This window comes from Streptopelia decaocto (genome assembly GCF_964273445.1).
Source record: "Streptopelia decaocto genome assembly, chromosome: 25".
Classification (NCBI taxonomy): domain Eukaryota; kingdom Metazoa; phylum Chordata; class Aves; order Columbiformes; family Columbidae; genus Streptopelia; species Streptopelia decaocto.
In genome coordinates this window covers 3,711,085-3,781,956 of record NC_138680.1, presented here as the reverse complement: position 1 = coordinate 3,781,956, position 70,872 = coordinate 3,711,085, and the positions used below count along the sequence as shown (strand labels likewise).

Sequence of the window (70,872 nt, the reverse complement as noted above, 5' to 3'; positions counted from 1 at the left end):
GCTGGTCCACACTGTGTTTTCCAATTGATTTGGGTTCAGTATTTGACCTCGGAGATGCCCAGAGCTCCTTTTTCCCCAATAAAAGAACAGATATATGGCACGAGACACCCCAGGACACCAGCAAGTCCCCGGCTCTTCTCTGTGCAAGCGCGGTAGGAGACTTTAAAACTCATTTTGCCGCATTCTCCTGTGGGTTTCTTTCTCTGCCTTGAATGGGAAAAGCATCAAGGAAATGCACTTCAAATAGGTAAACAAAAAGAGGAATTCTCCCGAATTATCATTTCCTTTCACACGGTTCTGCCTCAAGGCTTCTGGCTGCTGAAATTAAAGAAATACAATTAAACTGTAGCTGGCTCCCTAGTGCCTCTGTGCAAACTAAGGCAAAATACTACTGGTGCACACAGGAAAAAAGCGCCCAGGCCTCCAGAACTTTAATTTCAGCTTCTATTCACATCCCTGTCAGCAACCAGGAGCGGGTCCCATCTGCTGCTCCTCCCGAGTCTTGCATGGGGGGAGCTGGCAAGTCTCACCTTGCTGCGCATGGGCAGCCGCCAGCGGGCTAAAAATACAGCGAGAAATGACCCTTTTCTTGGCAGCCGCCGGGAAACCTGAAAGCTGCACAAGACGAGTCCTGGCAAGAAGCAACATTTCATTTTTTCAATGGGAAAGGGGGTTTATCCTTTTTTCCATCGCAGCCACCTGGGCATCCTGGTAGGTGTTTTGTTCTCTTGATCATGGTCAAGCGCTGCGTGGGATCGGGAGGTGCGATGGAGCTCGCATGAGCTGAACAGAAACCAGCATCTCCATCCTACGGGCTATTCTAATCTATTATTTTATGCCTTTTTTCCCATTTTTTTTTTTTTTAAATCATTTTTTTTTCCAGAAATAAAAGCAACCGGTGCACTGACCATCAAAACCATGATCACCCAAAGCAATGGAGGGTCTTAGCGCTTTTGATTTTGGGTCCCAACCAGGCGCTTGATGCAATTTGTGTCCACGCATCGGGGCAAAAGCAGATAAATGAGAGAGCGAGCGGCACGGCCGGTCCCGGCGTGTCCTGGCAAACAGGAATGAAGCTTTGGAGCCCATCGCCCTGACTTCTGCAGAGGGTTTTATCTCATTAAAACAAACGAACAGATGCCTATTGCCTGTGTCGGCGGGGAGACTGCGCTTCCCGATTACACTTTATAAACCCCAAGCTGTTTACTGCCGCGGTAGATAAGTGGAGCTTTTAAGAGGAGGAGATGGAGTCTGGGGTTTGGATGTTTAATAGACCTTATTGTGTGCACGCGCGTGTGTGCACGTGTGTGATAACACGGGGAGAACCGCACGCACGGCTGCGGCTTCTGCATCACGGGAAGGAGACACTGACCCCCCCCTATTGCCCCCCGAGTGGCCCAGGGCTGGAGCATCCCCAGCACCACCCTGCCCCATGATCCGTATGGGATTCAATAGGGATTTTGGGGGTTCTTGTAGTCTCTTTGGCCACATCCAGCCTTTTTTTCTGAAGCTGCTTTAGGTGTAATGGATGCACGCAACATAAAGCACATCTTAATCAATGTGCGAGATTCTGCTTAAAAACCCAATGATTTTGATCTGGAGCCTGACAACGTGGTAATTTATATGCAGCGCAGCATAACCAAAGAGCTTGTTATGCAAACACAGACCACTGATTTGACAAATCTCCTGGAAACAGAATTAATGTCTGTATTCTGTGAAAAGATGTAATTTATTTTAATATTTTAAAGAGAGAAAATTATATATGCATGTATATGTGTGTATAAATAGAGCTGAACAGAAACAAACACATATGCACTCGCAGATATAGATATATTTACAAACATTTTGCTACCGCGATGTGAATACGCACGAACCGCAAGGCCAAGGATGGATGGACAGATACTTAGCGGCTGCAGATCATCGCGTTTCGACTGGTGTCAATGGGATTATGTTGATTTACTTCAGCTTCAGCCGTGGCCAGAAGCAGAGAGTTAATTAGATCCGTACTGATAACGCTGCTCTTCTCCGGTGACAGAGAAATGCTGCTGTTCCCAATGCGGAGCCCGACACCCGCACCGACTTTGCACCACTGCCTGAAACAATGAGAAGCTGAATTGGAAATGACCTCCTGATTATCGGTGGCATCTCTCACTGTGTTTATTTATGGGCTGCAATAATATTAGGATAATATTATTGTTGTCCTTTTGTGCAAACTGTGCTTTATTTATGGCAGCGAGGCAGGAAACACAGTCTGCATAACTGAGGTTTGGAGGGAACGAAACATATGTGAGGAATTTCTTAATTTGATTTCAGACACGCGCGACGTTTGCTGCCCGCTCTCCTTATCTGCCCGTCTATTTGTCTTTCTCCATATGGACACATCCATTTATCTATTGCTCTGCTACTTCTGAGGCTCCTGCCTCTCTGGCATCCAATTTTTCTATTTCTTTTATTTTATCTTAGTGTATTTCTGGAGGAGGCAGAAGAGCTGGTGAGAACACGGATGGGCAGCACATGAAGCTGGGAAGATGTGGGGAAGAAAGAAACACCTCCAGGTCAAAAAGAAAGGGATAAAAGCAGAGCAAAAGGCTCATGCGATGTTTAAAATAACGTGGCACGGGCCCATCTGTGGATGCGGCTGCTTGTAACGCCCATCGATACGGGAGCGATTCCCTTCCTGAACTGGTGACCGATAATCAATGGGCTGAGCCCTGGCTCTCCGCTCTCCCCGCTCCTCCGACCCGGCCTTATTAATTAAAACCCAGCCCCCTGCGCTCCTGAGAGCCCCTCCCTCCTTGCAAAGCAATATATTGCCCATGGTACAGCCCGTTCATCACCTATAGCCACCGCAATCTACACATTGTATAAGCAGGAGAGGATCTAGCAACTAATTAAGCATTCCATCCTCCTTTTGCCTGGAAGATGCTATGCAAAACCAAAGCCTATTGAATGTTCAAGCAGAATTCTTATTAATTTTATGTGGGAGATAGATAGGAGAATAATTGCCTGGAAACCTGGTTTAAACAATGGAAACAGAATGTCTCTTCTTTCTTACTTAATTTGTATTGATTTTATATTTTATTTTAATTTTGGGGAGCTGAAAATGTGGAGTGTGATTTTTTCAACGCTTTAAAATGTGTATTATGTCCCCACTTAAGGAGCTGCTGGGAAGTGGGTTAGACTAGTGAAAAATGCGCTGCCCTGAATACAAGTAAAATAGTACCAATAATAATAATAATAATAATGATGGTGATTGATGATGATGATGATGATGATGATGATGCAAATGTCAGGGCGGTCACTAAAAATGTACTTTTCCTGCCTTCAGAACTGGGAATCACCTTTCCCAGCCCTTTCTGAGTGTGTTGCGCACAGCTCATCGCATGGCAGTGCCGAGCCCTCTCCCCTGGGGAGAACCGACCATAAATCTCCCAAAAACAACACTTTCCTCGCAGGGAAATGAAAAAGTCATTAAATGCACAGCACGGAACGGGAGGAGGGGAAGGGATGGGGATGCAGGAGCCAGCTCAGCATCGCTGCAGATGCCGCTCGCACCCCGGTCCCATCCCGGCGTCACACGAGCGCTCTCGCCAACCCCACGTTATCCATGCGGGAAGATTGGCGGTGACCTTTAAATGTCACTTCCAAATGCCAGCCCCAGCTAAGTGGCTACAAAACGCAGTGTTCGTGCTCGATTACGGGGAGCGATGGGCCTGAGCTGCTCACCTGCGGACAGGGATGCTGGAAAAAGCCAAGGGCCCCCGGGTGGTCCATGAGCATCTTCTCCACGCATCGGTAGAGAGATGTAACTGGGCAAATTGCACCAGGAATAAAGATAATCCAAATGTTGTATTGCATTAATACTGTATTTTAAATGCAGCATGGTGTTCTTTCCATGTTCTTTCCATGTCTCAAATTAGACCCGACCAATTACGGGGGGAAAGAAATGAAATAATTCAAGACTTTTTTGTCAGTTGATTTGAAGTTTGGGTGAACAAGCTGTTCCCGCACAGTTTCCATCTGATCCCCATTAAGTCCTGTGTCCCCCCCCGCTGCAGTGCAGCCTGGGCTGGCTGGCCAGGCCAAAATAAACCTGAAACATGGGGCTTTGATGATGGAATCAAATGAAATCACCGGAGTTAGCGCCACAATCGCTGTCGCGCTGCAGCCATCAGCAGCACCAGAGTGAGATCGCTATCCAGGCGAAAGCGAGAGGCTCTGGCTACACAAATTGTATTTCCCTAGGCAGTGGATTAATTAAAACTATCAAGTGTTCTCAGCTTTTTGAAATGAACTTTGAAAGTGTTCGGATAAAAAAGAAATGTGGGAAATAAGAAAAAAAATAAAAGCCTGAACAATTTTTGGTTTTGCTGTTTCTTCTCTTCTCCCTTGAGTGCAGGAAAAGAGGAGGAAAGGGCAGATTTTCCCCCAGACCGTTTGCAGTGCAGAAAGTCCCGCATGGCCCATGGGAACCGAGCCTTAATTGTGATGCTAAACCCAGTTATTACGAACCTTGGGCCAAACATTAAATTTCTGTTTGGGGGGCTGCTTGGCTTTCTTGACATGGGAGATGCGGCCCCTTCTCCATCCCAGCGCTCGGTGCTCAGGCGTGATGGAATTCCCGGGGGGAAAACCACTGGGGTGCAGCAAACGACACCTGATACAAACAAGAGGAGATGGGGAGAATAAAGAGGGAATAAAACCCCACCCGACAGCCAGTGTACAAGACATTAGGGACCATCAGGAAGAATCACGCTCAGCGCGGGATGAAGAGGCTGCAGCGAATGTAGCGGCGCTGGCTGCCGGCGGGGACGGCTGCGTGATGGAGAGAGCAATCGGGAGGACGCTGCCGCGTTCCCGCAGGACCGAGGTTGATTTCTCAGCAGGTTCAGCTGTGTGGTAGGTAAATTATGCTCAGCCATCCTTCCTTGGGTCTTATTTCATGGCCCAGTGATGATTATGCTACTGATCTTCCAAAGGGGGTTGTTCTGGGCTGGAGAAGCCTAATAAATAAGGATGTGGAAACCTTCCAGAAGAGACAATAGCTAAACACACCATATAGGCAGCCTGTCTGATGACATATGGGGTAAAATACAGCCAAAGAGCCCTGAAATGGGAACATTTCACTGTGCACCAGTTCCTCAGTGTCGGCGGGAGGAGCAGGGGATGCCAACCCAGCCGGGCACAGCAACGCGCTTGATAAAGCAGGAACCAGCCCCATAAGGTTTAAAGGCCTCTATTTTCCCCAAATCTCACCATTTCCATCATTTTGGGACAGGGCAGCCCCTGCCACCCCCTGCGCCCATGTCCCTGTGCCCCTTGCAGAGCTGCCTGCGCTCCCTGCACACTGAAACTTCCTGTGTTTTGACATGCACCGTTCCACCACCTTCAATAAAACGTGCTGGGAGCAGACTTGGGATCCCAAAGGGTCCTGGATCAAACCTCATTACTCTTCAAATGACTTCTAATCATCCCTCCCGCTCTGTTCCCCACAGCATCCGTCGCTCCGGCAGCTGAGAAGGGGAAACAAATGCAGAACAAATCATTAGGAAACAACAAACCCCCGATCTGCCCGACCCAAGGAGACACAAAAGCAGCTCAGGGGTTGTGAGGACGCTTGGCCTGCCTTCTGCATCGCAGTGGGGCTCTTGGCAGCTCTTGGCTGCCCAGAGAGAGGTTTCCTCTTCCCCTCGCTGCCTCCGCACCTTATCTCCAGGCTCAGACGAGCTGCTTTGGCTGCAAAGGCTGCGGAGTCGCTAATCCCGGCTCATCCAGGGGTGGTGGGAGCGGAGACAGCGGCTCAGGGGGTTTATCCTGACTTCTCCCCCTCCTCAGCCCCCGCCATTCCCCTCCCAGCCTTCCCCTTCGTGCCATCCACGTGCCATTGGATTTTGGGGGACACCAGCACCCTCCGTCTGAAGCCCCAGAAGAAGAGTCTGGCATTACTCAGCTTGTAAAAGCTGCTCTCCCAGTTCTCCCAGCAGAGACTGCCCAGGTCCCAAGTGTCATTCTGTCCTCCAGCTCGGCGACCGCAGTCCCCACGGTCCCTTAGCGAGCCCCAGCACAGACCAGAGACTGGCCACAAATGTCTCCTGTTCCCAAGTGCTCCGCTTCCATTAGTTGCGAAAAAAATAAAATAAAAATTTTAAAAAATCAATCAGATGCTTTTTATTTGCTATTTTTTCCCCCTGCTGCAGCCAACCCTCGCCAAGCACAAAGAGCCCCCCGCGGCTGCTGGCGCTGAGGCCACCTTCTCCATCCCAAATGGCTGCAGGGGTGGGATGGAGGCGGCGAGAAGGGCTGTGGGATGGGGCAGTGATGGGACCAGGGTGACACGGGACCGGGGTGACACAGACCAGGGTGAGATGAGGCTGGGGAGAGCCTGTGACAGGGCAGTGGGGACCACGCTGACTAACACTGCGATGCGAGATGTAGAACATAATATTAGCACAAAACCTGCTAAAGCACATTCTCCCTGATTACCTTGCGATTATAATTACACTGGCCCTTAATATCGCCACATCCCAGTAATTACAGCCGGCTGACCAGCCTCCAGCCACCATCTGATAGTAACTTTTAATGACCTCACCTTTGTGCCGGGGGTAGGGACGGCCACAGCGAGCTGTCCTCATTAGGGACAGTTCATCAGCATCCCGAACACAGCGAGGGAGACGCAGGGATGCAGGGAAGGGGCTGGACGCCGCATCCCTTCCCGGGCAGCCTTTGGTGGCCAAGAGCAGCCGTGTCCTGCTGTCCCCATCTGTCCCTGCCTCCCTCGGGCTCCATCACTGTAGTGTTTGCATCCCAAACATCAGCATCACCTTTCGTCCAGCCCTGGTCCCTCCGGTGCTGGTCCTGGGGGAGCAGAGAGGAAAAGCTCCAGGGAAAATGCTCCGATCCCAATAGCCAAGCGACATGAAAGCCAAACCCCTGCCAGTGCCCACCTGCCAAGGGGAACAAACCAGAACATGGGCAGCCGGCCACAACAGCATCAGGATTGCAGAGAAAAGATAAAATTAACAGCAGGGATGGGGAGAGAAAAGAGATTGGGGGGGGGGAGAAAAAAAACCCCTCAGTATAAAATATTCTCCCTGGAGAACCAAATTCAAAGACATTTTTAATTAACTGTGCATTGCACTAGAGCTTAGCAGCAGAATTATTGTACATTAAACAAATACCAGTTGATGATCAAGAACATATTTACAGAGCCTTAAGTACCGCAGGTCACAGATGTAGGCTCATGTTTGGTACAGTTGTTTTGGTTATTTCCTTTACACCCTCTGTTGCTGCAGGGAAGGGGAGTAAATGTGGGGGGCAGAGCAGCCCCAACCCTGCATCCCAGAGGAAATTTGCTTCCCAAGACCAAAAGGGACCGGGATGGAAAAGGATTTCTTCCTCCCTTTCCCCTTCCACCTCTGCCATAAGGAAAAGCCGCGTTCGCTGTGCGTACGTATCGGAGCTGTAATAAATGAGGGTCCGAGCCTTTTCCCCCGATGATTGATGGACACGGGGATTAGTTTGAGCACGAGGGGAAGCTCAGTGGTCTGGCTGGGACCGCAGCACATTCATCAAGTCGACAGGCAGAGCACAGGTCTTACTCCCGCCTGTGCTGGGAACCTTTCTTTTTTTAAGCCAAAAAGAGCACTTTGGATTTTATTAGAGTAAATATACATATATGAGCCAGCGTGCGTCTTTATCCAAGTTAATGGCAAACAGTCGTAAGCTGGGTTCAGTTCGCATCACAAGAGAGAGTGCATAAAGTTAACGGCATCAATTCCTACCCAAAATGAGCCACCTGCCCAACTTCTCCAGGCACCTCCATGGTATCGCAGCCTTTGGTACAGGAATGGGACAAAACCCGCCCTTTTTACCCCAGAAAGGGGCTGCAGGGCTGGCTCCAAGAGCAGATGCAGGGATCCAGATGTGACTCCTTTAAGCCCAACAGCCTCGGGTAAAACCCGCGAGAGCCCCTGGGCAAGGGCAGAAAACAAACCCCAGGTTCTTGTGGCTCCCAGCCATGTCCTCTTAAAGATAAATTCATGGCTCCTGTCTTCCTCGGGCCATCATTTCGCAAGGTTTATGCACAAACCACATACAAGTAGACTGGAAACATAAAATTATATAGGGCAGTTAATTGAAAAACTGCCTGCGCCGCGTGCAATAATTGACATTAAGTGTTGTTTGGAGCAAGAAATCACTGGATATTAAACAGGCTCGGTGGTACCGTAAGAGCGCTGAGCACTCCGGGGCCAAGCCAGCACCCGCGGAAACCAGGAGGAGCTGCTCTGCTGCTGGAATTTGGGTGGAAAATCAAGTTTCCACGAAGCAGGAGTTTTTGGGGAGGACATTGATGCTGCACAGGTCCCATGGCATGGACTTCAATAGGATAACCCGGCGGGTCGGAGTCGTAACTTCAAATGGTGGTTTAAATCAGTGCAAGGAAAGACAGGTAATGAGCTTTTTATTTATCTTCTTATTTTTTAAATAACACGAGTAAAATTTTGCAGTTCCCTGTGTTGCCTGAGGGTTAGCTATCGGATTTTCAGCATTCACTGAGGTTGGCTGGATTATTTCCCTTCACAATCACTACCCCGTGATGGGCCCCATGGTCCCAGTCATGTCACTTTGGGGCTGTATGATGATCGTTATCATTGCGACTCATCTAAATAGGCAGGGAAAAGATTTAGAGGGGAAAACCAGAGCAAAGGGTTTGTGGTTGCTTGGCCAAAGACACCCAGCAAGGCAGCAAAGCCCCAGCTGAAGTCCCACCCCAGTTATCTCCAGGGTGCAGATGTGGTGGGAATAACCCTGTCAGAGCCCATTGGGGGGTCACCAGGGACCCCAAATCCCCCTCCCTTGCTCTGCCGACAAAGCTCCTGGGTTTGGGTTTTGCTTTCTCTCGGCTATGACTAAAAACCAAGACTTGGAAGTCTCTGCCTCAGGAGCCGGGTTTAACGTGCTGGTCGCATCACCCGCCACCTTATTAGCAGCATCAAGCAGCTGCAATTTATAGACACTTTTCCAAAGGGGAATTATCAATATATTTATTTTGCTGCTGATGTATAGCTGAGCTGTGCATAAGGCTTTACTAAGCCTTGCCAATTTTCTATGATCTCTACCATCTCCAGGTTTTTCCCATACAAATATTTAGCTCTATCTCAGAATAGATTTTCTTTCGCTATCAAACCCCCTTTCAGACCCTTGAGCTCCCTGTGGACACGGGTGCGCTCGCTGCTACAATCCGTCGGTCAGGGGTGACTGGTTTGCTCAGGAGAGTTGCAATACGGGCAGAAAATATGAGTTTAATACCTTCAAGTGCTGGATTGAATGTGCTGTAGCACATTTAATAATTCATAAGCTGACACCTTTGCTGACATCTTTCAAAAGGGGAAACCAAAGCGACACCGTAGGGTCCCGGAAAAGGGCAGGGGAACCACAGGAGCTCTGCAAACCCCATTTTTCCAGCAACTTTTTGTTGTTTCCTCCAGCTAAAGGTGCTCACCAGAACTTCCCCACATCCCAGAGCATCCTGGAGCTCAGCATCTCCGAGCGCATCCCGCTCTGATTGTGCCCATAGGGAGAGAAAGAGCCCAATGCCCCAAAAGCTTCAATCAAAGCAGCACCCCACTGATTTCTCCTTTTTGGGGAGCCCCAAACGCTGGTTGAATTAAGAAAAGGAGGAAGAGCGTGCAAACTGAGAGCTGCTGGAGCTCGCTCATTTATTTGGGCAATGATAGTTTAGCTTTAAATATTTATAGCGCTTCCTAATGTACTAGTAAGTGTACTGTAGTATATTCTGCAAAGACGATGAGCCTCTGTGAGCTCACTGCAAATATCGTTGTCTCTTCGCTGCTGAATCTTTGATGAGAAGAGGGGAAGAAGGTGGATTCGCGTGTGTGTGTCTGTGCTGACTAGTGATCGGAGCACAGCAGGGAAGAATCCTAAAGAGCAGACCTGTTCCTTAGGGTCCGGGAGACAAGACGCTGTCCCTCTGTCCCCCTGTCATCTTTGGTCCCCAAAAGACCCAGCAGTCTCATTGCACTTGTGACCCAAGGCCACGGGAAGGGCCTGATTTTCTCTATTTAAAGGGTTTCTTGTATGAACGGGCACAAGCTGCCAGATGGACACGCTCAGACTCTCTTCAGAGCAGCTGAAAGGGGAAATTACTTAATCAGGGACTATTTAAACTGCCGGGCGGGCTTCATTTACCGCTACAGCGCGACAGAAAAGTTCAACAGCTTTCACACACACACAAAAAAAAACCCACCCTACAATCCACTTTTCCACCCCTTCGAGTTCTTCGAGCATCTTCCCCACCCTGTGCCGTGCATCCCACCCAACCCAGCCCCCTGTGCTGGTGAGAATCCTCCCCATTGATTCCTGGTGCTCCTTGGATGCTCTCCAAAGCGCGGGGAGCACAGCCTAAACCTTCAGCCCGTCTAAGCGATTGTTAATACTAAATCAATAAGGATAATATAACCCTGCAGGGCAGTTTTGCTATCGGAGGCATCTTATTAATAGGAACTGAAGAATTTAGAGCCTGGCATCCCGGGGAGAGGGAGGCTTTGAAATGCAAAACGCTGCTGCGGGGTGAGGGATGAAGGACCAGGGCACCCATTCGGGATGCTGGTTCTTGTGGTTGTCTGGAGGCAAATCCCTCTGGGGGGGTCCCTACAGATCCTCCAGATGCTTCAAAACCCTCTGCAAAGCAGCTACAATCCCTGTGGGCATTATATTTTGCCTTTATGCAATGAAAGATGGGGTTGGAGAAGAGCAAGGTGCTGACATCCAACATGCACAGAGAGCTGAGACAGGTAAGGAATCCACAGATCATCACGCAGGTGGGTGCAAAGCTCAGCAGGGACCAGAGACGCCCCCCCCAAAAAGAGACTTTGAGCTGGGATGGAGAAGGGTCCCCTCGCTGCTCAGCTCAGCTCCTCATCCCTCTCCCACCGCTCGGCACCTGATGCTGCTGCTTCATCAGCCGGGCGAGGAACACGGGCAATTTTTACAGGGGAAATAAAAATGTATCTATAATTAATGATCCTCCAAGAACACACGGCCCCTTATTAATGTAGCAATTTGGTGAAACATAATTTATGAGACACTGAGCTTAATCATCGACAAGATTCCCTAGTCAGACGCTCGGGAAGGGAGGGAAAGGGGAGTCGCCTGCTGTGATTGCACATTCAAAGGACACTTGTAACATCCAGCTCTCTTGGCAGGAACAAATCCCCTCCTGATACGGCTGGAGATAACCTGCGATGGGCCTGATGCAAGGGGAGGAGGAAGAAAGCAAGTCCAAGCCGGCAGAGAATCCATTTACAAACATCCTTTCTAATTATTGAAATCAACAGACCCAAATCTGCCCTGCCAAACTGCTCCCTCCATCCCTGCTCCCAGGCGGCCAGGACCTTTCCGAGGTGCCCCAATCATTGACTCGATCCCATTTAATTGGGGTTTCTGCATGGAGATTTCTAGGGGAATAACATTTCCACAGGTTTCTGGGGGAAATACCTGCATCCAGGGAAAACAGAAAAGCCGGAATACTGACTTGGCTTTGGTTACCCAAGCCTGAAAACACCTTCATGCAGCTTTTGATTTGCAGGTTTTCAGTGAAAACCCTCGGCATACGTCGAGCAGCATATGCAGCGCGAAGCGGGGGCGGCAGCGGGCGGGGAGATATTCCCAGTCAGCACTGGAAAAGGCCCAATGCAAAACCATCCCGAAACATCAGTAGGTTTTGCGAAATCGTGTTCTCATTTCCCGCTCCTTCCCCAGCCCTGCCTTTGGATGCTCAGCACTTCTGAAAAGCCATCCAAGCTGGGATGCCACATGCTCTCCCAGAGCTGCCAGAGTCCCTCTGCATGTGAACGGCAACTATCTTTTATCTGGGGGCTATTAACAATTAAACAAACGATGCTCTGTTGTTTATTTTTTGTCTTGCAAAAGCTTTCAGACACCCCAGGCACAAGGCAGGGCCGGTGGAGAAGCAGCTTAAAGGCGATGCTGGCTGGATTTAGCACATGCAGCATCGCAAGATATCTGATGGAAACACATGTTTCTCCTGCGACAGCTCCCTCTGCTCAGCATCTCTCTGCTCGCTCTCTGGCTTAAATTAATTTTAACAGGGATAAAAAAAACCCCTCGTGCGCACATAGGAAACCGCATGCAAAGTGGTAAAAACTGGATATTTCGCAGAAAATGAATGATTGTGGCGGAGAGGGAAGAGCAGCTCCAGGAGGTGTCCCCGAGGTGTGTTTCTCTGGGGCGGCGCAGGCTCAGAGCTGCGCTCAGCTCCATCCTCGGTGGGCAAATCCTTGAGTAGCCTCGGATTTGTCCCAGCCTTTTGCCCATGGATTTGCAAAGCTCATTACACGGGGTAAGCGGCGAGGCCTGACCGCCTTCTGGGGAGGAGGAGAGCAGGATAATCCCCCTGCCACCATCCCCAAAAACCATCCCAGAGGCTTTACACACACAAGGACAGCGAAAGCGCGAGCAGGGGGATGCTCCTGCCTGCCCACCTCCGCAGCAGAGCCCCTGCGCTGCTAAAGCCCTTGCAGGCACCAGCTCAACCGCTTCTTTAAATCATGCTCCAGTCTGATAAGCATTTGAGAGCCTTTAAAATGATAATTGCACAGCACGGGATAAAGCGCAGCAGCCGCCGTGTGAATATTCATGAGCGGGGGGACCAGGGATGCTGCTGCTTTCAAAGGGATGCGGGTGGTACCACCTCTGCCAGCAGCTCCAGCAAAGCAGCGCTGCCCCTCCGCAGCACCTTGGCAAACAGAATTCCCGCTCAGCCATTAATTTGTCTGTTTGATCTCCATTAGACCCCTGCAAAATGCTTTGTTAGCACCTGGACTCCCACCGTTTAAGGAGCAAGAGGCAGGATCCCGGACAAACAGATGCTCAGCCAACCAGGGCAGGTCCTAGAAACACCTGTATGCTCCAGCCATCGCTCCGCGGAGAAAAGAGCAGCTAATTAAACCCCATCCTCGCTGCCGCTGACCCGGCTGACGTTGCTCTGAGGGCTCTGACATCCAGAAAGAAAAGGGGCCACGAAATCAATTATCCCAAAGTCTGCAATGAGGACTCTCCAGGAGCTGGAGCTCAGTGCTTGGATTGCCCAGGGACCATCCGCACACCCAGCTGCCCCCCCGGCTGCGGAATGTGCTTTCAGGGTACTTTAATTAGTGTGATTTATGTCACCTTCAATTGATTGAGTCCCCAGAGCTTCGGGAATCTATCAGAGGGAACGGGCAGCACTGACCCTTCATTTCAAACCTGTGCCGAAATCACAGCAACTCGGACGGTGGTTAATAAGCAAATATCTTGCTCATACATACAGCCAGTGTGTGCCTGGGTGTGCAAAAGGCGGGAGGGAGGGTTGGGGACTTCATTGCCACAGGGGTTCCTATCCCAGAGCTGAGTGTGACCCGTGGATGGAGTCCAGATGGGTGGGTTAGAAGCTAAGCAGCCAAACCCACTGATTTGCAGCAAAATCAACCAAGCAAAGCAAAGCAAAGTCCTTGAGAACGAATGGAAAGGGAGGATTTTGTATCTTAGCACAAGGAGATGAGCTGCTAGTGGGTGCAGAGCAGCACTGCACGGCACTGGGACACCAGTAGCATGGACTGGTTTGCAATGGGAAAGGCACCTGTGGGTCCTCGGCAGCCGTCACAGGCTCCAGCTCCAGAGCACCAGGCTCTTGATTTGTTGTTGTTGTTAGTGGCAGCTTGAATGAGTTTCTCTTCTCTCTTGATCCTAATAAAAATTAAGTGAAAGTGAAATGAAAGCAAAAAGCTTTGCAGGGTGAGGATGGAGCAAGGCAATTAGTTTGTGCTCTTGAAAATTATTCACTAATTGTGCAAGGAGCTGTGTACAAAAAGAAGGAACTAATAAAAGAGATTTAATTTGTTTCGGGGAAGGGAAGGAGAGCGGAACGAGTGGCAGAACGCAGCTGAGTGCTAATGGGCTGTGCTGGTGCTCGGCTTGTCCCCAAGCAGGTCCTGCTTGGCAAACGGGGAGCTAAATTCGCTGATTTTGGGGCTCTGAGCAGATGATCTGTGACTGTGCAACTGCCTGGGCTGTGGCGGAGCCTTTGGGGAACTTCTTCCCCATCAAGCAAGAGGCTGAGAAACAGGGAGCCCCCAAAAACGTCCCTGGGATGCTTGAGCAGGAACCACTGGCACTGGGGGTCTTGCTCATGGCACCAGCAAGTTCCGCAGGGTTGCTGCATGGAGGAGGAAAAGCAACGACTTCTATAAGCATCAAAGTGCCTGAGGGGAACCAAAGGCCCCGCCAGCAATGGGCTGTGAGACTGAACATCATAAACAACCTCTGATTTCTCTGGAAAATGCTCAGAGAGCAAGCTCAGTGCTCTTGGGGGGAGGATGGATCCTCCGAGTGTGGGTGACGAGATTTTGGGTGGTCACGGGGAAAATCAATGCCAAGATTTCCCCTGATTTCTTTGGGGTTGGGACTGTGATTGTCCCCAGTGTCCCCCCTGCTTGAATCCCCTTCGGTCCCATAAAATCCCAACCCAAAGCCAACCTCTCCAGAATCGGCTCTTCAGGCAGCACATATGCTAAGAGCACATCTGTATTGCTCCTCAGGTTTTAGCAATCCCCTCCAAAGCCTTGGCAGAACCACTACGGATTTGACGGCAGAAACACGGGATCAGTTTGCACTACAGAAAAGCCAGAGGGAAGGCAGCGCTGCAATCCCAGCACCTTCTTTGCAGCCGTGCACACTTCCACGTGCCGCTCATCATCACCCCCTTGCTCTGGTACATTCAGCACATACTTGCTATGGACAAGTCCTGGAAAATTATTAGTATTATTCCTTAAATCATAGCACCAAGGTAACAGCAGACACGTCGGCTCTGCAGGCACAGCACCCACTGGTGCACACATCTTTATTTGCTCCTTCGCCCCCAAATCCTTGGTGGCACAGGGCTGAGCATGAACCCTGCAAGAGGCGCAGGGTTTGGGTGCCTTTTTCCAGCCTCTTTCTCAAGCATTCAGAGAAGCATTTTGAGACAGCCCTGCTAGCCATGGATATAGCACTTACTGAAGTGGGGGCATCAAAATTACCCCTAGAATAGGCAACCCATGAGGATGCTTGAGTGCCTGAAATGCAGGTGCCTGCGCCCTGGGGAAGAGCCCACGGAGCCCGGCCGGAATGGAAATGTCTGGCGACAAACACAGAGAATCGAAAAAAGAGTCAAGATCAATAAAAATGTTTCACTTCAACTCTTTCTGATGGATCGGTGTGCATGGGGAGGGCTGCCTGATGGATGGGTCTATCCGGAAAGCAGCTCGATGGATAAGATTCCCTAAATGCAGTTGGGTGCATTTTGGGTTGTTATTTCTTTGTTTAATGGCAGGTTTGTTTTTCCTGCTTGCATGTCCATTGCAGTCAGGGCACCGCAATGGGAACGATGGGGACAGAGGTGCAACACACACACACAAAAACAGGCACCCAGGCACAGCCGTGCTCCGTTTTATTGCAATATTTGCAGTGTGACTCTGCGATTGTGTTCATCTTGGTCACTCTGGTCCTGTGTTCAACCCGGAGAGGTTTAGCAGCTTCCCCCTTGATGGCGACAGCTCCTCGAATCGGTTGGTAACTCCCCATCTAATCCCCAGGTGACCCCCAGGGACATGACAAAATCACATCTGTGTTTAGCTGGCGGTGACATTAATCTCCGCGGTGGTTAATTGGCTGCTTGTTGAACTTGCTTTTTCCTTTCTTTTGCCTTTTTACCTTTCCCAGCGCAGCCCAAGCGCACAACTCCTTCCCCATCCCTGCAGCCCCCGCGCACGGACCCGCTCACCTTCACCCCCGTTGTTTTCCTGCTCTATCTCTTTTTGACAGGACCCACGACATTGAGGTTTTCTGAAAGCTTCAATAAAAAGCACTTTAGCCGCTATCACCTCCATCTCGTTCCCAGTCAAATCCCACCACCTTCCCCATCCCCGATTAAAATGACGGCACGGGTTCCCTGACAGCCCATCACCGCCTGGCGCGGAGCTTGCTTGGGGAACCCAAGGACAAAAAATGTGCTAAATGGCTTGAAAATAACATGAAGAGTGGCAGAAAAGCCAATGGTAGCCGGGGACAGTGTCCCAAGGAACGGCAGAAAGGATAGATGGTTTATACCCTGCCTCATGTACTAACGGTCGTGTGGGTTTAGGATTGGATGGGGACAGACACAGAGCTCAGATCTGCATCTCCATCCTCTGTTATGACCCTGGATCCCAACATTTTGACATCATTAAAATGAAACGGTTTTTCCTTCAGAGTCGCGTTTGGTTTTGATAGAATTGAAACAAAATGATTTGATGTTGCGGAAACATTTTCAACAGTTTCTTGATCAGATTGTGCTTATTAAAAAAATAATTAAATAATTAAATGCAAAAATCATCATCATAGGAAAGTTTCCAGATTTCAGCTGTTTGGTTTGATTCACAAGGGAAAAGCTGATGGTGAAATGGCAATTTCCAGCCCCGCCAGACCAGGACAAGGACAAGATGCACCTGGGCAGCTCTTGTTCTCACCCCGGGGAGGGGGGACGAGGTCACTTGGGACTCTATCCTTGCAGCACCATTTCTGCACCACTTTTTAAGACTATCTTTCAGCTCCAGACTTAGTGTCTGACCTTAAACTTGAGCTTTTGCATCGCTTTGAAGACAAAGTGCATTTACCAGCCACGACCCACGCAGCTGCAAGTGCGGAAAAAGGGAAGAAAACACCAAGTGACTCCTGCAAACTTTCCATAAATGAAATAAAAACGTTCTGGAAAAGCTGCCTTGAGTGAGCGGAGTAGGTGGAGGGCTGGTCCTCCCCATCCCCATCCCCATCCCCATCCCCATCCCCATCCCCATCCCCATCCCCATCCCATCATGCCCCCATGCAGCAGCAGAGCTAAGCGGATGTCAAGCACCAGCAGAGCCAGAATAGTGGCACTTTATATTCACTTTGCATGGGTATAAATGACTGCAGAGCGATGGCGAATGAGGCCCCTGAGCCCTCGGGGCCGCGCTCACACGCCGGTGTTTGCTATCCAAAGCACAATAAACCACAACATGGGATTAATCTCCGCTCCGCATTATTCAGGTTCCTCGCTCAGGAAAGTCTGACCGAGCCGCGGCTCATTTTTGTGCTTCGCCACTCACCATAGTATCAAAGGTCCTTATTTAATGGTTGCTCCAATTTTATGCAGACAAATTGCCTTTGAACTCAAGGACTGTAAGGGAGGCTGCGGGTATTGCCGGGCTGCAAGTTTCGAGTCCTCAGGCATATAACTAATCATAAAAATCCCCCAAATCCTCTCTTCTCCATGACTGGGGGAAGTCTCCAAAAGCTCCTGCTTCTTTTTGCCTTCCCATCCACGTCTCTTTCCCGAGGCTGATGAGACTGTACTAAATATTTAGCACATCTCCAAGGCCCCCTTGAGGGGCTACTTGTCCCCAGCCTGGTCAGATGCTCTGGCACTACCTGCTCAAGGCTGGACCACCACACCGGCATCAGGCAGGGGATGGATGGATGGATGTATTAATACCACAGGGGATGGATGTAATTAATACCATGTGGGATGGAAACCCCTCAGAAGGAGTTGGGGGTGAGAGGGGCAGGCACAAAAAGCTGGGGGTGTTTTGGGAGGGGATGAAGGATGGTGCAAGGAGCCCAGAGCATCAGTATGCGAGTGGTACCACGCACGCTCCCTCCCAGCCCCACTTGCTGCTGAAGCATCATTGCTTGTACCCAGGCTTTCTGTGCACAGGGCAGAGCATCTGAGCCAGAAGGAATGGAGAGAGCAGCTGCTGGGTAAACTCATTTGGAGAGGACATTCTTTAAAGCTATTGGACTAATTACACATGGATGTGATTCCCCCACCTGTCTGCTGTTGCATCTCTTGAACTGCCCTTCGGCTTTGCCCCCTTTCCCCTGGCCGGCACGGGAAGGGGAGATAAGGGGGAATTGGTATGCTGGGCAGAGGCAGCGGGACAGCGGGGATTTGTTTTAATCCAGTCCATTAATCAATTTCTCTGCCGAAATTGAATTAACTGTCTTTCATCAGCATCACATCCCGGGACTTGGAAACAGCAAGAGGAATGCAGATGAGGTGGCAGCCCTGCCTGCATCCCAGCCCTGCCTGCATCCCAGCCCTGCCCGCATCCCAGTCCTGCCCGCATCCCAGCCCTGCCCGCATCCCAGTCCTGCCCACATCCCAGCCCTGCCCGCATCCCAGTCCTGCCCGCATCCCAGCCCTGCCCGCATCCCCAGCCCTGCCCGCATCCCCAGTCCTGCCTGCATCCCAGCCCTGCCCGCATCCCCAGACTGCCCGCATCCCAGCCCTGCCCGCATCCCCAGCCCTGCCCACATCCCCAGCCCTGCCCGCATCCCAGTCCTGCCCGCATCCCCAGTCCTGCCTGCATCCCAGCCCTGCCCGCATCCCCGTCCTGCCCGCATCCCAGTCCTGCCCGCATCCCCAGCCCTGCCTGCATCCCAGCCCTGCCTGCATCCCCAGCCCTGCCCGCATCCCAGTCCTGCCCACATCCCCAGCCCTGCCTGCATCCCAGCCCTGCCCGCATCCCCGGCCCTTTATACTCTTCTTATTGGGGCAGGGTGGGGAATATGTGCTTGAAATGCAATTTAAAATAAAAGCGAATGAGATCTGGCTCCCCGATTCAAAGGCAAAATGCTCATTGCTCAGCTCTCCCTGCCGCTGGGATCTCAGACGCGATGTAGATTTGACCACATGGAAAGAAACGGGTCTCCACGTTTCTGCCTGGAAATTCTCCTTCTCCTGCCACTCCTCACAGGATAATTGAAGGTAATTGGGAGCAACGATGACTGTCAAGGACTCAACAATTCATGCACAGCCCTGTACAATCTTTTCCCTCTTCTATGGGTCATCACCACCTCATCAGATCCCATCATCCTTCCCCTCAGTGCTCAGCTACCTCCGAAGCTTGATCCAGCATCCACCCAGGTCAATAGCGGCTCCTCCATTCACATCAATAGATATTGGAACAGAGAGCGAATCTGGGCTCTGGATCATGGCTGTTTTGTAATTAGTCTTCAGCCTTGCAGTCATTAGTTCTCAACGGCTTAGCACAGGGCGCAATGAAGACCCCGCTAGTGCACATCAGTTTCCAGCTCTGGCTCAAGAAGCAAGAAACAAGAGTAGAATTTGCGAAAGAGTAAAGTCGCTGCATTATTTAAAAATTTGCTGATGAATAATTTAGTCAAATGAGTCTGTGAATGTTAGGCAATATTGCATTACAAAATAAATCAATTACAATATATGGAGAAAAAAACCCTCTTGGCTCATTGAAAAACGCTACAAAGGCAAAGAATATTCCCTTTAGTAAAAAAAAAAAAAAAAAGGAAAGTTTTAAATAAGAATCTGTTATGATAACCAAGGTAGTACTGCTGGCATCTCCACGGAAGGGAGGAAGCATCCTTCCTCTCCCTCAGCAGCTCCACTCCATTAACATTCCCCTCCTGTTTTGGCAAGGTTGACTTTGAACCCACCAGGCATCCCGGCTTATAAAATGGTCGAGTTATTTGTCTGTAAAAAGGTGTAAATGAACATGTACTCCGTCCCCGCCGCCTCGTTGCAATGAGCCCTGCTCCTGATCACAGGCTCTGTCCCCGCCATCCCCGTGTCACCGCCCAGAAATCGCACGGGATAAGGAGGGCAGCGTCCCCAGCGGGATGGAAAGCTCCTGTGTCTTATCCCGCTGGCCAGAAACCAGCTTTGAAAGAGATTTTCATTAGCGCTATGTACCCTTTGCCTTTTGAACCTGCCAATTATCTTTCCGTACGAGCGTCAAACAGCCAGAAAACTGAGGTGCTCCTATCTTCACACGAGCCAGAAGCCGAGTCTTTGAGAAACCTCAGACTCCTCGCGAGCACACGGGGTGACTTTCTGCAACCTCCTGCTGCAATTCTCAAAAATGAGCATATTTTGGAGCTTCTGCAGCCTTCCACAGCCATTGCAGCCCAAGCAGCAGCCAGGCAGCTCATCCCTGGGCAGGAGATTTGAGATACATGTAGGGAAAAGGCATCTCCCACCCAAAAAAAGCCCCGGGAGCGCGAGGTAAAACACTGACATTGCTGTGTCTGCAAACTTATCACTGAGAGGAGCTGATGGAGAAGGGAGTCCAGGCAGTTTAATTAAAGATAGGGTTGTTCAAGTGCTTATCGCAAGGGCTCTGCCAGGACCCGAGGTGAACCTGAGCGATTTAAAGCTTTCGGTGTAAAACCCTTGACAAGCGAGACGAGGATAACGGGGTGATAAACTGTCAGGAAAGCTCTGCCCAAGGGGATGTGACATGGGGATCGTGCGCCGGGGAAGAGGAAGCCAAAATACCGCTGGGGAGATGGAATATAGCTTTTAGCATCCTGTATTCCAGCTCGGGGGATAACTGCTCCTGAAGTGGTACCCAAAATATTCTGGGAGGAGGGCAGGACCACAGCTCAGCATCCCTGTACTGCCAAAGGCTTCCTGCACACCACAAACTCCTCAGTTTTTATTTGCACCGTAGTCTTACATTTCTAAAGCTGGACTTGGCAGTCCCGGCTGTTGTCACAGCGTAAATGTCCCCAGGAGAGGGACAACGCTTGGGCTTTCTGGAGCTGCAGGAGATGTAGTTTCCTCTTGCATTAATTAAATCATAAGAGGAAACGATAGCATGGATAAAAGCAGCAAGTGGAGCGTCTGGGAGCCTGCGCTAATGACGGCGGATTTTGCACGAGCACGGCAGCCTTTGGTGAGCAGACAGGAATCTGCTGAAGCAGAGGCTTTTGTCAGGCTCGGGCCAAAACACATCTGTGAATAATTGAACAATATTCATGTCGGAGGAGTCAGCAATTTAGCGTTGGCTTCCTCCGCAGGCCGGGAGGAAGGGGAAAAGCTTTTGGAGAGCGAGAGGAGAGACATTCAGCTCCGGCTGGTTCGTCAGCGGTCGGATAATGAGCTGGGCAAAGGTGATGCTGGGACCTCATGGGTTTGTGCATGAGCAGATCCCGTCGTTTCTGCTGTGCAATGGTCAGTGAGGGGATGGACGAGAAAAGCAAGAGGAGGAGGAGGGTGGAGGGGAAAAGGTGATGGTTGTAATAGCAGCTTTTGAATCCTGCATCATTTTTCTCCCCTCGAAAGGTCAGAGACAGCTGGCCCTATTAACAAGGACCTTTGGTGGAGAAAATTGCCTTGTGAGAGGGTGATTTCCAGGAGTGACACTCTATTGATTGCATTGACTGCCCACCAGCATCATTTAGAGACCGTCAGGCTGCCGCCCCAGCACTTCATCCCCTGCCAGCCCCCCCACACACTGCGACCCCCGGGGCTGCTGCCTCCCACGCTGCCCAGGGATAACCCAAAAAATAACGGGAAAACTGCAAAAACAGTGGGAAAACTGGTGGAAAAAGGAAAGCATGGGCACAGGGCAGAGCAGGGCTTCAGTCTGATCAGCTAAACCCAAATTTGTCCTCATCCCCGTTGTGGTCTGTGGGATTTTGCTCCCACTTTCAAAATAGCTGGGGACCTACAAAACGACATCAGTGAAACTCTACAGTTGTTTCTTGCCTGTGTGTTTCCAGCTGAAAAAAACCCTCTCATGGTTTTCTCAGCTCAGCCTGAAGCTCCAGCGCCAGTTCCCCCCATCGCACCCACCGTTCCCCACCGCCTCAGCACAGCATCCGTCTCGCCAGCTCCGGCTCCTCAACATGTTTGTAAATCTGCAGCAATAACAGCGCGAACAACAGTAAACCCTTGCTCCAGTGCTCAAGGCTCTCACTTCACCTGCAAACTCAAATTTGTTTTAACCCTGAATAACCCTGCTGATAAATAAAGACATCCCAGCCTCCTGCTCCTTGTACTTGAGGCTACACGGCAGCTGAACAAAACCCAGAGAAGTGAGCAGCAGGTTTGCAAAGAGCAGCAGCGAAGGAGAACGATGCAGGGTCAAATCACCGGTGCAGTGTCACCATCGCGGGTGACACCGCGATCCCTCCAGCGCTCAGACATCCCTACAACACAGGGGCTGATGCACCTGCGGAAATCTAATTCCAGAGCTCGAATCTCACTAAGCTCATTGTTAGCGCTGTCACCCTTACATGAGAACCTTCTCACAAAGTTTTCCTTCTTTATTTGTTTTGTCTGAAGTTTCTTTCTATTCGCACACGCGCTCGCACCGAAGCAACCTCCTCCCTCCCTGCCCGCAACGCTTTGGGCAGCGGCTGCGCTGGTGGAAGAGCTACCAAAGCCCACGGTTTGGGGTGAGATCAGAGGGACGAGCCAGCTCTCCGTGCCCAGGGGAGCCGTGTGTCGGCTGGAGGGGCTGCAGAGCCAGCAGACGAACAAAACACAAGCATCGCGCTCCAAGAAAGCATCTGCCTCCAGGCTCGCTGCCCATTTTTCAGGCTTATTTGCAAGCGATGGCACAGCAAAGTACGAGTGTTATGTGCTCAGCTACCAGAAAAGCGGAGAAATGGAGGGGATGGCAGATTGAGCGGTGGCTTGGTCGGAGTTGTGACAGATGCAGGAGGGGCTGCGGGAGCCTGGGTTGGGGACAGCTGGTGACAGTGCAGGGATGTACCCAGGAAACGTCCCCTCCGTGGTCCAGCTCCCCGGACTGCCAGCAAACACCGCCAAGGATTAACAAGCGATTAGGAAGGGTTTTGAAAACAAAGTGCAACAGAAACAATAAGTATTTAAGAAGCAAGAGTAATGATGGAAAACAAACAGTTCGGAGCAGGCAGGATTGTCAGGTCCAGAGTTTTAGCTAAGAGGTGGGTGGGCTTGTTGGGGGCTGCACTGGCCCCTGTCCCACACTCGTCACCTGGTCCCTTTGGGTCCCCAGCTCAGCCCTGCCAGCGATCGATGCTGTTAAATGGGCAAAAGATCCCAAAGGAGCAAGGCTGGCGATGGGGAGGGGAGAGCAGAGCCTGTGGGGGCAGCGCTGGGGTTTCGGGGGGCTTCAGCACCAATGGCAACACCAGTGCCAACAAACAGCATCCTTGGATTTCAGGGCATCAGGGAGGGTGATGAAAAGCAGGAGAGGAGTGACATACACAGTGCTCTGGAGCCTGGGAAAGACTCTGCGGGAGCTCAGGGGGTTTGGGGAGACGCTGAGCTGCTTAATTTGGCTGAATCTGTCACCAAATCGTGCTGCAAGGGGCCCCATGCGAGGGATGCAGCTGCGCTGGAGCTTTGCACCTTACTTACAAGCTGCTGGGGCTCAGAGCCAAAAAACCACCCTGCTGAGGCTTCCCCGAGTCCTTTCCAGACCCGGAATTGCACAGCCCGGGAGGACTTTGTTATCCAGCCCCCAGGGAAATGCAGTTATTCCTGTGTGCATGTCTGCAGAGCTGATGTCCATCGGTGAGGAGGGCGAAGGGCTGTGCGGGGCGATGGAGCTCTGACCCTGCCTGCTAAACAGAGAGGAGAGAGCTGCCGCCTCCTCTTTGTGGGAAAAATCGTCTTCGGCACATGGAAATAATCAGGGTGAACATAAAATTAACATGTTTCAGCCAGATTGGACATGCTCCCCCACCTCCAGGCGGATGCTTTCCCAGCCCGCATCCAGCCTTGGCTGGGAGCTGCCAGATGGATTCGATTCTGTTCCTGGAACTCGCTCTCTAACACATGGATTAAATGCATTATGTTCTCTTGGGCCCAAAAGCTGCTGTTGCACCCTGTTTCCCTTGACCTATCCTGTTTCCCCAGCTTATTTATGGGTGTGTTTACACCCTGCTGGTGTTTTTCCTGATGCTATTTTACAGAATCAAGCTCATTTCTACAGCCAAGGTTTCCATGGGCCTTGGCAGCCCAAGGAAGTGGTTGACACAAGGAATAATTGTGTTTTCTGCTGGCACTGGGGTACCTGCGTCCATCAGCCCCTCTGAACACAGAGCCAGCAAAGGGTAAAAAGAAATCGATCACAAGAGGTGGATGGAGATTTGCTGAGGTGCTGGTGGTGCAAGAAATTCACTGTCAAACAGCTTGCACATGAGTTTAAAGGGGATGTTCCTGGTTTTCTTGGTGCGGTGCGTTGGACAGGTGGTTTTTGCACAGCAAAGTCTTATCCGGGGCATCAAACAGGTTTCCTTGCTCAGATTTTCCCCCAGTAGAAATATCAGGGACTCATGGGGAATTTTGACACATGTTTCCAGCCCGGAGAAGTGAAAGCAATGGCAGCTTTAATGGAATACAGAGCCCAGGAACCAAAAAATAACAATTAAATCAACTCAGTATTGAAAGGCTCCTTTTTCCAGAATTAGGATTCAAGCAAAAACACGTTTAAACAGCAACATTTCCAAGTGATGCGTAAAACCACAATGAATTCCTGTGCGTAGGAGGCGGAGAGGGGGGAAATATAATCCAAACCCAACGTTCTTCTCTCCAATCTGAGCTGGTGGCTCAAGGCCAGCGGTGGAGCTGTGAACTCAGAGAGGGTGATGGACGGGCATGGAGAGAGCGGGATTTCCATGAGCTGGCAGCTCTCACGTCTCTCCTGGGACATCCAGCGACTGTTGGTTGTGTCAAGAAGCTGCTGCCACATTGTCCCCGGGCAGGGTCGGTGTCTGAGCCGCCCCGCCTGCAGCTCCGTCTGCTCGGCTCTTTGGGGAGAAACCTTTAAATAAATCAGCGCGGCGGCTCAAAGCAGATGAAGTCGCAGCCGGCGCATGGTGGGATATTAAAATTGATGCTCAGGTCCCAGCTCCGCAGAGCTGCTCTGACCCACTTGCAGGAGGAAAACTTCACAAAAAGGGCCCGGCAAATGCTTCTCCTCTCGCTTAACTCCTGCAAGCCTGGATCGCTCGCTGCATCTCAGCTTCTCTGCTTTATGGGTACAGAGACACCGCGACCCAGAGATGTGTCACCCAGCAATGGCTTTTCAACACCACACTCCCTCCAGACACCCCCAAATCTTCCCCTTCTGTAAACTCAGGGGGTTTTCACTTTTTCCCTGGCTTCAATGTCATTGCCTTGTCTTCAGCTAAAAAACCCCAGAAAGTGGAGCAGGTATCCACAGAAAGGGACCATCAAAGCGCTGTCCCACAGCCCAGGCTTCAAAGGCAGCGCAAGGACAGCATTCAGCCCATGCACCCTCCAGGAACATCTTCTGCCTTTCCCTGTCCTGCAGCGAAGGGAAATACAAGCTGTACCACCAGAAGCACATCTCACTGTTTACAGCCGCCTTTCAAGTCACTGCTGGCTTTGTCCCCAGGTGTTGGTGCCATTCGGCATCGCTCCCCTCCCGCCCCAATCCGCTCGTGTGTGGGGATGGATGCTGCAGCCTCCTGGTCCTGCTCATCTCTCCAACCTGTCCCAAGCAAAACTCTTGCTCGAATCAAAAGCAGCCTGGTGCTAATCAGTGAGCACCCTTGGCCAAGTGCAAGGGCTTAGTGCCAGTGTTGGATTAATACCACACAGCATCCCTGGGAGGGATGTGCCCAGTGTGAGCCCTGTGCCAGCAGGCACAACATTAACACCATCCAAAAGCTCTTCTTTTGACCCACACCCCAGCCAGCCAGCAGTGAGACGGGGAAACCCAACAATGAGGCTGATAACCTGATGTCAATCAGCCAAAAAAGACCCATCAGATTCACATCGTTAACCCACAGGGGTGGTGGGAGACAGAGCAGAGGATGAAGGATGCTCTTGCAGTGGGATGGGGACCTGGGAGCCAACACACCAGCAATTCACACTATAAATTGACACCACAACCCCCTGCCCTCAGCAGAGCAGCCCTGGATAATACCAAGCAATAGCGTATCACTCTTTTTGTTTTACTTTATTTTTTTTCCCCACAGAAACAGGTCATAAAAAGTAGCACCCATTAGACTAATTAGCCCCAGTGAAAACAGAAGTGTGGGGAGGATTCAGCAAAGGCAGTAATTGAAGCCAAATAATGAATATTTAACTCTCTTAAGTAAAGTTTAATTAAGTTATCCTATGGCTGAAGCTTTTTGCACTATTACGCTGGCTTTCAAGCGCATTAAGATGAGCCAAAAATAACCTTGCCAGAGACACGGGGTGCTCTCCCCACCTCTGCTCCCCTCTCTAGAGCTGTGTCGCTGTTTAGCCCATAGGTTTATTAACAGCAAAGTTGAATTAATGTAGAGCAAGGCTCCTCTGGCTTGGCTGCCCCTGGCCCTCCCAGTTTATTCCCATCACAAGGGCCTGGGGACGGGTGCCCCGGCTGCTTTATAAGGGTTTTTAAGGCTTTGAGGGAGGAGATGAGCTGCCCCCCGTCCTGTGGCTCCTCCAGCAGCAATTGCCACCCCCAAAATCCCTGTGACTGGAAACAAATGCAGCAGCTCCCACTTTGGAATGAAAACACAAATGGTTTTAGCATCCCAATTTAAATGAGTTTATGCCCTGTGAAGATGCCCACTGGATTTATTTCACTTGCAGTCACCATTCCCAGGTGGCAGAGGAAACCTCTGCAAGGCCAGGGACCAAAGGAGGTTCTTCTGGCCTCCAAGAAGTGTTTTATGTCATAAAACAACCTCCCATCCTCCTCCAGTTCCCTGTGGGGAAGGGACCGGTGCCCAGAGGTGCCCCCGGGAAGGATGCAGGTCCGACTCTTTTAGTAACAAACCAAATTCATTAGCGCGCTTCCCCTGGCTCCCGCGTTTGCCCTTTCGAGCTCTCAGCGATTTTTGTTGATGAGCATTAACTTCCCCTCACGCCGCACACCTGATGATCAGCTTTAATGTCACGCGCTAATTGCAGAGCCCTCCACCTCTGGAGTTAATGCACCGTTAGCACCAGGGCGAGAGCGGGACCCGCAGCCAGGGCTGCCGAGGGGACCGAGCCCCCCGCATCTCCCCCCAAATGGCAATCAGCCCCACGCTCCAAAACGCCCGGGACGCCGATGAGTGATTTATAACAACACCCCATCAGGTAGACGAACCCTCCTGTAATTGCCTGTCCTTCTCGGGGCTCTTAAAAGCTTTCCACAGGAACAGAAGAGAGACTCCTTGTCAGAAACAGGCTATTATACAGATGAAAAGAGTCTCCCCCCCTTCTCTCTGCTGCCTCTTGTTTTTTTTCCTTAATGTTTTACTTTCTGGTTCTCTCCCAAGCTGCGGGTGAGGCTGAGGCACCACTTGGAGACAAGGTTGCTGCTGGAAAGGGTTTTACCAGACAATTTTAGGAAGGTGGTGGGGCAGTAACCTTTAACATGGGACTAAACACGCACAGGACCATGCATGGTCACACAAGACCAGGGGTGGGCTCCCGTTGCATGTTTGAGAAGCTGCCATCAGTCCTCAAGACTGACACGAGGACAGATTTTTCACAAAGAGGGTGGTGAGACGCTGGTCCAGGTTCCCAGAGAGGTGGTAGATGAACCATCCCTGGAGACATCCCAGGCCAGGCTGGACGGGCTCTGAGCAACCTGAGCTGGTGGAGATGTCCCTGCTCATGGCAGGGGTGGCACTAAATGACCCAAAAGAGTCCCTTATGACCCAAAGCATTCTGTTATTTTGTGATTCTCAAAGGACCTGGCGTGTGCTGCACCACCCATGCCCATAGACACAATGCCCCATGGTGCTCTGACCCACATGTGATGTCCCCAAGCTCTTTGGGACGTCCCTGGGTCAACGTGAGGGGATGGACCATCCAGAGCATCACGTAGGGTCAGAGCCCCAGGGAGCACCTCGCACCCCCCGGCACCAGGGACACCTTCGGAAGCCTCATTTGCAATCGTCCCTTGTCCCCAACAGCGTGGGACGCCAGCAACTGGAACAGCTTCAAAAACAAACCCACTGAAGACATTTCAAACAGCTCCTTCCCCATCTCCTGGAGATCAAACTGCCGGCGCGGAGCAGCGCTGCTGACTCATTACGCTTCATTAGCCATTCACCAGCAATTAATTCATCTCTTGATGATGTTCGGTCACTTTTATACACAGAAAAACCTGATTTTCATCTCCCTCACGCTGGCTTTGCATTAATGCAGCTCTGCTGATTTCAGCAGCACCCGGTTGCTTTGCCATCTCGGCACCTTCTCCTCCTGCCAGAAACCAGCTCCCCTGTGCAGAGCGGCAAAGAAAAGAGCCCTGTGTTCAACCAGCCTTTGCTCTCGCACCGATTTTCTGCAGCTTTCTTTAAAAGAGCTGAGCCTGGTGACTTTCCGAGGCAGGGAGACGATGCTCGACGGGCTGCTGGGCTGATCCAGCCTGACAACGCTTCCACTCCACTGATGTTTGCATCAGGCACCACAAGGCAAGGGAAAGAAAAACAAATTAAACAATAAAATCCGGATATTTCCTTTTGAGTCAGTGCTTAGCCTGCTTACAGGGTCACCCAACTTCATTCTCCCTAGAAATAGCCCACTACGGTGCCATTAAGCTGTGGGAGCAGAGGGCGGAAAGCAGATACGCCTCCAGTGATTGACCACCCCCAGCTCCACCTTCCCCTTCGAGCAGCTTTTCCAGCTAAAAAAGCACCTGCAATCAAATCTGGGGTGCGGAAGATTCACAGGGCACCCAGATAAAGCAGCAGGGAGGGGGGAAATGGGGGGCAGCCCCAGCCAGGGGTGCTGAAACACCTTCCCTGGGACAAGGGGCATTTTGGAGAGTCCCCAGCCCAAGGAATCCTGCTCCAACATCTGATTCTTTGGGGCAGGGGAAGAGGAAGCACAGTCAGCCCTGCTTCATAGAGAGGGAAACCGAGGCACGGAGTAATTCTATATATAAATATGCATTTTAAAATCTCAGCACCGCTAAAGATTGATCTTTCTATAAGACCACACACCACAGCCCCTATCCGTGTCAGTGGAATATTTGGCCTCTGGAAGAGCCAAGCTGCCGCAACCAGCCTGGGGGGCTTTGTAAAACTCTGCTTACAAAGTCAGAACTTCGGGCCTGAAAGGACTTGACAATGTCCCTTTATTTCCCCCGCTGTCCCCAGAGGAGCTGGCACTGAATAAACGTCCTCTTTGATTCAGGGAGAGGATTTTCCTCTCTGCCCGTAATTGCCTGCGGTTTGCTGGTCGATGCTTCCCAAACGCAGCAGCGGAGTTTGCAGGGAAGAGGATTCCCAGGGTGGGATTCCCAGGCACAAAAACTCAAGTTAGGGGAGGGTGGGAGATGCTCAGACATGGGAAATGTGCAAATTCGCCCATCCCGGAGCAACGCGGCCGCCTGACCCCCCACCCCGCAGGGATGCTCAGGGACCAGCGCAGCCCTGATGAGATTTTCCCCCATTTCGGGTGTTTTACATCCCACGCATCAGGACACAGGTCACACTGCGCAGCCCCGGGCGAGAGCCGCAAGCTCTCATCTCACCCCATCCCTGCCAGCCAACCCTCATTTCTCTATTTTTGTGCCCTTCTTTTGTTCCACCTCCTTTCTTAACACTTTCCCCCACTTTTCTTCCCCCCCATATGTTACTTTAGAAGACGAAAAGTTGGGATGAGAACGCAACAGAGAAAAATATATGAGCAGAACAGGGTGTTTCAGGGAAAAAAAAACCAACCAGGATTATTTTTAACAGGAATGGAAACAATTACGACCCTAATGGAAAGCTATAATAAAGATTAGCTTGTTTTTTTCTTTCTTTTTCTACCAGTAACAGCTTCCATCATGAGAGAAGCTAAACCAAGAAGAAAAAGGCAGATTTTCCCCTAAGTTTAATGTGCAGTGATTTTCCTGCGAGGCTCAGCCAGACGAGAGCCCCCGGCAGAAGATTTGGGGTTCGGTGCTGGAAGGACAAGGGGGTTGGACTCATGTACCAGGCAGGCTCAATCAGCTCCCATTCATCCTCTCCCTGTGCCCTGGCCTTCCCTGAAAGCCTTTAATCATTTCTCTTATCTTTTGGATGAAAAGCTGGTGGAGAAGGCCAGCGGGGTCCCTTCTGCGTGCTGGGAGGAGCACAGGCGGGATGCGGGATGGAGGATGCGGGATGGAGGATGCGGGATGGAGGATGCGGGATGGAGGATGCGGGATGGAGGATGCGGGATGGAGGATGCGGGATGGAGGATGCGGGATGGAGGATGCGGGATGGAGGATGCGGGATGGAGGAGGGTCTATAGCCCCCCTTAACAACCAAATTCCTCCCAAAATCTCTGGGCTAGCACCAGATTTCTTGCCCCTGAAGAGTTCAACAAGTGCCACAGCTAAACTGGAACAACCCGCAGTGGCTGCACACAATGAGCTCTTGCCCAAATCAGCGCCGCTGGCTCCCCACCCCATGGGCGCATCCTCCGTCTCCCATCCCTGACCTCCCCGGTCAGCTGCTCTAACAGTTCAGCATCTTTTCAATGTGAAATAAATGTTATTTTCTCGCCTGCCGAAGCCCAATTCATCTTCCTGTCAAGGGAAATGGCAGCGAGAGGGCGAGCAGCGCAGGCCACTTACTGCTTACCCGCAGCAAAAGGGATAACGCTGCTGCTCGCAGATCCTGCCTCCCTCGTTTAATCAAGCTGAAACACGGCTCGTGTGGGCTTGGGAGGGGATAAAAAGGCAAAAAAATAGGAGGTGGGAAAAGTTACCTTGTTCCCCTCTCCAGTCCCTTTTGTTCTGTCCAGAGCTATAAAACCCAGTGCGATTTTTATCTTTTCATAAACTTTTATTGAATCTGATGATGGGAGGGCCGTGGAGTGCCATCCAATTAAACTTCCCCCTAATCCCGCTCTTAACTCCGCAGCGCCGATGGGAGATTAAGAACTAATAAAGATGACAAATGAGAGGAGATAGACGCGAGCTGAGAAGGAGGATGGAGGGCAGCGGGGCACCAAAAAAAGGGTTTTAATTGTGTAAGCTGTAACCCCAGTAACTCAGGAAATATGGCTTTCATATACTGCCAGGCAATCAGAGCTGGTAAAGCTGATCCTAAATCCAGCCCAGGCTTCCCTTACACCAGCGTTTCTTCCAATATACCAACCAGGTGCTGCTGCTTCTGCCCTGCAATCAGATCCTCAACACCACCGCACTCTTGTATGGGGAAAGAGGCGATATCCCCCAAAAGAGAGAGCAGGGCAGGTTTCCAGTTCAGTTCATGTGCTTCCCTCCCATTTCTTCAGGAAAGAACATAATTGGCCTTGAGCAGGAGCTGCCGCTTTTAATTCATTTACCACTGACTCACGCCTCCCTTCCCCAGCCCCTGTTCCAACGGCGCGGCGAGCGGTCCTCCAACGCGCCGCAGCTATTTTCACACGCTAAGTAAATATCAATTAATTCGTCTTTTTTTTTTTAAAAAAAAAAAAAAAAAAAAAAAAGCTTAATTGAAAAAATCCAGGTCCAGATTTGCAGCCCGGCGTTCGCCAAAAGAGCCTGTGTTTTAAGGCTTTGCGTTTCTCAATCGCTGGGGGTTTTGTAGCTCCCACAAAGGAGCTGGATGACTCACTGGAGAACGGGGGAATAGAAAAGGGTAACAAATTCCCTTCCAGAAAGGCCTGAGCTGCCGCCTTCTGGGTGCAAACGCTGAGTTTCGCCCAAATTTCACAGCAGTGGGTCCCAGCAGGAGCCGGTACCGGCACCCCATTGCACACCACGCAAGAGGCATCATTACAGTTTATAGTTAAGGGGAAAGAAATAAAATAACAACCCCCAGCCCCTGCAGAATGACTTAATTTAGTAAATCGCTTTGACTCACGCAATTATTTGCTTTTAAGATGCAATTAGCTGATGAGCCTCGGCTCTGTTTTGGGTCTTTTCCTCCGCACTGGTGCTGCATAAAGAAGCAAATGCGTCATTGTCACTGAGTCCTGATAGAGAGGGGACACGGACCCTGTGCCAGCGGCAGGGAAAGGCACAAAAAGACCCATTTGGAGCATGGTATTTCCTGCTAAATTTCCCAAAAAATGAGCTTTGAAGCAGAGGTGGGAAGAGGGAAACTTGCTCACCCCAGACCATGCAACAGAGCTGGTATCAGCTGAATCATCTGTTCATCCCGGTATCGTTGCTCTGTGACTATAAGATGGGAAAAAATGCCACGTTTCTCCACGTTGTAACATCTTCTCCCTGTGATGAGAAGTTGCTCTCAGGCCACCGAGCCTGTGCTGCCCCGGCTGCGCCAGCCCCACCGCTCACCAGCAGCAACCCCCACATCTATTCACAAGCCACGCAAATATGTTGAAAATCCACCGGTTTGGCATAAAAACCAAAATGGTTCAGTCGCTGGACCCCTTGGTGAGCTGAACCCATCGAGCATCACCCACCCCGTCCCCTTGCAGTGACACACGCTGGTCAAGGCACAATTTCTCCAACAAGGAGACATCAAATGAAACAAAACTCCTTCAACACCTATTTAGTCTTAAGTATTTTGCTATTTTTTTTTCTTTCTTCAACACAGACATTTCCTTCTGCATTTCCATGACTGAAAACTAAACTAAAGCTTTCATTATTTAAGAGGAATTAGCTTCCCCCCCCATAAAAGCAGATCGCAAACGCGAGCTCAGGGTGGCTCAGCCCTCAGCTCCCCTCCTTCCTTTGACACCTTCTAATTAGGGTTCCCCTTCACAGCAGCATGAAACCAGCCTTTTAATTATGAGGCAGAAGCCAGAACGTGTGAGACTCTCCATATTTTTAGACAGCGTGAAAAAATAGCTATCCAACACATTTATTTTCACCCCTTCTTCCTCCCTTTCTGCTCTTCACAGCTGCCCTTAGCTGAGAACTTCAGCGCTTACAAGTGAGAAGGGGATGGGGGAAAGGTTAACCAAGCTGTCAGAAAGGGTTTTTTTCCCTCTTCTTAAGATGGCAAAACAGCAAAATGTGTTTACTGTTGGGCGTCGGGGAAGCTAACGAGGAGTAGGTACTCCGCCCGCCCGACACTAAGTGCCTTTGACACCGATGACGGCCCTTTGGTAGCAGCAAATTCACTCCATGCCTAAACAGATTATTTCAAGTGTCTGTTGCTGGAGAGCACCACTTTGCAAATATTCTAATGTCTGAGCTGCCTCATTTATCCAGCTCCGTACCCAGCGTATTTTGCATGGCGTGAGCCGCGGTGAGGAGAATTAGAACACGAGAGCTTTGATTTCGGATGTTTCTTCGCTGTGCGTTTGTACGGCAAGCGCTGCACTCCAGGCCAGGCGCCAATTAACGGGTTGTTCCTGGATTTTAGCAATTTTGCAGTGTTTCTCCTCTGAACCGCAGTCGCCCAGAGCTCGGTCTCAGCACAGGCAGTAACTGATGTTGCTGATCTACATCCATATTTTAATGCATTGACCAATGTATGTGCAAACGTGAAACCCCTACGGGAGATGGAGGGATGCAGGGGCTGCTCCCTAATGCAGACACCCCTATTTTGGGGTGTCCCTTCCCACCCTCAGCCTCTTGTCCCCATTTTCCAGTGCCCGTGTAGGTGTTTCCCAAGCTCCTGCTTAGGGTGAAAGTGGGATTTTCTCTCCCATGTCTGGAAGGGAGACAGAAAAGTTTCAGCCATGCCTTGGGTATCACATTTGGAGGGTAGAAAAATGTCACGGAGCCAGGAGAGATGATACGAGACAGACTATGCAAGTGGCAGCAAAAGAGACATATAAAAACTCTTTACTTTGCAAGCAGCATCAACTCATTTCACCATCACTCCCTGACGTCACTTCGTTTCCGCTAATGTCTCTAATATCATTAAAGGCAATCGCGTGGGTTTTCAGAGGAGCTGGAGGGGACAGAGATGATGGGGACAGGCAGGGATTGATGCTCTGGATATCAGAGTCATCCCCACCAAACCCCCTCTGCTCCCCGCTGGGTTTGCATCACCCCAGCACCCCGGGCTGCCCCACGGGTGGGTATTTCCCTGCTAAACCACCGGGGAACAAAGCCCAGAGGGGCACAGGAAGGATGCACAGATGGGTCTCACAACCGCTGGCAAAAATTCTGCAGAGGAAGGAGCTGAAAGAACCCAGGCTGCTTAGTTTATCAAAAGGACAACGGAGGTGACTTGATTGCCGTGAGTAAGTACCTTCCTGGGAGAAAATACAGGCTACTAAAGTATCTTTAATCTAGTGAAGAAAGACATAACAAGAGGCAGGAGTAGATCGTGTCTGGCTTCAGCTTCCCACTGGAAAAATAAGGCGCGTTTTAGCAGCAGGGCTGATTAACCACTGGAGCAGAAGCCAGCAAAAAATGATGAATTCTACAGTTTTTAACGTTTTTTTAACAGCCCAGGACCCTCTCCAGGTTGGGGTCAGCCCAGCACCCACCTCTGCTTGTTGTAACAGGGTGAAATAGGAAGGTGCAAGATACAGAAAGCAACAAGGAGAGATTATTCCCAGGTTATCTCACAGTCCTTTCAAGGCTCAGATGCAAACACAACACAACCTGCCCCTCCAGCGCTCACCCAGGGCCCCAAAACCTGGCTGAAACATTCACCCCTCGTTCAGGATGAAAAGGTGGGTCCATGTCCTGCCAGCCTGGAGCATCCCACTCACAGAATGGTTGTTTGTGCCATCTCCAGAACAAAGAGACACAATCCAAATGGAGACACCGGCGTCTCGAACATAAACCCACCTCTAAAAGTTCGACACGTCTATCTCGCTGTACTCACGGACAGGTTGCAGCCCTGGCAGCGCTCCCTCATCTGCAGAGTGATGCTGGTGGGTGACAAGGGACATCTCTGGGGGGATCTTCCTGCTGTGCGGAGGGATTTGCTGGTAACACACATGGTGCTTTAGCAGGGCTCCACCCTGAGCATCGTTAGCACCTGCTAATGACCCCAAACTGCTTCCAGGTGCCATGGGGAGGGCAATCCTGCACCAGGGCAACCCTGCAGGGATGCAATCCTGCAGTAATACAACCCTGCACCAGCGCAATCCTGCAATGGTACGGAAATGCAGTAATGCCAAAGTGCAATAATGCCAAAGTGCAATAATGCAAAGTTTTCCCCCTGCTCAGGCTTTTCAGGAGCACAAAGCAGCTGGAGCAGAAGCCATGAATTGTCCAGCTGAAGGTCAAGGAAGTGCTGGAGGAGCCATTACCTTCTTAGAAGTCAAGCAGCATGGATTAGAATGGAAATGACTTGGGAGTCTTGGTGGGGCCGGGCAGGGATTGTTCAGGGCTCAGCAGTTCTCTCCGCTTCATCACCAGGTCATTGATTTACTGGATGTTCTGCCATTTACACAGTGAACAGGTTGCCCAGGGAGCAACACCAGCCCACGGGGAGTTTGGGGAGCGGGGAAGGTCCCGTGTGTTTTGGAAAGCAAAGGGGTGTTAGAGATGGGAAATGGGGATGGGGATCCAGACACCCTGACTCTCCTGCCCTCCCTCTTGCCACAGCAAACCAGGATGGGCTTTAAACGATGACTCTGCTCCATCTTTTCGGTGATGTTAAAATCCACGTGCGTCACCGGGCAGCCCACTTGTCCCTCCTCAGCCCCGCATCACATCTCGTATCACAGCCCCGCTTCTAAAGAACAAATTGCAGGCACCGCTTCTACCGTCGTTCCTTGATTTCTGAGCACGTAGGTGGACAAATTTTCCCAGATCTTCCCCACACCAACAGCGAGCGGTGCCAGGGAGGATAAAAGGATAAATATATATAAATATATATACAAGAGCCTATGAAGTCACTTGGCTCCGGGAGCTCAAGCCTTAAATGCACCGCAGTGAAATGTCACCGGGCTGGGTGCCAGCGCTGGCAGGGACGCTCTGACGGACCCGGTGGCAGCTCTGACGTCTGCAGAGCTGCTCAGACTTCCTAGTGAGGAAAAGAGGCAGCTGCGCAGAGTTGGTGAAAGTTTCAGCAAAGCAGAAACGCAGCCAGGCTTGGGGTGATCCCAGTATCACGTTGGTCTGCAGGTGTCCGGTGACAGTGCCACAGGGCCAGGAGGGGCAGAGGGTGATGGGGACAGGGATGTCCTCATCCTGCTCTGTGACCTCCTAAACACTCCACCAAACCCAACATCTTTATTCCTAAGCCCCTGCAATCTGTGTAGGGACAAGCGCGTGAGCCTAAGCTGTGCACCAAGCACACTTTTTGCTTTATATTACCCAAAGGAATGAACCGCTATTATGAAATCATTAAATTAATAACTTGGTAATATAGGCAGATATATAAAACAATCTGTTCCTAGAACAAAAGAAATTACTGCGTTCCAAACATTCATAATTTAATTTAACAGTGAATTAAAGCAGCATACATAATTTCACCCTCCTAATGTCAATAGTGTTATGTAAATAGAGCCCAGTGCCCGTGCTGGGAACACACACGCAAGAAGGTGCCCGGACATGGGGGAACGTCCTTTAGCACCAACCGCCCGCTGACAGAAATAGATGAGCCGCTCACCTTTTAATTAAGGATGTACTAAACATTCTCGGTAGGACGAGAAGAGGCGGCTGGGTCTGTGCCCAGGAGGAGCGGGTGGTGCGGGGACCACGGTTTGGGGAGAGGATGCTCGCGGGGATGCGGGTGGCACGGGGACCACAGTTTGGGGAGAGGATGCTCACAGGGATGCGGGTGGCACGGGGACCACGGTTTGGGGAGAGGATGCTCGCAGGGATGCGGGTGGCACGGGGACCACAGTTTGGGGAGAGGATGCTCGCAGGGATGCGGGTGGCGCGGGGACCACGGTTTGGGGAGAGGATGCTCGCGGGGATGCGGGTGCGGATGCAGGCGACCCACGGGGATGCTGTGGGGACAGGGACCGTGTCACTCCCCCTGTCACCAAAGTGCAATAAAACACCCAACCCGTGCTGAGCATCACAATCCCTGTTATTATTTGGCTGTGCCAACACGGCTCCTCAGGGGAAAAACCAAAGCCCTGAGCCCCTCAGACCCCATTTCTGCATTTTGCTGATCAACCCATCCAGGAAAATGAAAAAGCACTAACCAAACACAGTATTTCAATTAGACTCCTATCTCACTTATTCTTCTTTAATTTTATTTCCATTTGCGCTACCTAATATTTTCCCTTTTGTTTGAAATTAATTTGCTATAATTTATGGGAGCGTATTTTGATTGCTTTTGATTAAGTTTAACAAGCAGGGAAAAAAAAGTCTGCCGCATTAGACATCAAAGCAAACAAATCCGTTTTCTAGGCCCGCTTGTGCATAATTAATAAACGCTGTCACTCCTCGTACAGTAAATATATCTATTATGTTACAATAAAATATGTGTTGTAGCGATTAATACACGCAACCAAAATATGTTCTGGGCAAACCCACAAAAATCTGGGAGTAGAAGCCGCTTGTGTAATATCTGGGATTCGGGGCGACTGTCGGGACTTCGGAAAGTGGGAGAAGTTTTACTTTGGAGACGAAAAGTGAAGCAGCACGTGGCTCCTGCTGCTGGAATCACCTTGCACCAGTAAAACCCAGTAACCCAAACTGGGAGCTTGTGCCGAGGCAGCTTCTCCCAGGAAGAATAATCATCAGTGATGCTCAGGAAGATGCTCCTTTTAATTGCCCTCATTAAAAGAAAAGCCACCATAAAAGCCACTTTTGGTCCATCACGCCTAAGCAAATGTGGGGGCTGAACCCTTGGCCAGCAGGTTAACTGCCTTCTACCATCAGATTTCATGGATGGAAGGAGCAGAAAATAGTCAAGATGTGGGGGAATAAATATGCTAAAACTAAGGCAGCTCCTGGGGAAAAAAACAACAACAACAAAAAAAGCTCTGGACAGTTGGTGCCACTTCTAAACACATTAAATATTTATGGGCCCTTGCTCACAGCTTCAAATGAGCTGTAAATTGAATGGAGGTTATTTTCTAGGTAATTAAAAATGGAGAGAGAGATGGAGGGGACTGTTTATGGGAAGCCATAAAACCGCAGCTACTGAGAGTGTTACCACTGCATCTCCATCCCCTGCATCCCGATCCCCTGCATCCCCATCCACTGCATCTCCATCCCCTGCATTCCCATCCCCTGCATTCCCATCCCCTGCATCTCCATCCCCTGCATCCCCATCCCCTGCATCCCCGTCCCCTGCATCCCCGTCCCCTGCACCTCCGTCCCCTGCATCCCCGTCCCCTGCATCCCCGTCCCCTGCATCCCCGTCCCCTGCATCCCTGTCCCCTGCACCTCCGTCCCCTGCATCCCCGTCCCCTGCATCCCCGTCCCCTGCATCCCCGTCCCCTGCATCCCCGTCCCCTGCATCCCCGTCCCCTGCGTCCTGGGCTGTTACATCCCAATTAGCTGCAGCCCCTTCACTCATGGGGCTGCCCAAAGACCAACAAACACCCATTTCAAGCCCCCCAAGTATTATCTGTCCACAGTCACCCTTTCCATCTCACACGTAAAGCTCAGTGAGACGAGCCAACAAACTGCTCAGGACCACTGCTGGGATTTTCCAAGTGATGGAGCATCCAGAGATCAAAACACAGGGAGCATCCCACCGCAGGGTCACAGGGCTGGATCCTGCCCCAGGGCTGGGTGGCCGAGCTGCCTCCTCACAAACTCCTTCTAATTCCAGGGTTCAGTGCAAACCAATAACCCAGAGATCGTTTTCACTCACAGCCCCCTTCCATCTCTGCACAGAGCCATTAACATCCCACTTTGCAGCCGGGCTCTAACTCAGCCTGTTATTAATGTCAGTTCCGCTGCAAACCTACTCCCATACAAATTAATCCTTCAGGGAGTGGAAACCTCCCGGGATGTGGGTGTCTGTGCACAAAACGCGCTCCCCGCACCCCGACCATGCGCTCCCAGCTCAGCCCCTCGGCAGAAAGGTCACCCCAAAGCAATCCAAACCACCCCCCTGCGGTCGCAACACCACAGCTTTGCCTTCCAGGTTTATTCAGTTTGCATCTGCAGAACGGGGCGGTGGGCGAAGGGGACGCCGTGTGCTTCTTCACGTTTCAGCAGCAGGATGATAATTTGGAAGGGAACAGCTTCAGCCCTGCTACCGCACAGGGATCACTTGGGATCAACCGCAGCTGCCGCGTCCTGCCAGCTCGGAGCCTGCGGATGCTCGGCTGGGGGCCCAGGACCCACGCAATGACTTTCTGCCACTTATTAATGCCACGAAACAAAGGGAGAATGAGCGCAATTAAGGAAGAAGGAACGAAGGAAGGAATGGGAGAGAAAGGAGGGAAGGAAGGGAGATTAACAAACAAACAAAAATCCCCAAATCCATCAGAGCGGAGGCAACAAAACAAATTAAAGTTGTTATGGCAACTGGTGTGTGTGGGCAGCAACACACGTTTCCGAACGCACGGAATTAAAACAAGCGTCATGTTCAGCAGCTAATTAAATACCCGCGGCCGAGCGGCTCGCCGGGACACCTCCGCGGTGCAGCTGCGCTCGGGCTTGTCCTTGAGCTCGTGTGATGACTTCCAGACACCCGTCCTGCCGGGGGGAGCTGCAGGTTTGCTTCCTAAAATACCTGGCCGGTGGTTGGTTCGGTGGGGTGAGCATCGTGCATGCACTGACAGCTCCCTGGGTACCCGCCGGGTACCTCCGTGGTGACCCCAGCATCATCTATGCACGGGGAGGGTTTGGGATCCACAGCAGGTCCAGATGGGAAATGCTGAGGTTTGTACCCACACCTCCCCCTTCCCCATGCACTTGATTTTCTCAAAAAAATGACCATGCAGGGTCACCGAAAGGATCCCGAGATGGCAGAGCCCGATGGAAACAGCACAGCCCTTGTTCCTGCGGTGTCCCCTCGGGGGACCGGCCCCCTCGCCCGCACAATGAGCCAGGGGCTGATGCTCTGCAAAAATGCTGCCTTTATGCAGCAAACGCTGGGAACGGGGATTTCTGGGGTCAGAGCACCCGGCCCCATTTATCAGCACCCGAGAAAAACAGGCCTGCAACCAAATGTTGCTCTGATGCAAGTGTAACCTTAACCAGTTCACTGCCAGCCCAGGGGTTTCCCCTTCTTGGCAACCAGGAATACAGACGATGCTTTTAGGGACTGATGGGTTTTGCTCTGGCAAGGTTCATCCCCTCCTCCCCATGCAAGCAGAGAGGGTTTGCAATTCACGCCGCAGCCACCTGTGACTTCCCAGCTCTCTCCTTAATCCTCCTTGACATCCCAGTTGCTGCCGCTTCTATAATGAATATACAGACAGGGAATTAGAAGAGCCTGCGCTGGGTTTTATTTTCCCCACTGAGTCTAATTAACGTATGCAAAGATGCAGCACTCGAGCAGGCGGCGAGGAATAATTCAGGACCAGCCCCGCTCGGCACGTGCCTGACCCGGCTTTGGCCTCAACAGCAATGCGAAAGCTTCCAAAACTTCCAGATTTTACAGCCCTTTAATATACACCAGCTAAACCAAATGAATTCCTTCACCCAACAAGCCTGCTGGTTGTCCCACTGACCACTCTGAAGTAATGATGGCAAATGCATTCCACAATTTGCTGTATATCACCCCACATAAAGCCCAGGAGTTTTTCATGCCCATGCGTTTCCTCCCAAGGCCAAGTGTTAAACAAAAGAGCTTTGGTTGTTGTAATTTTTCCTACTAGAGGACGAGGGGTTTGTTCTTTCAATAGTCACCAGAAGGGCAGTTTTACTGGGGTTTAAATCTCTTCTTGTCCTGTGGAAGGTTTGGTCTGTCCCGCAACGCTCCTGATCTTGCGAGAGAAGCAGATGAAGCATTAGAGATGTTTCCTCTTAGATCTCAAGGGGCTGCAAAAATATCCATTCTCCACCCCTATTTTTACCCCATTACCTGCTTTTGCAGGACTTGGACTTGCCCAGGAGCTGGGACCCCAAGACCCTCCCATAAACTGCTCCAGTGAACGATGCTCTTCATAGAAAGCTATTGAACGCAATTTTCTACACGGTGTTTCTTTTTTCCCTTAAGTTTGATGCTACCTTACTTTTGCACACTCATATTTTTAGAACAAACAGAAGCTATTTTTAAAAAATGCCTCTGAAAACACTTTTTTCTTCTATTTTTCCACCGGTTGGCATTTCCTGCGAGGAGAACGGGGACTTTTTCGCTGCTGAAAAAGCCCGTGCGCAGAAAACAGCCCTCGTGCCAGCGCTGAGCTCGACTTATGGCAGCAAGCAATGGAGCAAAGGTGAGTGCCCCAGGGAGGAAAAGGTAGAAAATAGCACAGCAAGGCACGATGCTGAAGGTGAAATCATTAGTGGGCATAAGCTTCATGTCCCTTGTCCCCAAGCGTCCCTGGGTGTCAGGGGGCACAGAGCATTTGGCTGCTCCTTTGATGGCCGGGAGCAAAGAGCTTGGAAATTTATGCACAACATTAAGCGAGATGCTTTGGTCTCCAACTAGGTTAAATTGCTTTCTATATTTAAATTGCCTGCGAGCTGGTCGGATGCGAGGCACAGCTGTGAAACGGAGACTGCCATCCAGTAAACAGAGGAGGAAACCCGGATGGATTAATCTGTTGTAATTAGACGGTTTGCGGTGACTTTGACGCTGCTTTTTGGAGGGGTGCAGGGGACATTGCAAAGGGCGTTGGGTGCTGGCGCAGCCCCTGCACACGGATGCTCCCAGATGCAAACTCTTCACTTTACAGATGCAAACTCTTCATTTCTCCTCCGAAGTCACAACCAGCCCAGCATTTTGCAGCATTTATTTCTTGTGCTACTATCCGGAGCAATCTGCCTCTGGGCAGCAGCCGTGACGTTTGTACCCAGGCTTGCTAAAAAACACAGAGCGCCTTTTTTACCCCCTCCCCACCACAGGAATGCAAGCGCCAAGTTGTACCCTGTAGCTTTAGAGCAAGAATTAAACGCTATTTATTCCCTGGGTCCTTTTTCGAAGGACGGGGAGGCTCTTTCTGGAAAAGCTTTAGTGATTTTCTTCAATTATTGTTTTACGCAACAACAAAAAAAATGTGTTTTCAGCACTTTCTCATATCAAGGAAGTAATTGAGTCAAAATGAAGAAGAAATTATCTATGAAGTTAATTATCTAGCAGACATGTTTTACACACTGTCATTTTTCACTACTACGCAGTAACTGGGAGCACAGGCATTTTTCTTTCCTGTAATTAATGTGCTCAGAATATGTTGGAGAAAGCATCAGGGGTTAGTTCTGGGTTGGAGGGGAGTTACCAGCTGCCTGAGCAGCGAGGGGACGGGAGCACCAGGAAAGCCCAGCTGGGCGCTTCTAAAGCCAGGCTTGGATGAGCCCTGCTGAGATCACCCCGAACCTGGCCTTGGTTTTAGCGCTGGAGCGAGCCCGTGCGAGGGGCCAGCACAGGGATCTCTGCTCCAAACGGGAGCTTTTCCGTGCCAGGAAAAAGGAAACCAGAGCTGCTGCCAGCCCGGCACAGACCCCGCTCGAGTTTCCACAAGCCAGAGCGCGGGTTTGCTCTCTGGGCTGCGCTTCAGCTTCATGAGCCCGGAGTTTCCGAGCATCTTCCCCAGGCAGGAGGACACGAGCAGCCTCCTCGACGCCTTCCCTCCCCACGGGCAGTTTCCATGGAGGAGATTTATTCTGGTCCTTGTGAAGGGAGCGTTTCAGCCCCATCCCCGCACAGAGGATGCTCGAGCACAACCCTCATCCCCTGGTCCTTTGGGAGGGACCCAAAGCTGCTGCTGCAAGCACCCAGTTTCACCCAGAGCAAAACAAAATCACCTTTCTCCAGGTTTGCCCACCCCTTCGGCAGCAAAAACAAAGAGCAACCCCACGCAGAGCCTTGCCATGTCCCACACGCTGTGCCAGGCATGGAGACCCCCAGTAAATACAGGATGTGTTTGCTCGTGCAAAGCCACAGCCCAAGGGAAGGCAGCACTCCCCTCGTTTTGGCTATAGCAGGGGTGTCTTGGTTTTGTTTCTGATCATAACGCACATTTAGGAATTATCTCCATGCACAGTCTCCAGACAAACTTGTTCTGCATCTATATGACATCAGGACGATGCCACAGGGACCTACCTGGCTCCTTACCCGCACCTTTTCCTGCCGGAGCTGGGACTTTCCTCAACGCGCCTGCCGACGTCCCTTTCCCAAAGCAGCAGCATCCCAAAAGAAAAGCTTTGAGCGCCCTGGGAGGATCGTCTCCCTCAGAGAGACAGGGCAGTGACCCCTGGCAGCAGCTCACAACCGGTGTCTCCCTCTGCCTTTCTCCTTCATTTAATTCCTTGTTCATTTACTGCAGTAATTATATTAGGAAAGTGTAAGGCAGGCCACAGGAGTCCCTTGGAGGCTGCTAATTGTTGCTGGAACGAGGCCATTTGGGCGGTAATTGAGAGAAACGCGGCCGATCCTGCAGCCCAGTTCCCCACAGAGAAACGCTGCAGCTGAGACAACTCAGGGCGAAGCCCCACATGATCACCCCGGGCTCGTTACCCACCTCCTTAATTGCCTGGGCAGATTAGGGGCTGTCACTGAGATAAACTTGGTTTTTTTTTGCATAGGGGAGGTGGTAGAGCTCACTCACGCTGATGAGAAAATCACATTTTTACATGTATATGGACATCTTGGCCACCCCCAGGTCCCTCCTCTCCTTGGGGATGGTGGCTGCAGCTGCTCTGGGCAATTCCAACCCCCATATTGTGTCCCTGGTGTCCCCAGCCCTGGCAGCTCATGGGATGGATCCCCCCATGTCACCCCAAAGCTCCTCCCCAGCCAATCCCCTGATTGAAGCTGAGGGTCCCGGTTTTCCTGCTGCGTGCCATCCCGCTCCCAAAATCTTTAAACCTCACGGGGTCCCAGGGCCCCTGGACCTGTGATGGTCTCCAGAGCTTCACTTACAATATTGAACAGAGGAAAATGAATCAATTCTGCTTTCCTCTCCTTGTCAGAGACCTCACCAAGGCTCCTCTTCTGATATCGCCCAGATAACAACGGTGGGTGATTGGAGATGTTTGGTGCCTCACTGGAATTGTTCCTGTTTAACAAAAGGAACCGGTTTCCTACGTCTCCCTCTTTCTTTTTCTCTCCCTGCTGGAACAGCATCAAGTGAACTTGGGCTGGAAGATCAAGAGGGTTTTAAACTCGAACATCCCGTGCACATCCCCGTCCTCGACCCGCAGCTCCGCTCCTCCCCACGTGGCTGCCAAGAGGTTATTTTTGTGCCTTTAAAATTAAACACAGCACAATGGTGGGGAAAGAAGGGGAAAAAAAAAGGTATTTCTTGTGAAGTGAAGCAGCTCGGAAAAGTTAATGAGGCAAAAGTGTCTGCTCATGGGAAACCTGGAGGTGTCAGGAGTGCCCCAAGGTGAAAACTTATTTAACGGAGGATTAAGAAGAAGGTGACACCTGCCCGACCACACCGGCTCGGGTGCTTATTAAAGCCTAAAGGACAACATCAGATTAATTATAGAGGACAAGGGTGCCACCCCATCTGTTTTTAATCACCTCTCATATTGGAAGAGCCTTTCCGTGCCGCTGCAGCTGCCCTTGGAATGAGACATGGGCCAAAATCCAATGGGCTGTACCACAAGTGACTGAACCCCAAACCAGAAAAATGAACTGCCCTTTACATATATATGTATATATATATATATGATTTGGTTTTCTTGTTTTCTTTCTGTAAGTGGGTCAAAGTGAAGGGAGAGCCGTGGATGGGCACGGGCAAGGGGCACCGTGGCACTGAGCAGGGAAGGGGTTGGTGCACAGCGGCTGTACGTGGGTTTAGCGTATTCCCCAGGATTTGGGGACCGTGGCAGACACCTCCTTGCAACATCTTGCTTGTGTATCCGGGTTAGCAGAGGAAACAGCGGGGACATCTGGAAGCCAGCGGGTCCATAGAGCTCCTAGGGGCCGTGCCCACAGGCGGGTTTTGGGGGCTGCTTTCTGTTCCTCTGGTCACTCTGCAGCTCCAACTGGCCAAAATCCACCAGAGCATCCCTGCTGCTCGTGCACCTGCATCCAGCACACAGGACCCATCCTTGCTGCAACGCCTTGCACAGCTGAGACTTGCAGCATCGGAGCAGGATTGTCCGTGCTGCTGCTTGCAATGCAGCCCTCGAGGTTTCCAAACATCCCTCTGGCACCTGGGGTCTCCAAATCCAGACGAGATGAGGTTTGGTTCCAGCTGAGTGGGCCTGGAGACTCCACGACTCTGTTTGTGCTGCTCCTCGCAAAGGACCGTGCCCAAAACACCATGACGCAGATGAAATCCTCGTACACGTGGCGCAGCTCCTGCCAGCAGGACAGGCAGCGATTTGGCACGCTGCGTTAGCTCTGCATCCTCCAGAACCATTTCTCACAGCCTCCTGCCGCCTTCACGAGGAGACAGCGTCTCATCCCCTCGCCCTCCTTCCAGGAAAGGCTTTGTCTTTGGAGAGAAGGCTTTGGGAAGATAACTCACCAGGATTGTGCATCTTGGACTCACTGTCCCCAGCCCTGGGAGCAGCACGTCCACCGTGAAGAGCTTTGCTTCCAGCAGCTGGAGGTACAAGGCACCGATAAGAAGGTGCCACGCTGACCAGTGTGGCTGATGCCTTTATCCCCAATATGTGAATATTCGGCAGCTCCAGCACAATCTTGGCACCCAGGGTGCCTGGGGTGCACAACTGGGATGCAGGGTGCTCCCAGCATCTCCCCATCCCCGCTGCAACTGGCACGGCCACAGGTGCCTGGGGACAGCACAGCACCACTAAAACATCCCAGGGAGAGGGGACAGCCCTTAATTCCAGCTTACTCAAAGTTCTTTGCTTTCTGCTGATGCCTCCTGGGCTGGGAGATCTGAGGAGCTGCAGGGTGGGATGCAGGATGGGATGCAGGATGGGATGCGGGTACCCAGCAAGCAGCAGATGCAGCATCAGCTACAGGATGGAGATGTTTCTCCCCAACCTTTCCCAGCAAAGGAGTTCATACTCCTGTCAGAAAAGTGTTTCTAGTCTTCTCAGGGAAAAAGAAAATCAAGCCAGCACCAGGACAACTGGAGCACGTGGGATTTGGGCTCACCCCACACACAAGGGACCCCAAACTTGGCTGGAGAGCCCCTCGAACACCACCCTCTATGCCTGGATGCTTCACAAACCGCTCAGCCCATCTGGCTCCCCTACTTCAAAGCCGTCATTTTCCTGGCTGGGAGAGGAGGGAACACAGCAAAGAGCAGCCCGGGTTTGCAACGCGACTCCCGCGAGAGACGTGACATGTTTATTTTCCCCGCGCCAACTTGCACATCAAACGTGTTTTTCTTTTTCCGTGCTGCAAAAGGGAATATCTCTCCATCCATTCATCCCTCCCCATGGACCAGTGCCCGGCTCCCTGCACACAGCCCGTCCTTCAGCTCCCATTTCGGCATCCCCAGCTCCCCGAGATGCCCCGACATCCCATTTTCCACAGGCAGAGCTGGATGGGGGTTGACGTTTCCGCTCCCTGACATGAGCAGTAAAGTGAAAAAAAACCCAAAAAAAACCCAAAAACCAAATTGTTTTCATCTGACTCAAGAAACTTGACGTTTTGTGTGACCCAAATCTCGATGTTTGAGTTTGGTTTTAAGCGCTGTCAGGTTGCTGGGGGGGAAAAAAAGAGACATGAAGGGGAGGGGATGGTATTTTCAAAGCCAAAGTTATTGCACATAACAAAAAGCCTGCCACCCAGGAGCATGTCAGCTCCTTTGAAATGTTTGCTTGTCTCCCGGAGCAAAACAGCCGGGGAATTGTTTGCAGCATTGCAAAGTATTTTGACTGACCCAAATCCCTGATTTCTGCAGCTCAACAGCCCCCGTTCCCCCCGGGTTCGGGTGGATCCTTTGCTTTTGGTGCCTCTTCGTTCCTTACTTGGTTGTTCTCAGTTTATTTTCTCTTTTAATCCATTATAGACATTATTAAAAAAAATAAACTTTACAAGAATACATTTGTAAGTTGCTGTTGCCATTGGAGCATTGTTTTTAAAAATAAAGGAGAAAAGGAAATTTAAAAAGCCACACTGTAGATGTATATGGTTGTGTATATACATACATATATGTAGGTATAGGTGGGTGGTATATACATACACTATATATGTATATATAAAAGAAAATAGAGAGGAACATATAGTGGTTTCCAACCACCGATGGGTCAGATCCCATCCCAACCCAAATCTGACTGATTATAAAAATGGAAAGAAAAATCTCCCCCTCCAAGTGACAGATCGAAAACATCGGGACAGCCTCACAACGTGTGAACAGCAGTTGCTTTTCTCTTCCAATTCAAAACTCTCCTCAGCCACAGGAAAAATTAAAAATAAAAGGGAGGTCAGTAACAATGTCAAGAGCTCGGAGGATGCAGAAGAGGCTCCCGGCGGCACGTCCGTCCTCTGGGATGCTCCGATGTGGAAACCTCGCTGTCCCCAGCACGCCTGGGGTGTCACCTCCAAACCACCTCTGCAAAGTTCTGCTTGGTGCTCGTTTTCCCTCCCCGTGCCGCTGGCATCTCTAGATCCCTCATTGCAGGGCACATGGCGGGGGATTTGGCCATGAGCCGTGGGCTCCTGCTTCCAAAAAGAAACTCAATATACCGTAAAAGAGCAGAAAAAAACAAAGGAAAAATGAAAACGGGAAGAAAACCACCAAAGTTTCGCAGCGCGGTGAGGGCTCTCCTGCCTCCCGGTGTGCCCGGGCTCGGCATCCCGGGTTTTTGGGAGCGATTCCAGTCTCCGGCACAAGATGGTCCTTCCCTTCCCCGTGGGGATGGAGCTCGTGCGAGTGTCCCCGGCCCTCTAGGAGCCCAGCAGCAGCAGCAGGACGGGCACGAGGGGCAGGATTGGTCCCGCCTGGTGTCGGTTGCCACCTGCCTTCTGGTCCACAAAGGTCTTCTGGTCTGGCATGATGTCCGTGGTCAGCTGGGTCTGCGGGCGAGGGGAGAGCGGGGTTTCAGCTGGGTGCTTTTGGGGGAAAACCTTGGAAAACTCCTATTTTTGCCCTCTGGTTCAGTGATCACCGGTGGCCCCCAGGATGGTGTTTGCCTGATACATCCCTCCCAAACCATTTGCAGTGGGAAACAGCTCCCGGGACCCCCCTCCCTGCCCCAAACATACCTCTGAGTAACACAGGCTCTGCTCTTTGGACTTGTTCAGCTTCGGTCCGTGCTCCTGGAGAGCAGAAGGGAGGAAGGTTCAGGGCAGGGAAGTGCACCCAGGGTCGCACCCCAGGGTCTGGGCTCCCCTACCTGGATGGAGGTGCAGGTGGTGATGACGCTCGTGTCGTACATGGTGTTGCTGTCGTTGATGTCATCCGGCAGGGCAGGGCTCTTCTCCGTCTTCGGTGGGAGAGTGATGGGGGGCGAGGGGTTCTTGGGGGAGAGGTTCACATCGGTGCCATTCCCAAAGGCTTGGATGGCGTTTCCTGGGGGGGGAAAAGACGTTTATGGGGGTAGGAGATGTTTATGGGGGTGCTGCACCCCAGCGGTGACGGAACAGGGTGAGGAAGGGGATGGAGAAGAACCTTACGGAGACAAGGGTTTTCCGTGAAGTCTCGGAGGAACTTCTCGCACTCTTCCTCCATGTTCCCGCTGCCTTTGCAGGAGCACCAGGGCGAGATGGTGATGCTGGTGGGGCTGGCGTCGACGTAGTTGGGTGTCATGTCGAAACCTGCACCCGGGCAAGGAAAAGGATGAGAGGCCATGGTGGGAGAGACCCTTCCCCATCCCATTCCCCCATCACTCACCGATGAGCCCCGCGTAGGAGCCCAGGCACGCCTGGTAGTTGCCCCCAGGGCAGCTGGTCGGGGACTGGAAGGAGGTTTGGCAGTTGGCGTGGAAATCGGCCAGTCGGGACCTGGGTGCACAGAGCAAGAGGGAGAGGGACGGGATTGCACCTCTGCTGCTCAAAAGGAGCGACTTAAAAATAAAGGCGATGGAAGAGGATACATGAGCTAGAGGGAGAGCTAAATGAAGTCTAGGGGCTCACCACCCTGTTGGGGATGAGCTTCCAAGTATGGGACCCCTGTGCCTCCATCCTTTCCCCTTTTCCACCTCCTGCCTCCATCCTTTCATGTTCCACACCTTGTGCCTCCATCCCTTCCCATTCTCCACCTCCTGCCTCCATCCTTTCCCATTCCTCACCTCCCTGGCACACCATAAACTTCACAACCTCATTTGGCCGCGCCGCTCCCCGGCGTCATTACACGACCATAAAATTTCACTGCTTGTTTTTATCTTCCTTCTGAAATGTTAAAGCTTAGAGTGCAATTAAAATGCCTGAGGTTGGGGTTTACATTTTCCTTTCTTTTGCAGCCAAGAAGGGAAAAAGAAGCAAGCAGGACCAGGAGGAATAAAGAAGGGATACCACCAAACTCCATTACTGGCTTGGTTACCCCATCTCATCTCCTCTCACCACTCGGCGTAACGGACAAAGCACGAGGAGCGATGGCAGCGCAGTTGTTTCCAGGTGTACGGGTAATTTGGCTGTGCTGACACAAACCCACGCTCTGCAGACGATGCTCTGCAGATTTTTCTCGGGATGAATCAAATCACCGAGGTGGAAGGATAAAGAAACGAGAAGGATGTAGAAGAGGATGGACAGATGGACCAGGTGGACAGATGGATGGGCAGCGGTTTTCCAGATTGACTCAGTCATTAAAAGAACAGACACGGGGCTGAATTGTGGCCCAGGCTGGATCTCAATCACAGGGAGGAATCGCTGCGAAGCCGCCAAGTTGCTGACACTGTAGATGAGACCTTGCATTTCACAACAGAAAATCTCCTTGGCTACTTTTTTTCCACATTTCATATAGAAAGAAGAAGGCATACATTATTTCTTTAGCTTCCTTTTCCTTCCTTCTTAATTAAATGTCATCTTTGTCCAACCAGTGACTGAATCATCCAACGGTACCTGCCTAGAGCCATAAGAACGGATGAAAATAAAGGGTAGAAATTGTGTTATCTTCTTTTTTTTTTTTTAATAGGAATGATTTGTTTTCAGGAGGTTTTTTATCAAATTAAATGGAAGAACAAATGAAGCAGTGATTGAATAAAGCAGAAGGGATCCGCAGTGATACTTTACATCCACCCAGCACTTTTCATCGTCCCAGATCTCGAGTGCACTGAGGGAATAGGGGGATGCAGGTACCACCGAAACCCCAGGGAGGAGCAGAGATGCTGCTGCTGAGCTCCAGTTTCACGGGCTCCATCCTGGCAAAAGGACCCAAATGGGACTAAATCACAGCTGGACCAGAGCACGGGATGCTCCATGTGGGAATGTGCTGCTTTCCTGCAGACTTCGGCTGTTTCCAGCCACCCGTGACTGGGTTTTTTTCCAGGTCATGGAGTTTCACAGCCACCAATACAAACAGCTTCTGTGGAACCACAGAGCATCTTCTGGGGACCCTTTGGCCCTTTGGGGACCCCAGCTGAGCAGGGGCTTTGGCAAGAGCCACTTGGTACCTTCTTTTTGCTGCTTCTCGTGGCCAGGGATGCAGGTCGCGCTGGGTTTTCACCTGCCGGCGGTGTGAACTGTTTGATTTTCCCACTTGCAGCAGCTGCCTGACCCACTTACAGGCTCCCGACGGGCTGTGAATTTCCAGGGCAAGGTCGGCCTCTTCGTCTGGGTTATTCAAGCACTCCCAACAAGAAGACAGGACTCCCGGGCACGTCGGATGCTGATAAACAGCAATAACGCAACCGGCATCACCTCGGGGAGAGATGTAACCGGGGGTGTGCGGGGCAGCTGCTCCGTGATTGGAAAGAGGACGAGCTTGGGCTAAAGCACCAATTCCAGGGAAAATAATAAAAGGGGTTTGGATTCCGCAGCTTTCCTATGGCACATCTGATCCAAGGAGCAAACTTTTCCCCTCTCCTTCCTGCTGGAAACACAACTCCGTCCCAGGAACAGGTTATTTTCACCAAACCTACATTTGTTTTCCTCCCAGGCGATTTAGCACATGGGGAAAGAAAAACTCCCCATGAAAATGGTGCAGAGAGGGAGGTTGGGCTCCCGTCCCGCAGCCATTCCAGCTCTCAGCACAGTTTCCCTCACTAAAACTGGGCACAAAGGCTTTGCCAGGGGGACATTTGCAGAGCTCAGCCCTCCCTACAGCCAAAACCTTGGGGCCAAGGGGTCTTGCTCCCCATTTGCAAGGTGGAGCAGAAGGAAGAGATTGGGGTGGATGCTGCAGAGCAGAAAAGCTCCAGCTCCGCTCCTTTCACACAATCCCCATCGCAGGAAGGTGTTTGGACTCCCTCCTCCTCCCCTCCGCGGGAGATAAATAAAGTTTCCGACAGCATTTCCCCTCTCCCCAAATTAGAGGCGAAGGCACGTCAATTCTCTTAAAGAACCGTGGCAAGTTCATCACCGAGCGCCACGCAAATTTGTCACGCTGCTCCCCGGGGCCCTGCTCCTGGCTTGTAGCATCCTCTAAGGCAAATGTTATTCTTTTCATAATACATGACAAGCCAGCTGGTAATCTTTCCAGAATATCCAAGCCAGATGTCACTCTTTCCGCTGTATACAATGAGTTTGCAGTCGCTGGATCAGACTCTAACTGCCAGGAATAAACCTCACTGGAGCCGGCCCATCGCTTCTCAGATTTCTGCTTTTAAGTGCCCGAGCGGAAAAAAAAAAGAAGGAGAAATAAAAAGGAGAGGGAGCCAAGTCCATCTGAGCAGAAACAGGAGGAATTGGTGCCAAATCGCTGGCTGGCAGCTCCGGGCAGCAGGTGGGGCTGCCCAGTCTCTGCCAGCAAATGCCAGGGCTGGACTGGGAAGGACTGGGCTGGCACTGGGTTGGGCTGGGGAGGGAGAAGGGTGGTGTGCGGAGCTGCAGGGCCCAAGTTGAAAGAAAAAGAGTATTAAGAAAAATTAATTATATATACACACATATATCATATCCCGAACCCGCTCCAAGCACTGGATTTCAAAGCCAGGGGGCTACAAGCTGCTTCTCTTTGATGCATCTAAAAAACACGTTTGATTTCTGGGTGAAAAGAGCAGGACGGTGCCAAGGGGAGGCAGCTCCGGAGCTCCGGGCGCTTTAATATTCCCCTGTCACCCTGCCCACCCCCAGACACATCCCTGCGGGGCATATATACAAATATCCCCCATTTAGGGGACATTGTGCATCGCTGTGGGGACCATCCCATCGCTCCCGGCTGCCAACTCATCCCCCACCCTTGTTATCACAGAGAAATTCAGGAGCACTTGCCAAGACACCCTCAATCTGCCATTAGAACTTACCTACACAGCAAAGGATTCTTGACGGTTGTTTTATTTTTTCCGCTTGTTGATTGCAATTTTTTAAGCAGAAAAAAAAGAAAACACAAACCCCAGAACAGATGCAAGGTGCCTAATTGGGTGCTAATTGTTCCCATCACCACATGCCTATGAGAAGTCCAAAGCCCAGCGCCAGTAATAACTCACCAACCATCAAAGCGAACGGTATCAGGCTCTTGAATATTTCATGCAGAAAACGTCCGAGATGGAGATTACTCGAGACGTGTTTTTTCACAGGCAATTTACAGGGACCAAGGAAAAATGGCTTTAATAGACACGAGCGGCAAGCGGCGGCTCGGAAACGCGTCTCTGCCCCCCGCCCCGCAGAGCTGGGGATGCTCGAGAAGCTGCGACAACATGTAGAAACTCAGCAAGACACGAAAAGCCCGCGGGCCCGCTGGGCATCCTCGCTCTGCTGGGGATGGATGCTGCCCAAGCCGGCAGATGCTGAGATTTAAACAGAACAAAGCAAAAACGAGCCTCAGACATCAAGACTCAGGTGATTCAAAGAGCCCTGGGGATGGGGACCAGCTGAAGGAATGAGGGAAAGCAGAGCAAAACTCCACTTTTCTGGATGACCTTCTACGCAAGCTAGCAAATAGTTCACAAGGGGAAAAAAGAGTTCAGTGGGAATATTTGCTTTATCTGCCACCTCTGGAGAACGGAGTCACCATTCTGCTATGAGCCAGGAGGGTTTTATTCATGGTTTTTGGTGAAAATCGCCTCTCTGTAGCGTGTCTATGTGGGATGGACTCCGGTCCCAAAGGTGCCCCGTGCCCAGGGAGATGGAGCAGCAGGAAAGAGGCAAATAGAGAACAAACCCCTGAGAAGCAAAGCAGAAATCCCCCAAGTGGACCAAGCAGAGCGAAGCCAGCACCAGGAAAAACCAACTGAGGACAAACAGAAACCAGACCAACTGCTAAGTTAGGAGCTGTTAATTAAAAACTTTAGTTACCCATATGCATGTTGAGGACATCGCATTTTGATTCATCACAGATAAAAGCAGTTGAAAGACTTTTTCTTCCCTATCCTCTTGCCTATGCTCAAACCCTATCATTACCCGCTAAGAGAAGGGAAGAATTAAACGCACGCATCATTTGATTTTAATTGAAGGACTGTTCTATTTCATTGAACTGCTAACTAAGCCGAACAGGAGATTGTGTTTACATAAGCAAACCCTGAGTCAGTATAGACTTGCTGTCACATTAAGTCAATACTTATGAAGGCTCTCTATTTAATTATTCAGCGCGAATTGACTTATTACTGTGTTAAGAGCGCCGTTCGCCCTGAGCAAGGCGGACGACAAGACAAGACGTCCCTTCCAGCCGCCTTGGTGCGAGGGTCCCCCAGGGAGACATACGGGGGGTGATGTCCCCTGGGCCACCCCAATCCACCCCCTGGGCCAAAACCTTTGCAGATTTGCTAATTTATGGTCAGATTTGGAGGCTTCCCCTGGTTGCTCAGCCCCGGTGCAGCCACACACCCTGGGGACACATCAGCTGTCCCTGTGACCCCCCCAGACACAAACATTGTTCCTCTTCCAGCTCCTGGAGCTGCTGTTCAACCCAGGAGCGATTATTCCTCCTCCTCCTCCTCCTTCCTCGCAGCCAACGATGTGGCCGCCGTACTCCTGAGCCGCTCTCATTACACGGCGTAATGAGAAAGTTGAGCTGCCGCTCCACCGTTTATCAAAGAAACATCCATTATAGATGGCATTTTGTCTGCGCTAAACAAAGGGCGTGAAGACGAGGACGTGGGTTAAAAAAGAAAAAGGCATTTTGTTCCCATGTTTGGTGTTTAATCAATACCAAGGCAGCCTGGATCCAATTCCCTCGCACAAACCCCGAGCCAAGTCTCCCTTGTGGGTCCTCAGGCGATGAAGTGAAGATTCCCCTCCCCGGGGCATCGCTCCCGAATTAGCATCCCAACCCCAGCCAAAAAGAGCCAGTTTCTGCTGTGCAGAAATGCCGATGCACAAAGGCACAGGCACCCTGCAAGGAGCTGGGCAGGATCCGTCCCCCTCCCAAGCACAAATACGCAGAAAAAATGGGGAGAAAACCCAGGGAAATGAAACATCACCCTGCTTTTGGATGCTGAGGAACTACAGCCAGTGGAGGCTGGGAAATTCTTCAGCACCAGCATCACTGAAGCATATAAAACCAGATTATTTGTGTTCCCGACTTGCTGATGCAAGATGAAAAATACAGCAAACTGCAGCTGCTGAAATCAGCTCTTTTCTCCCCTTTCCTTCCCTTTCCCCTTAGCTGAGGTTAGTGTTTTGCAAAAAGGTTTTTATATTCTGGGAGCTAAAACCTGTCCGTTGCAATCAGACACAAAGCTTGGGGAGTTTGTCAGGCTGCGCCGCGGTGCTGGGAAGAGCTTCCCGGCACGAAAAGCTTCACAAATTGCAGCGATCGGAGCCTGATTGCTCCTGCTCTCACTGCCGGGAGCTGGGCCAAGGGGCTGGGGCATCTCACAGCTCTCGGCCATTTGAATTGCTTCGTCTAGAGCAAATCCCAGGATCTGAGCCCAGAATAACCCAGATCCTGCACCCCAGCCCTGGGAAGGGCACGGGTTGAATCCCTGAGCCCACGCGGGATGCACGGGAGCCCGGGGGACTCATCCTGGTCCCTTCATGTCCTCAGAAGGGCCATGTAGAATGGGGGGTTGCACAGCACCCTCCTCCTCCTCACAGGGACCCCCAGCCCCTGCTCCACACCAGGATGCTGCCCGCTGCTTAAAATACCCTGGTCAAAGCATTCAGAGAACATCACCTTCCATCGGTGCTGATGGAAGAGCTGGTGGCTTCTATCTCCCCAGCTTGGTGACCACTGATGACACAGGAGCTGATGTCCAATGACCATTTAACCAGCAGCCCTGCACAACAGCATAAAGCCAGGAAAACCTCCAGAATTATTGTTTTCCATGTCAGACCACTAATTTGCCCTCTCCCCAATTCCATGGCTTCTTTCGGGAAGGAAACAACATGAAGTCAGGGTGGGTTGTGTCCTGCAGGAGCATCTTCCTCTACAAGGAGCAGCCCCCCCTACCAGGAGCATCCCCACGCACCCCGCTCAGCACCAATGGCAGCAAAAGTCTCCCTGCAAAGCTCTATCCCAGTAGAGAGGGCTTTGCCGTTCATTAGGCGTTCAGCCAGGAGGCTTAATTACACTCGCAGCCCATGCGGGAGCATTATCTCATCTCCTGTCACCGCTGGGTTTCGGAGCAGCTTGCTGATCTGCTTCGGAGTTCAATGCCCTTGCCAGTCCCACATGCAGATAAGGAGGATGAGCATCAGACCGCGATGCCGGCCTGATAAAACCAGATATCAAGGGGAAATCCCACGGCAGAGCCCAGCCTTGGCTTGCTTGGGATGACGGGACACGGGGGGTTCCATGCCCGCTTGCTCCTGGGTGGAGGCCGGTGGGTGCAGATGCCATGGGAAGAAGGACAAAGCCTGCACGCTCTATTTATACACATTCCCAGCACCTGGTGATGATCTTGGCAGCGGCTGCCTGCCAATGCTTTGGTATTTATAAATGCAGAGGGCTTTGGAGAGGCCCCCCCAGACCGCCCTGGCCCTGCAAACCAAGCCCAGAGCTGCTCAGCAAAGTGGATGGAAACAAGCAAACTCCCCCAGCCTGCACATGGATGCAACTCCCCTGGGCTTGTGCAGAACTGCAGAGCAAGCTGCTCGCCCAGAGCAGGACCCGCAGCATCTCCAGGGCGCCTGGAGCGGGACAAGAGCACCTCCAGGGGTTCTGCACCCATGCACCAGAGCTTTTAGACCCCTGCATGGGGTGCAGCCCTTTCTGCACAGAGCTCCAAGCACCAAGCCCACAGCAGGGACCTCCGCATCACCGCCGAGTGAGACCCCCTTGCACCAAGCTTAATGCACCTAAAACACACAGCAGCTTCACATCACCTAAAACCTCTCACAAAAGCACAAACAGCAGTGGCTGGAGGAGTCTGCATTTCCCACACAGTGCTCAACCGGGATTTTGCTCAGCTCCTGGGCTTCCCAGGTGCTCTCAGCCTGGAGCAGCTGGGAAATGCCAGGAATGTGCACGGAGGAGGAGACGAGGCTGTGGGAGACGCGGTTCAGCTGGCGAGTGGGTCCATACCCAGCTTTAACGTGGGAAATCAGACCCACAGCAACGGGAGCTGCGACTGCAGAGGACACAATGCCCGTGTGTGCATCCCACAGGACCACTCCTGCATCCCTGGGGAAGATGCGCTGGCAAGAGCCCTCCAGCGATGCAAGGGGGGAAACAGCAACAAGAATCACAGAAGGTGAGATGGGACCTTCTCTTTCTGGTAGAATTTCATTTCAGGGCTTGTAGTTAACGTTCGGCAGCTCCGTGGCCTCTCCAGTGGCCCACAACGTGCTGCTAATTCAGGTTATCCCCCCCACCCCAAGCAGATGCATCCACAGCTTTTAATGCCTGAGCATCAGGCCCGCTGACAAAGAGGTGCTCCCATTAATTTGGCCGCCGCTCAGCGCAGCCCCGGTATCTTTTATTCATGGACATTGGCTGATTGTATTACTTTTTGATAAAAAGCCATGTTCCCACATTTCAAACACATTCGCTCTTGCAGCCAGAGGAGGACCTGAAGCCACGTTATTTATTTATTTCGCCACCAGGCTCTGGGAAACTATCACCTCGATGGCAAAAAGACCCTCCTCCTCATAGGAAACGTTCTTTACGAGGCTGATCCAGCCGCCGGAGGGTGACGGGAGGTTTTTTGTCGTATGAATAATGAGTTTCATAACGGAACGAAAGCCCGATCTCCCAACTTTGCTCTGCCACAGGGAGGAAAGCAGATTTCACCCGCCATGAAGTTTTGCTGGGGATGCTGGAAGCACGACGGGGATTTGGGTGCCCCCATTGCTGTCGTGCCTTTGGCACGTTCATCCCGTCCACAGTGTGGGGAGATGGAGCGGTCTCCGGTTGGGGACAGAGCCAGCGCGGTCCCCAGGGGCTCAGCTCCACCGTTCACAGCAGAACGGCAGCTCCAGCCCCACATTTCTACCCCAGCTGGGGCAGATGGGCAATGCTGGAGGGCGCTGACCCACTTGCAAACCATATGTGGCCCCACACAAACCCACAAGCTCACCCCACAGCAAAACAGGACCAACTCAGGGCCACATCTGAGCCCACAAACCTCTCCATGAACAGCCAAAAGCCATTAACTCTGCCCCATTTGACACCCAGAATCCAGTTGTTACTGGAGGAGACCCCACTGGCAAACACCATGCGGTGTTGGGAAGATGCACCCGATGAACTTGGAAGAGGGTTACGCACCAAGAGAGCACCCAAACCCAGCCACAGCCCCCTGCAAATCCCCTCCGTGGCCAGCAGGTCACCCTCAGCACTGGGAAGAACCGGGAAAGCCCCCTCGGAGCCCAGCGCATCCCTCACCGGCAGAGATGATCCGTCCGGCACACGTTGCGCAGGTCCAGGCAGTTGGGCTTCTCCTTGTCCTCGTAGGAGCAGGAGGGGACGATGGTTTGTCGCCGGCGCTCGGCGCACGCCTGGTCCTTGCAGGAGCAGAAGAGCAGGCGGTAGGTGTACTCGCTGGGGACGCGGTCGAAGAACTGGCGCAGAGCCTTGTGGCATTTCCTGCGGCTGCAGTGCTCGGTGGCCGAGATCTCCCTGCTGCACGTGGAGATGTAGCCTGAGCGCAGGCGCTTGCAGTTGTCGTTCAGGTTGCAGGCTTTGGCCGCGTCCAGGCAGTGGTTGCTTTTGGAGGTGGTGGCGGGGTCCATTCCTGCATGGGGAGGAAGAGGAGAGGATGGGGAGATGGTGCTGGGAATGGGGCTGGCACTGGTGTCACCCCCTGGCATCTCCATCACAGCCTGTCCCTTCCCCACTGTGGTCCCCCCAACCTTCACCCCCATCCCCCTGCTCAATTTTGAGGTCCTCCTCCAGCACAGAAGGGGTTAACACACACTGGGGAGACCTGGTCAAACAGCCTTCGGTGCATAATTCATGCCATGAATTCACAAGTTGGGGGTTTTTTTTGTTCTTGGCAATTATTCAAAGAATAATTATTAATTATTCAGCCTGATCCAAAGCAGAATAATCTGCCAAGCTGCACAGGGTCCCCCAGCCCCCCGTCTTCTCCTGGGGCTCCCCCAAAACCAGGACACCCCCAGCCAGCCCCCTTGCCCACATAGGGATGATGGGGACAAGGCTGCCACTGGGTTCGGCCACCAGCCAGATCCTGCATCCTCCCCAGGAATCCCCACTGTCAGCAAACAGGGAGAGGATGGACGAAGCCAAACCCACCAAACCACTGCACGGGAACAAATGCTGAATGTTCCTTTTGTTTTTGTCAAAATGATGGATCACCCCCGGCAGCCCAGGTGCTCATTCAGAAGCCACCTGACTGCACCAGCCATTTCATCCCTAATTTCCTCCCCTCCGCAGCCCGGCCAAGCCCGTGGATTCCTCTGCTCTCTCCCAGCTTCTGCTGGCAAAGACAAACAGCAGCATCAAGGAGGGCTCCCTAACAGACCTGTTTGTAGGGATCTGCTAATTAGCAAACGACAGGCAGCTGCCTGGGCGAGCATCCCCCTCCCACCTCCCTCCACCCCTCCAGCTGCCCATGGGGGCTGCCCTGCAGGAAAGCAGCATTTCGGGGTGTTATTTGCAGCACAGGAGCCCAATTTGTCTCATTGTTGTCTTAAACAGCAGGAACCCCCGAGCCTGGATGATGCTACAAAGGCTGAGGATGGACACAGCTCATGGCACTGATGCAGAAGGGGGAAAAGCCCCTTGCAGAGGATGGGGGACACACAGCTTCTCTTTTCTCCTTGCCCAGAGCAGCTCCTGGTTTTGGGGGGATTCCCTGAGCACCCGTCCTGGCTCCAAGTCCTGTGCGTGGCGAAAAGCCAGCGCGGCAGCTCCACACCGGCATGGGATCTGTGCAAAACGTTGGCGTATTGTCTAATCCCCTGGAGCATCATCGCCCCTGCCCTGCCCGAGACCTGCGGGGACCTGGATGCATTTTAATAGAGCCGCTGCTTGAAAGCGCAGGGTTCCTGGGGAGCTCATTAATAAAGCACGAGCATGAAAATTTCATGAGGCGAGGAGGAAACGGGGGCCAAGGAGCTGGGGAGGGGACGGTGCTGGGAGACCTGGTGCCACCAGCCATCCACTTCTTTCTAGAAAGGTCGGGTAATCCCTCTGCTATCCCCACGGGCAATTAGCAGCGCTCTGCCTCTGCCTCGTTAGCCAGAAACAACACCAACGCCTCATTTGCTTCAATGGTTTGGGCTCCAGGTTGGGGCTGGGGGTCCTGGGGTGGCTGTGGCAACTCTGACCCCAAACCAAAGGGACAGAGAAGGGGTGGAAGAGGCATCGAGGCCACTGCGACGTCCACAGCACATCTGGAGCATAACAACAGCCTATTCCCCTCTTCCCCCAGCCCCCAAAACTGCCAGACAGGCTTCCTTCTCCTCTCGCTTCGCTTTTATGAATAAATCAACCCATGAGCATTTAATCCCCCTCTCCAGACACTTTGCTTTTCATACTTTCCAGCAGCTAAAATATTTCCTTGACGCTAATGTAATCCAAAGAGGCGTGCAGGAGACGGGAGGGGGGCGGCATCGTCATCCTGAAACAGCGCTGAGCTCCCTGGCAAATCGGCTCCGGGAGCTCAGACCCGGCGGGTGACGGCAGCGAGGGGACGGGATGTCACAGCCGTCCTCCGAGATGTCCCCAAGTGAGCTGGGGTGGCTGTGGCAGGGCTGCAAACCCCAGGGGGGACACAGCGTCGCTGTGGGGTCCCCAAGGTGCACCCCACAAGGTCTGGGGATGCAGGGACCCCCCAAAACTTCTGGGGAAAGGGTTTAACAGGAGAAAGAGTGAGGAGGCGCCAAGGCATCGCTGACCTAATTTGAAAAGCGGGGGGAGGGTTGTCATGGAAATAGATGGCAAAAAAAGTTCCTGAGGATGGTGGTAGAGTTTGGGTTCCCAAGAGGAGGATGAGGAGGCAGAGGGATGGTCCAAAGGATCAAGAGGAGGATGAGGAGGCAGAGGGATGGTCCAAAGGATCAAGAGGAGGATGAGGAGGCAGAGGGATGCTCTGAAGGATCAAGAGGAGGATGAGGAGGCAGAGGGATGCTCTGAAGGATCAAGAGGAGGATGAGGAGGCAGAGGGATGGTCCAAAGGATCAAGAGGAGGATGAGGAGGCAGAGGGATGCTCTGAAGGATCAAGAGGAGGATGAGGAGGCAGAGGGATGCTCCAAAGGGCTCTGCATCCTTCTCCCAGCAGCATCCCATGACTGGGCTGGAGGCCATCTGCCCTGGGGAGGGACAGCAAACAGGGTCCCCCCCTCAGACCAAACGGTGGGGGAAGGAGCTGCAGGTTTTCCTTGCCAGGGAGCTCGGTAACAGGTTTATATTCACGGGCAAGAGGAGATAAAACAGCAGAAGCGTGTTGCTTTTATTACCTGAGAAAATTGAAGCAAGTCTGAATATATCAGTGAGACGAGAGGTGACCGGCTCGTAGGGGGAAGCTTCATAAAATTCTTCTCCTAGAGTGGGAGGGAAGAAAGAGACGGGGGAGAAAAAAGCAAATTAAAAACCACAGCAGATAACCTCAGTCACCACCGGGGCTACAGCCGGGCGCGGGCAGCCCCAGCGTGGCAAGCTGTGATTTGGGAAGGGAAAAGCAAAAAGTGGTTAGAGCGCTGCCCTGCAACCAAAGGAAAAGCCCATTTTGGTCCAGCTCAGCTTAGTTGCTGCTGGCTGGGAGCTCGTGTGCTGCCACAAGCTCAGCTCCTTGTGCAAGGCAGGTTTGGCAGCAGCTGCGTTCAAACCATCTCAAGAGTTGAGGGAATTTAGATTGGAAAGGTCAACGTTCCGTGACGACGTCCGCGGAGTCCGGGCCAGCTGCAAGCTGGAACTTTTAGGGTCTGTACTCAACACTGGATTGGTGGGGTTTTTTTGTTTGTGGCTTCAAAAATAAGCATTTGCCTAAAAAAACACTTTAAGGATTGTTTTCCGCTCCGCTCTGCTTCCAACGCGCTTGGGGAAAATGGAAATGTTTCAGTGAGGGAACACACACCCTCATCACTTGCGCACCAGAGCATCCCCACCACCAACCCACCCACGCCACATTGCCCGGGGGCTCATCCATCGCAATCCGCACATTCTGGGGGGGACCTGAGCACGGTCTGTCCGTCTGTCCCCCACGGCCTGTCTGTCTGTCCCCCACTGGGAGCAAACCCCCTCACTCCCATCTCTCTGAGATGGAGAGATGCTGCTTCTGATGCTTTTTCTGCCAGTGCTCTGTGTATCTCCAAAAGATGCTGATTTCAGGAGAGCTGGCCATGGGTCTAAGAGAGGAAATGCTCCCCTTAAGCCTCAGCAGCCACAGCCAAAAACACACACACACACACACACACATATATATATATATATATATATATAAAATCAATGGCTGGACTTTGAAAGCCCCAGTCAGGGGCTGCCCTGCAGCCCGGAGCATCGATCCCCGCGGTGCCCAGCAGGTCCCTGGGTGCCCACGCTGCGGGGGAGCCCCCAGCAGCCCCCACCGCTCCAGCCACCCCTGCTCTGCCGAATTATTATTAGCCCAAGGCGGTGGCATTTATCTCCTGTAATTAAGGAGCCGCTTGAAACCCTGCACTGGAAAACAAGCTCATTAAGAGGTGGGGAGCAATGTGGGAGGGCTTGATCTGAGCCCAGCAGCTCTGCAGAGCCCTTCCTTGGAAATCTGGGGTGACAGAGCGGGGTGACAAGCTGGGGACACCCTGGTAGGACGCCAGGGTGGGCTGACTCCAGTAGCTGTGGGTTGGCAGCCCGTCACCCCATGTCTGGCCTTGTCACTGCCCTCAGGGTGATGCTGGGCGATATTGGGTGATGTTGTGTGATGCTGGGTGATACTGGGAGATACTGGGTGATGTTGGGTGATGCTGGGTGACGCTGGGTGCTGCTGGGTTGACGTTTGGTGATGCCGGGTGACACTGGGTGATGCTGGGTGACACTGGGTGATGCTGAGTGACACTGGGTGACACTACACAGGCACAACGGGGAAGGAAACACTCCGGGCAGCCTGCAAAGTCCTCCCGCTTCAGGCCAACCCCTCCGCCTGGCCGAGTTTCCTAATGCTCCGATGACAAATAGCACCTTTATTAAAGTGCATTTAGGAAACACTGTAACCTCCCGGTATATTGCTTTGCCAATGCAATAAATAATTAAATACTAGCTGAACCCTGCTGCTTGCTAGGAAAATTACGGAGCATTAAAAGGATAGCGGACTTTTCCTGAGCTCGCTGAGATGCAATTAACCCCCAGGAATGAGGCTGGAGCGAAGCCGCCCTCCCTAATGGCAGGGCCAGCCCGGCTCCCGCAGCCGAGGGGCTGGATGGGCGGCCACCAGCACAGCATCGCTGCTAAAATGCAGGAGCTTGGGATCCACCTTGGCCCCCTCATCGCTTTTAAGCTCACTGGTTTATGCATATTAAAGATATGAGCTGCTGGAACACCCCGAAGCTTCTACGGCTCCTTAAGAGCCCGTAAAATCACTTTTCTTCCCACCTCCTCCTCCAGGTCCAGGTCCTGGAGCACCCATTAAGCACTAAAGCATCCTTCATTCATGTTTGCAAAGCCCTCTGAAATTGCTGAATGGAGGCTGCTAATGAGGGGTAGAGAACAATTAAGCGGTAATTCCTGCTCTGGGCTGGTTTTTGGGCTCTCTAGTCCTTGCGCTGACCCAGATTCGAAGGTAATTTCGCCCTGGGAGGGCTGTGTGCTCAGGTACAGCCATCAAAACCCTTCCAGCCCCCCCACCTCCTCCTCTGGCTTCCAGCCCAGCCCAGAGAGCTGGGGATGCTCTGGATGGAGGCTCCTCTGCAGGCTCCATCAAACGAACCCCCAGCTAAAGGAGGTGACTTTGAGCCCGGGTAATGAAGGAACAGCAGAGGAAGATGCATTTTTAAAGCCTCAAATAACGGGTGGAAGTGGGGCCAAGCTGCCAACACACTTGGTGGTCGTGGGTCCATCTGCTCCCAAGCTGTCACCAGCCAGGGGACCGTGCCCCTGCGAGGACGGTGCCACAACCCCCTGGCTCTGGTGCAGGCAATTTTGCACAAGCTGAAGCTGGATTTAAGAGCTTCCATGTGCAGAGCAAGCCGTAAACCCATTAAAGGGATCTATACTGGTGTTGGCTCTGCTCCTGCCCAGTCTGGGGCCAGCCAGGTGCTGGCAGAGCTGCAGGGGTTGCAGGAGGGGACAGAGCAAAGCAAACCCCACCAATACCAGCACCAGCACCGCCTGAGCTCCCTACAGCCCCCCAGCCCAGCAAACTGCCCCCCTGCAGCCCAAGCCCACGGGGCAGCCCCAGAGGAGCCGGGGTGGTGGGTGCAGCCTTTGGGCAGCTGGTGATCCTGCGTTCCTCAGAGAAACCAGCCCTGGGCTCGCAAAAATCCAATTTCAATTACCTGCGCTGCTCCAGCCGCTGATTTACTCCTTCGCTGGGCAGCAGCAACAGCCGGTGCTGGCACATCACCCCTCTGCAAGGTGAGAGGCAGGGGGGACCTGCCACTTGTCCCCAAGCGCTGCTCAGCCCGTTTTAACCAGGGATTGAGGTGCCCTGGCAGCTTCCCAAACTCGCATGGGGTCAGGACCAACTCCTAAAGCTGGGAGAAGGGATGGGACCCTCCGGCTGGGATGCACATGGCAGAGCTCTTGGCAGCGACTGCTCCACGAGTGGCTGCCATTTCACTCAGAGGGATCACTATTATTACTAATATTATTATTACTATTATTATCATAGGATCATTTCAGTTGGAAGAGACCCTCAGGATCACTGAGTCCAACCATACCCTAACCTAACTCTAGCACTAAACCACGTCCCTAAGAACCTCATCTAAACACCTTTTAAACTCCCCAGGGTTGGTGACTCCAGCACTGCCCTGGGCAGCCTGTTCCAATGCCCAACAGCCCTTTCCAGGAAGAATTTTTCCCTAATATCCAATCTAAACCTCCCCCGGCACAACCTGAGGCCACTATTATTAGTATTATTATTATTTCCTTGATGGAAAAGCTTTTGCATCACACATCAGCCCCATGCTTGTGATGATTCAGCTCTGAGCTTCCACATCTCAGGGTGAGTTTTAGCCTTCAAATTCCTTACGGATTCTCCATCCTTTCCAAAATCGCCTTCTGCCTCTAGACCCCCACGGGCTCCCCAGCACCCTCCACCCCATCCCAACCCCACGGATCCCCTCCCCGTTACCTTCGGTCAGCCCGAGGTGTATACTCCAGTAGATCTGAAGGCACTGAAGCTCCTTCTTCATCCCTCGCTTGCAGCGGCAGTCGTAGAGGGGACTCTCCTGCAGCACTTCCAGGGCCACCTGGCACTCCTTGTTGGCCAGCATGGTGTTCCTGTCGCGGCCGGCCAGGCACTGCCGCAGCGTGCGGTAGCGGGAGCTGCAGCTGGGCTCGGCCGCACACAGCTCGTTGGCTCGGACACAGTCCACGGGCACCCGCCAGCCATGGGGGTCCTGCCCCGGGGGGGACGGGGGGCCGGCCAGCGAGCGCAGGATCTCATCTGGGCGAGGGGATGGAGAGATGAGGGCAGAGAGAGGTGAGGGAGGGTGACCGGGGACGGGGTGAAACCCTCATGTCCCCTCCCCATCAGCCCGCTGTCCCCAACTGGTATTAGAGCCGCCTTGGGGCTGCTGTAGCGAGGGGGAGCATCCTTCCATCGTGCCTAAACCCGGCCTGGAAGTGTCCCCAGCCATCACCCCAGCCAAAATTCAGCTGCGGGATAGAGTCATAGAATCATTTTGGTTGGAAGAGACCACCAAGCTCATCGAGTCCAACCATTCCCTCACCCCTGGCACTGCCCCGTGTCCCTAAGAACCTCATGTCCATCTGTCCAACCCTCCAGGGATGGTGACTCCAGCACTGCCCTGGGCAGCCTGTTCCAATGCCCCACAGCCCTCTGGGGAAGAAATTGTTCCCAAGATCCAACCTCAACCTCCCCTGGTGCAACTTGAGGCCACTTCCTCTCATCCTGTTGCTGTTACTTGGGAGAAAAGACCAACCCCCTCCATGCTCCAACCTCCTTTCAGGTGGTTGCAGAGCCCGATGAGGTCTCCCCTCAGCTCCTGTTCTCACACCCTGGCAGGTGGACATGCCCCATGTCTTGGGGCAGAGAAGGTGGAGGGTTAACCCAACGCCTCAGCTCCCAGAGCCACATGATGCCATGGAATTATCTGTTTCTTATTAAGACCAAACAGCAAATAAACAACCACAGCATGTTTCCAGCCATGGTGCTTGGGGACGAGGACCTCCAGCTCATGACCTCAGGAGAAAGTCCATCCAAACCCTCTGAGCCTGTTCCTGTTTGGTTTTCATTTTTGCAGCTCATCGTTTTCAGGCCCGTCACGGGATTTTTTGGGCATGTGACTCATGGGTTTTTGAGCACTGGGGTTTGGCAGGGCCGCAGTCTGGCACAAACCCTTCTCTTCAGATGCCCTCCTGTGTCAAGCCCTGGAGCAGGCGGAGATGGGGAGGATGAGACCTGGACTGCATCCTCGGCCACCCTAGAGGGTGATGGGGGGGTGACCGTCTTCGTGCATCACCAACACACATCACTGCTCCACCATCCCCTGGCTCCCACATGCACAGCAAACCTCAGCCTCCAGCTCCCAGCCCCTTCCCAACCGCTTGGCCGGGTATGGCAGGGGGACAGTGACACCTACAGGCATGTGACAAGGGCCACCCGTGTGTCACCCCCTCCGACACCCGCCAGGACACACAGGCAGCTCCCTGGCTTGGCGGGCGCTCAGCTCCAGCAGCATCTCCCCCATGAAGGCAGGGCTGGTCCCCTGCCACCACCCTGGGGGGGCACCTGTCCCCTGCTCCTGCATGCCATGGGGGCAAGTGGCCACAGGAGCAAATGGCCACAGGAGCAAGTGGCCAGGGGAGCAAGTGGCCATGCACACCTCTGCCCACCTCGCCGAGCCAGGACACGTTCCTGGAGCCATGGGGACAGGACAGGAGAGGGGATGCTCGGGGCTCGGGTGGCTCCGCTGGGGATGAATGAGCAGGATGGGCAGCAGCCCTGGGTGGAAACATCTGTGATCAGCCCAAGGAACAGATCCCGTTCTCCTGGTCTTCGATGCTCTCGAACAAACGCTGTGGGGTTCAGAGAGGTCTGACGGGTGCCTTGGTAATGATGACCAAGTGCAGAGCCCCTACACCCACGTTAGATCCGATTCGGGGTGGCAGATGTCCCCTGGGAAGGCCCTTCTTGGCCTTTTAGGATTATATTCCACATGGGAGGCAGGCAGGATCCACGAGCAGTCGAGTCACACAGGAGAAACAGGCACCCCCAAACGCTCCAGCTCTTCGCCATGAGATGGAGGATGCTTTGGTGTTTCGAGAAGGAAGGAGCCAGCTCTGCACCTTTACACATCAGGAAACCTCATCCTGAGGCATCCAGCACAGCAGCCGGGACAACCTGCTCCTGCTGCAGCCGTCGGCCCCAGAGCAAAGGTCTCCTGGGCATGGAGATCCATCCCACAGCTCCACCGTGTGCCATTCCTCCTCCGCTGCCCTTGCCCCAGCTGCTCATCCGTCCGGTCCTCACTCCGAGCCCTCTGCCCCAGGCGGGCCCAGTTCTCGGCTCCAATTCCATCTTCTCCAGCCAATGCCATGAAGCCTCTTCCCAAAATGCCATTGGAATCCTCTCCTCCGGCTGAGCTCCTGTCCCCTCGCTGGCTCCACGGGTCTCCCAGGCAGGGCAGCAGGGATGGGACACCTGCCCTGATGCAAAAGGTGCTGGACCACGTGGAGCATCCTTGCCGAGGCACTTACGCCAGGATGGGAAGCCCAACAGTAAATCCACTCGCCGGGGAGCCCACAGGGATGCACAGCGGTGAGCTGCCCCCGGCCTCCAGGTTTTTGTCACCTTGCAGGGTTCTGTGTGTCCCCTTGGCATATCGAGTGGTGGCTGCAGCATCCCGCACCGCATCCATGGTGCAAATCCATCCCGCTGGGGGAGGAAAGGCAGACACAGTCCTTCCTTGCTTAGTCCCCCCAAATCCAGCTGCACGCTCAGCCCTGGCTGCCAGGTGGGTGTATTTTCCTGGGACCTTCCTCTCCTCCCTCTCCCGGCACTGCCAAGCTGAATAAAGCTCCACAGACCCCCACAGAGGCGTTTGGATGGAGGGACAGGCTGTTGTTCTTTTTCCCCTACCCAAAAGAAATCTCCTCACAGACACAAACTCGCTAAACTCATATCAATAAAACATCTGCAGCGAATGCAAAGCTAATCCTCGGCAGCCTCTGGGGTGTCGGAGCACAGCGAGGGCTTGCAGGCAGACACACAAGGCTCCGACAAGCAGGCAGCAAACAGCGCGACGGCCCCGCGCTCCTCCGGCTCCCGCAGCTTCCCCCAGCAGCATCAGGCTGTGCTGCCTCTTTTCTAGCTGTAATACATGTTTCCTTTCACCGGTCCTGCCAAAGACCTTTGGACACAGGCAGCTTTAGGGGTAAATATTTATCCTCACAACTCAAAAAGAAAAGAATCGCTGAGGAACGTGCAGGCTCGGAGCCCGGCCGCTGTGGCAGCGATCCTCCTGATCCTCCTCTCCCAACCAAAGGGCTTTTTTGGCTCATCGGAGAGAAGAGCCCAGATGTGAGGAGCTGAGCTTCCTCCGCACCGGCCCCATTCTCCCGGGCTTCTCACGTCGTGGGGGGGCTGCTTGGGAAAGCAGCAGGATGAGCCCCCTGGGCACCGCATCCCTAAGCTCAGCCTGGGGTACGGCTTCCCGGGATGACTGCCTGGGGTGTCACAGCTCCTCTGGCTGGGGGGCACAGCTGCCCCACGGCATCCCCCCTGCACACCTGAGACCTTCACAGCACCCAGAAAAGGGGGCAAGAGGGTTTTGCTTTCATGCAACCTCCCCTGCAGGGGCGAACGGACCCTGGTTCAAATGCCTTAGGTGGGGCATCCTGGAGGTGTCTGTCCTCCTAAATCTCCCTCGTGAGACGTCCAGCAGTGAGACAGACGTGTGTACAGACAGACAGCAGTCAGCTGCCCCCCAGTCAGTGCTGGAGAGCCCTTCCTATCCCTCGCCCACACTTGTGCCCCCCACCTTGCCCCTGAGCATCCCTCCTGGCTAAAAAGGCAGGGCTTATGCCCCCCTACCCTGACACCCCCCGGCACGCCCTCCTGCTGGCAAGCCATGGGGAAGGGCACCCCAAATTGGGGCTCAGCCGCCCCATCACTCATGCCGAGCCCCCTGTGCACGGTGTCCCCTCTGCCCACACCCCCAGCCCCGCACCATGGGATGCTCGGGAGGGACGTTTGTTCTGCCAACCTTCAAGTCTCCCCCAGCCGCTGCCTGTCCCTTGTCCCCGGCCTCGCAGCCGGGGTGACGCTCCCCCAGCTCAGCAGAGTTTTTCGGGGCGCTCGCTGGTTTGCTGGGGACCACACACCCCCTGACAGGCAGCGGGTGTCACGGCGTCTGGAGCACGACACGGCTCACGACCGAGTCACGGTCCTGCGTGCACCCAGCCTCGCTGGAGCGAAATACGGACCTTTTTCATTCGCTTCTTTTTCACCCCAAACCCACCACGATTTGTGATTTCTCCCCCTTTTCAGCCGCACCTTCCCCACCGCCGGCGGAGCCTGCCCTAGAAATGGGAAGCTTTTCTTCCTGGCAGAGACAAGAGCTCCTAAATAACTCACACATGATCTAAAGCAACATGCACGAATTGCAGCAGAAGGGACAGCAATTCCCCACGCACACACACATGCAATTAGCTCAACTTTCCGAGCAGATTCTCCATGCCGAGTTCCCAGGAACGGGGAGCGATGGGGGGCTCAGCAGCCACGGCAGGAGGGGCTGGGGGGCGCTGGGAGACACGGGTGGCGGGGGGAAGAGCGGTAGATAATCCTCCGAAACGCAAATCCACAAGGAGAAAGGGGATTAAAGCCGAACAGGGCTCGGCTGCGGATCCCACCCGCTCCCGCGGATCGCGATCGTGCGGTGCCAGAGGAGGGAGCTGCCCCAGTGGGGCGGTTGGGGTCGTGTCGTGGCCCCCCGTACCCACCCCCGCTTTAAGTTGATAGAGAATAGGAAAATAAAGTTGTCCCCAGTTAAAATCCTCGTCCTGATGCAAACCCCATCTCCGGGGAGCGCCGGTCCCTCCCTCCAGCCCCCCAGCCCCTCAGCCCGGGGAAGGACACGCCACCTCTGCCATGTGCCCTGCCAGGCGACATCAGCCCCCCCCGGCCTGCGGGCACCCCCGCCGGGGCCACTCACCTACGAAGAGGACGATGCAGAACGCGTTTGCCAAGATCATGTTAGTAAATCCACGCGTTCCTCCACGTGTGCAATTTTTCTTTCTTTTTTTTTTTAAAAGAGGGGAACAAAAGAAAAGAAGAATAATAATTCCCAAGGAGTCCAGGTAGATCCCAAATCCGGGTGAGGACAGTGGGCTGCAATAGAGAGGGGGGGCCGGGGGGTGCGCTCCGCCCGGCGCGGAGCCGGGGCCTCAGCCGCTCGCCGCCTCCCGCATCCCCGCCCGGGCTCCGCGCTCCGCCGGGCTCCCGGCGGCTTGTGCCGAGCCTCTGCCTGCCGGGGGTGGGACGAGGGGGGGCGCGGCGAGGGGCGGCTGCGCTCCGCCGAGCCCCGGAGAAGGGGGCAGAGCCGGCGGTGCCGCCCGTCCCCTCCCCGCCCCGATCCGCCTCTCTCCGCCGGGCCCGGGGGCCGCGCAGCGCGGAGGGCAGCGCAGCCGCGGATGCCCTTCCGCCGCCCTTCCTCCGGCGGGGGGCTGTGCAGACCCCCATCCCTCCATCCCTCCATCCCCTCATTCCTCCATCCCCTCATCCCTCCATCCCTCCATCCCCTCATTCCTCCATCCCCTCATTCCTCCATCCCCCCATCCCCCCATCCCTCCATCCCCTCATCCCTCCATCCCTCCATCCCCCCATCCCTCCATTCCTGCATCCCTCCCTGTGACCCTCCGCGAATGCACCTGCCTGCGCGCAATGGGAAACCTCCCCGTAGAGCCCCGCTGCTGCGAGACCCCCCCACCCCAACACCCCTGCTGCCCCTGCTCTGCTCCAAGCATGGGGACAGTGGCAGATGGGGACCCGTCGGGTCACAGGGGCACAGGGGTTGTGGGTGGCTTGTTCCCAGATGGGTGAAATGCCACCAGATTTTGGGGGGAGGGAGGCAGCGGGGCTCACAACCAAACGGGGACCTACCAGCTGATCTGGGGAAGGATTTGCACACACACATACATGTGCACACACACATATCGAGCCGGGGGGTTACTCATTCACGTCAGAGGCTCCACAGGCAGCTCAGCTCACCCCAACCCCTCTGCTGCTCCCCAGCCCTTGCGAGTGGGCAGGGCCCTCGCTGCAGAGCCCTCCCGGCCTCCTCCTCCTCTTCTTCCCGGCCTCTCACCCCTCTCTGCATCCCTGGCTTGGGCTCAGGACCCTACAAGTGCCAGCGATGGGGGGACCTGACCCCAAATCCATGAAGGTCGTGGATGGCATGGAGGAGGATTCTCCGGTCCATTCATCTCAAGCAGGAGGGGAGCCGGGGGGAGCAGCCCTGCATTGCTGAGCCCCACAGCGTGTGCTCCCCACTGTGCCGAGCCTTCCCAGTTCACACAGCCTTGTCTGGGGAGCAAGGGGCTTCAAGACCCCCCCGGCACATCACCCCAGTGAGCAGCACGCAGGGTAACGCTGCTCTTGGAGCAAAGATTCAGGCAGAAAGAAAGGGGAGGATGACAAACAACAGATCAGAGCAATACACATTAGTGAAGCTTCCCATTTAACAACATCCTTCCTTGTCCTATTCTTTTCCTGCTCTTTGCTCTC

The 70,872-nt window shown here is 52.8% G+C and overlaps 1 protein-coding gene across 1 annotated transcript; it reads right to left on the bottom strand.

The window, feature by feature from the left end:
• Positions 1 to 46,026: 46,026 nt before the first annotated feature.
• Positions 46,027 to 69,580, bottom strand: GFRA2 (GDNF family receptor alpha 2). Its single transcript, XM_082072574.1, has 9 exons — positions 69,302 to 69,580; positions 64,255 to 64,569; positions 60,446 to 60,529; positions 57,407 to 57,755; positions 48,443 to 48,552; positions 48,226 to 48,366; positions 47,946 to 48,121; positions 47,815 to 47,868; positions 46,027 to 47,625 (listed from the first exon to the last, which is right to left on the bottom strand). Exons 1-9 carry the CDS (start codon positions 69,339 to 69,341, stop codon positions 47,497 to 47,499), a joined length of 1,398 nt encoding a protein of 465 aa, XP_081928700.1. The 5' UTR covers positions 69,342 to 69,580; the 3' UTR covers positions 46,027 to 47,496.
• Between the last annotated feature and the right edge of the window lie 1,292 nt (positions 69,581 to 70,872).

What these genes read in the sequence shown, in the direction of transcription:
- GFRA2 (XM_082072574.1), bottom strand. Translation starts at nt 69,341, where the DNA reads ATGATCTTGGCAAACGCGTTCTGCATCGTCCTCTTCGTAG. An exon ending in CTCCTACGCGGGGCTCATCG is followed by an intron (nt 48,367 to 48,442) that starts GTGAGTGATGGG and finishes GCCCGGGTGCAG; the next exon opens with GTTTCGACATGACACCCAAC. An exon ending in CACGGAAAACCCTTGTCTCC is followed by an intron (nt 48,122 to 48,225) that starts GTAAGGTTCTTC and finishes TTCCCCCCCCAG; the next exon opens with GAAACGCCATCCAAGCCTTT.